This window comes from Chiloscyllium plagiosum, unplaced genomic scaffold, assembly GCF_037043375.1.
Source record: "Chiloscyllium plagiosum isolate Xiang-an unplaced genomic scaffold, Cpla_swu_hap1 HiC_scaffold_1, whole genome shotgun sequence".
NCBI classification, from domain to species: Eukaryota; Metazoa; Chordata; class Chondrichthyes; order Orectolobiformes; family Hemiscylliidae; genus Chiloscyllium; species Chiloscyllium plagiosum.
The window spans coordinates 166,169,153-166,241,241 of record NW_028270139.1 but is presented as its reverse complement, the minus strand read 5'-3'; the positions used below and the strand labels follow the sequence as shown (position 1 = coordinate 166,241,241).

Sequence of the window (72,089 nt, the reverse complement as noted above, 5' to 3'; positions counted from 1 at the left end):
GGCTCCCTTCCCTTTAGTCATTTTTACTTAGGATTAAGTTGTTTAAATGTAATATTACACAACTAATTAAATTACACAGCTATTTTAAATGATTTGGTGAAGGTGGGTGAGTGTGGTAGGGGTAGGGGTGGGTGACCCACTTTACCCAAGTCTTGGGAGGAGCACTGTAGACTCAGACTTGCTGGGTCGCCGCCATCTTGGCTCTCCTGACTGAGTTCATTGACGAGGTGGCATAGGCAATGGGTGAGGCTGGTACTGTAGATGTTTTATACTTGGACTTTCAGAAAGCATTTGATCCTCACACGGGACACAATGTTTTATCTGGGTCAGCAAGGACAAGTTGGACCGAAGGGTCTGTTTCCATGCTGTACATCTCTACGACATGGCAGCTTAGTGACAAATTAGAAACGTTTGGGATTGATGGGACCTTGGCAGCATGGATTCGAAGTTAGCTAAAAGACAGATGGAGGGTAGGTATAGATGGGCATTTACTAATGATCCTTACTAACATCCTTTAGGGAAGGAAATTTGTTGTCCTCGTCGGGGCTGGCTTACATGTGACTCCAGACTCTGAGCAGCAAATGCTGGTGCCCTCACCCCCCTGAGGGAAAAAACAAAACCTCTCCATGAGCCAGCAATATTGAACAGCCAGTCCTGGGTAATTTTCACCCCAGAGCTGAAAATGTGTTGCTGGAAAAGCACAGCAGGTCAGGCAGCATCCAAGGAGCAGGAGAATCGACGTTTCGGGCATAAGCCCTTCTTCAGGAATCACCAATTTTCACCCCAATCTTACTCACCACATTTCATGTTTCATGTCCCATGAATCTCACTTCAACTTCATTACTTATACACTTAATGGTAAGGTGCTGGGGTGTGTTGCTGAACAAAGAGACCTTGGAGTGCAGGTTCATAGCTCCTTGAAAGTGGAGTCGCAGGTAGATAGGATAGTGAAGAAGGCGTTTGGTATGCTTTCCTTTATTGGTCAGAGTATTGAGTACAGGAGTTGGGAGGGCATGTTGCGGGTGTACTGGACATAGGTTAGGCCACTTTTGGAATATTACACGTAATCCTGCTATAGGAAGGATGATGTGAAACTTGAAATGGTTCAGAAAAGATTTACAAGGACGTTGCCAGGGTTGGAGGATCTGAGCTACAGGGAGAGGCTGAACAGGATGGGGCTGTTTTCCCTGGAGCGTCGGAGGCAGAGGGGTGACCTTATAGAGGTTTACAAAATCATGACGGGCATGAATAGGGTAAATAGACAAACTGTCCAGAACTAGAGGGCAAAGGTTTTGGGTGAGAGGGGAAAGATATAAAAGAGACCTAAGGGGCAACCTTTTCACGCAGAGGGTGGTACGTGTATGGAATGAGCTGCCAGAGGATGTGGTGGAGGCTGGTACAATTGCAACATTTAAGAGGCATTTGGTTGGGTATATGAATAGGAAGGGGTTGGAGGGACATGGGCTGGGTCCTGGCAGGTGGGACGGATTGGGTCGAAGGGTCTGTTTCTGTGCTGTGTGACTGTGACTTCGACTTCTACACAAAAGGTACAGAGAGGCTCCTATCCTGGGTGGAGTTTGACCCCAGGGTGAGCTGATGCACATGAGAATGCTGCCTTGTGCTGCAGAATCAGACGTTCCCTCTCTGAGGAAATGGGTCACGTCTGCTCGATCCTGCCCACCAGACCCTTCCACAAACACAACTGAGATCTCACCGAGTACAGCATTCCGGCACGAGACAGACCACATTCCCTGTGCTGGAATTCCAAACCTGCTCGGAATTAGTGACTCGTCTGTTGTGTGGCTGTGGCCCAGACCCCAGCTGGAAGAGAAAATACAGAAGTCAGTGTGTGTTTGCAGGCCAGGACCAACTCAGCAAACCCTGGAATGGACGCTCTGCTGCTCACTCACACACTCTGTGTGCTTGAAACTGGATTTTCCATCTGTCAGCTTGTTGCACTGTATCAGATCAGCCAAGATCTCATTGAATGGTGAAGCTGACTCAATGGACTGAATGGCCACTCCCCCCCCCACCCACTCCCCACCTTTGTCTTTTGGTCCTCAAAGTTTGGGAGAAGATTTGTAGCTCGGGTGCTCGTTGTTGTGGTTCTGTTCACCGAGCTGGAAGTTTTTGTTGCAAATGTTTCGTCCCCTGTCTAGGTGACATCCTCAGTGCTTGGGAGCCTCCTGTGAAGCGCTTCTGTGATGTTTCCTCCGGCATTTGTAGTGGTTTGAATCTGTCACTTCCGGTTGTCAGTTCCAGCCGTCCGCTGTAGTGGTTGGTATATTGGGTCCAGGTCGATGTGCTTATTGATTGAATCTGTGGATGAGTGCCATGCCTCTAGGAATTCCTTGGCTGTCTCTGTTTGGCTTGTCCTATAATAGTAGTGTTGTCCCAGTCGAACTCATGTTGCTTGTCATCTGCGTGTGTGCCTACTAAGGATAGCTGGTCATGTCGTTTCATGGCTAGTTGATGTTCATGGATACGGATCGTTAGCTGTCTTCCTGTTTGTCCTATGTAGTGTTTTGTGCAGTCCTTGCATGGGAATGTTGTACACTACATTGGTTTTGCTCATGCTGGGTATCGGGTCCTTTGTCCTGGTGAGTTGTTGTCTGAGAGTGGCTGTTGGTTTGTGTGCTGTTATAAGTCCTAGTGGTCGCAGTAGTCTGGCTGTCAGTTCAGAAATGTTCTTGATGTATGGTAGTGTGGCTAGTCCTTTGGGTTGTGGCATGTCCTCATTCCGTTGTCTTTCCCTTAGGCATCTGTTGATGAAATTGCGAGGGTATCCGTTTTTTGCGAATACATTGTATAGGTGTTCCTCTTCCTCTTTTTGCAGTTCTGGTGTACTGCAGTGTGTTGTGGCCCTTTTGAATAGTGTCTTGATGCAACTTCGTTTGTGTGTATTGGGGTGGTTGCTTTCGTAGTTCAGGACTTGGTCTGTGTGTGTGGCTTTCCTGTGTACCTTTGTGGTGAATTCTCCGTTCAGTGTTCTCTGTACCATCACGTCTAGGAATGGGAGTTGGTTGTCCTTTTCTTCCTCTCTAGTGAATCGGATTCCTGGGAGTGTGGAGTTGATGATCCGGTGTGGGTTCTATTGGAGATTATCAAGACAAGACAATAAATCCAGGAACACGGAGGAGATCCCAAGAGAGGCAAAAGTGTGGATACATTTTCAGAGCAAGTTGGATGAACATGAGGAAGTTAGAGTGAGATAACACAGAGCAGTATCAATGAACAGAGTGGAAGGTCACACATTCCAGGAAGACAGAAAAAAAGCCTTCAGTTCAACATCCCAAAGCCAGAGGACCTCTCCCACTGCACTGCACCTCCCAGGTTTGGGATTTGCACCATCTCAGATCATTAGATCCTGTAACAGATAGTGAGGACAGCTGAGAGGATCATCGCGGTCTCTCTCCCCTCCATTACAGACATTTACACCACACACTGCATCCGAAAGGCTAAGAGCATGGTGGGAGATCACCCCCTCACTCAGACTCTTCTCCCTCCTGCCATCTGGCTGAAGATACCACAGCATTCAGTCTCTTACGGCCAGACTGAGCAACAGTTTCTTCCCCCAGGCCATCAGGCTCCTTAACGCAGTATGACCAGATTCTTTTCCCATCTGAAACTTTTTGTGCGACTTCAAGTTGCTGTTCAGAAAATGTCTATTATTTATCGTTCTTCTATTTCACTGTTACTTGCAGGTTTTGCACTTCCTTATGGTGTGTATGATTGTGTAGTTTGTTCCTCTGTGTAGATCCCTCGGTCCTGGAGGAACGCTGCCTTGTTTCTACTGGATCAGCTGGAAATGGAAAAATTACGAATAGACTGTACTCCAGTCTACTTGACAATGCTGCCACCTGGTGTGCAGATCCACAGCAGGTCACAGGGCATCATGGATCCAGCCCAAGAGGGTGGGAACCTCGTCTGCAGGACAGCACTCGATAATGGTAAAACAAACATCATCCCCAGGATGGAAGAGTGGCCTTTCACTGTCAGAAGCCAGCCTCAATCCAAGACCAAGCTAATACTCCAGAGGGCAGCAATGAGAGCTGTCCTAAATGGACATCTCAAATACTTCAACAAATAATGCCAAAGATGTATCCACAGAATTCGGAAATAGAGTCTCCAACATTCTTCTCCCTACAGGATAGAGTCTCCAATATCCATCCCTCTACAGGATAGAGTCATCAATATCCATCTCCCTACAGGATAGAGTCTCCAATATCCATCCCCCTGCAGGATAGAGTCTCCAATATCAATCCCCCTATAGGATGAAGTCTCCAATAACAATCTCCCTACGGGATAGAGTCTCCAATATCCATCCCCCTGCAGGATAGAGTCTCCAATATCCATCTCCCTACAGGATAGAGTCTCCAATATCCATCCCCCTGCAGGATAGAGTCTCCAATATCCATCTCCCTACAGGATAGAGTCTCCAATATCAATCCCCCTATAGGATGAAGTCTCCAATATCCATCTCCCTACGGGATAGAGTCTCCAATATCCATCCCCCTACAGGATAGAGTCTCCAATATCCATCCCCCTACAGGATAGAGTCTCCAATATCCATCCCTCGACAGGATAGAGTCTCCAATATCCATCCCCCTGCAGGATAGAGTCTCCAATAACAATCTCCCTACAGGATAGAGTCTCCAATATCCATCTCCTACAGGATAGAGTCTCCAATATCCATCCCCCTACAGGATAGAGTCTCCAATATCCATCTCCCTACAGGATAGAGTCTCCAATATCCATCCCCCTACAGGATAGAGTCTCCAATATCCATCCCTCGACAGGATAGAGTCTCCAATATCCATCCCTCGACAGGATAGAGTCTCCAATATCCATCCCTCGACAGGATAGAATCTCCAATATCCACACCCTACACGTTACAGTCTCCAATATCCATCTCCCTACAGGATAGAGTCTCCAATATCCACACCCTACACGTTACAGTCTCCAATATCCATCTCCCTACAGGATAGAGTCTCCAATATCCACACCCTACACGTTACAGTCTCCAATATCCATCCCCCGACAGGATAGAGTCACCAATATCCATCCCCCGACAGGATAGAGTCTCCAATATCCATCTCCCTACAGGATAGAGTGTCCAATATCCATCTCACTACAGGATAGAGTGTCCAATATCCATCTCACTACAGGATAGAGTCTCCAACATCCATCTCCCTACAGGATAGAGTCTCCAATATCCATCCCCCTACAGGATAGTCTCCAATATCCATCTCCTACAGGATAGAGTCTCCAATATCCATCCCTCTACAGGACAGAGTCATCAATATCCATCTCCCTACAGGATAGAGTCTCCAATATCCATCCCCCTGCAGGATAGAGTCTCCAATATCCATCCCCCTGCAGGATAGAGTCTCCAATAACAATCTCCCTACAGGATAGAGTCTCCAATATCCATCACCTACAGGACAGAGTCTCCAATATCCATCCCCCTACAGAATAGAGTCTCCAATATCCATCTCCCTACAGGATAGAGTCTCCAATATCAATCCCCCTATAGGATGAAGTCTCCAATATCCATCTCCCTACGGGATAGAGTCTCCAATATCCATCCCCCTACAGGATAGAGTCTCCAATATCCATCCCCCTACAGGATAGAGTCTCCAATATCCATCCCTCGACAGGATAGAGTCTCCAATATCCATCCCCCTGCAGGATAGAGTCTCCAATAACAATCTCCCTACAGGATAGAGTCTCCAATATCCATCTCCTACAGGATAGAGTCTCCAATATCCATCCCCCTACAGGATAGAGTCTCCAATATCCATCTCCCTACAGGATAGAGTCTCCAATATCAATCCCCCTATAGGATGAAGTCTCCAATATCCATCTCCCTACGGGATAGAGTCTCCAATATCCATCCCCCTACAGGATAGAGTCTCCAATATCCATCCCTCGACAGGATAGAGTCTCCAATATCCATCCCTCGACAGGATAGAGTCTCCAATATCCATCCCTCGACAGGATAGAATCTCCAATATCCACACCCTACACGTTACAGTCTCCAATATCCATCTCCCTACAGGATAGAGTCTCCAATATCCACACCCTACACGTTACAGTCTCCAATATCCATCCCCCGACAGGATAGAGTCACCAATATCCATCCCCCGACAGGATAGAGTCTCCAATATCCATCTCCCTACAGGATAGAGTGTCCAATATCCATCTCACTACAGGATAGAGTATCCAATATCCATCTCCCTACAGGATAGAGTCTCCAATATCCATCCCCCTACAGGATAGTCTCCAATATCCATCTCCTACAGGATAGAGTCTCCAATACCCATCCCCCTACAGGATAGAGTCTCCAATACCCATCCCCCTACAGGATAGAGTCTCCAATATCCATCCCCCTACAGGATAGAGTCACCAATATCCATCTCCCTACAGGATAGAGTCTCCAATATCCATCCCCCTACAGGATAGCGTCTCCAATATCCATCTCCCTACAGGATAGAGTCTCCAATATCCAGCTCCCTACAGGATAGAGTCTCCAATATCCAAACCCTACAGGATAGAGTCTCCAATATTCATCCCCCTACAGGATAGAGTCTCCAATATTCATCTCCTACAGGATAGAGTCGTCAATATTCATCCGCCTACAGGATAGATTCTGCAATACTCATCCCCCTACAGGATAGAGTCGCCAATATCCATCCCCCGACAGGATAGAGTCTCCAATATCCACACCCTACACGTTACAGTCTCCAATATCCATCCCCCGACAGGATAGAGTCACCAATATCCATCCCCCGACAGGATAGAGTCTCCAATATCCATCTCCCTACAGGATAGAGTGTCCAATATCCATCTCACTACAGGATAGAGTCTCCAATATCCATCTCCCTACAGGATAGAGTCTCCAATATCCATCCCCCTACAGGATAGTCTCCAATATCCATCTCCTACAGGATAGAGTCTCCAATATCCATCCCTCTACAGGATAGAGTCATCAATATCCATCTCCCTACAGGATAGAGTCTCCAATATCCATCCCCCTGCAGGATAGAGTCTCCAATATCCATCCCCCTGCAGGATAGAGTCTCCAATAACAATCTCCCTACAGGATAGAGTCTCCAATATCCATCACCTACAGGATAGAGTCTCCAATATCCATCCCCCTACAGAATAGAGTCTCCAATATCCATCTCCCTACAGGATAGAGTCTCCAATATCAATCCCCCTATAGGATGAAGTCTCCAATATCCATCTCCCTACGGGATAGAGTCTCCAATATCCATCCCCCTACAGGATAGAGTCTCCAATATCCATCCCCCTACAAGTTACAGTCTCCAATATCCATCCCTCGACAGGATAGAGTCTCCAATATCCATCCCCCTGCAGGATAGAGTCTCCAATAACAATCTCCCTACAGGATAGAGTCTCCAATATCCATCTCCTACAGGATAGAGTCTCCAATATCCATCCCCCTACAGGATAGAGTCTCCAATATCCATCTCCCTACAGGATAGAGTCTCCAATATCCATCTCCCTACAGGATAGAGTCTCCAATATCAATCCCCCTATAGGATGAAGTCTCCAATATCCATCTCCCTACGGGATAGAGTCTCCAATATCCATCCCCCTACAGGATAGAGTCTCCAATATCCATCCCTCGACAGGATAGAGTCTCCAATATCCATCCCTCGACAGGATAGAGTCTCCAATATCCATCCCTCGACAGGATAGAATCTCCAATATCCACACCCTACACGTTACAGTCTCCAATATCCATCTCCCTACAGGATAGAGTCTCCAATATCCACACCCTACACGTTACAGTCTCCAATATCCATCCCCCGACAGGATAGAGTCACCAATATCCATCCCCCGACAGAATAGAGTCTCCAATATCCATCTCCCTACAGGATAGAGTGTCCAATATCCATCTCACTACAGGATAGAGTCTCCAATATCCATCTCCCTACAGGATAGAGTCTCCAATATCCATCCCCCTACAGGATAGTCTCCAATATCCATCTCCTACAGGATAGAGTCTCCAATACCCATCCCCCTACAGGATAGAGTCTCCAATACCCATCCCCCTACAGGATAGAGTCACCAATATCCATCTCCCTACAGGATAGAGTCTCCAATATCCATCCCCCTACAGGATAGCGTCTCCAATATCCATCTCCCTACAGGATAGAGTCTCCAATATCCAGCTCCCTACAGGATAGAGTCTCCAATATCCAAACCCTACAGGATAGAGTCTCCAATATTCATCCCCCTACAGGATAGAGTCTCCAATATTCATCTCCTACAGGATAGAGTCGTCAATATTCATCCGCCTACAGGATAGATTCTGCAATACTCATCCCCCTACAGGATAGAGTCGCCAATATCCATCACCTACAGGATAGAGTCTCCAATATCCATCGCCCTACAGGATAGAGTCTCCAATACCCATCCCCCTACAGGATAGAGTCTCCAATATCCATCCCCCGACAGGATAGAGTCACCAATATCCATCTCCCTACAGGATAGAGTCTCCAATATCCATCTCCCTAGGATAGAGTCTCCAATATCCATCTCCCTACAGGATAGCGTCTCCAATATCCATCTCCCTACAGGATACAGTCTCCAATATCCATCCCCCTACAGGATACAGTCTCCAATATCCATCCCCCTACAGGATAGAGTCTCCAATATCCATCTCCTACAGGATAGAGTCGTCAATATTCTTCCCCCTACAGGATAGAGTCTGAAATACCCATCCCCCTACAGGATAGAGTCGCCAATATCCATCCCCTACAGGATAGAATCTCCAAAATCCATCCCCCTACAGGATAGACTCTCCAATATCCATCCCTCTACAGGATAGAGTCTCCAAAATCCATCTCCTACAGGATAGAGTCATCAATATCCATCTCCCTAGGGGATAGAGTCTCCAATATCCATCTCCCTACGGGATAGAGTCTCCAATATCCATCTCCCTCCAGGATATAGTCTCCAATATCCATCTCCCTCCAGGATAGAGTCTCCAATATCCATCCCCCTACAGGATAGAGTCTCCAATATCCATCCCCCTACAGGATAGAGTCTCCAATATCCATCTCCCTACAGGATAGAGTCATCAATATCCATCTCCCTAGGGGATAGAGTCTCCAATATCCATCCCCCAATGGGATAGAGTCTCCAATATCCATCACCCTACGGGATAGAGTCTCCAATATCCATCCCTCTCCAGGATAGATTCTCCAATACCCATCCCCCTACAGGATAGATTGGCCAAAATCCATCCTCCTACAGGATCGAGTGTCCAATATCCATCTCACTACAGGATAGAGTCTCCAATATCCAAACCCTACAGGATAGAGTCTCCAATATCCAAACCCTAGAGGATAGAGTCTCCAATATCCATCTCCCTACGGGATAGAGTCTCCAATATTCATCCCCCTACAGGATAGAGTGTCCAATATCCATCTCCCTACAGGATAGAGTCTCCAATATCCATCTCACTACAGGATAGAGTCTCCAATATCCAAACCCTACAGGATAGAGTCTCCAATATCAATCCCCCTACGGGATGAAGTCTCCAATATCCATCTCCCTACGGGATAGAGTCTCGAATATCCATCCCCTACAGGATAGAGTGTCCAATGTCCATCTCCTACAGGATAGAGTCTCCAATATCCATCCCTCTATAGGATAGAGTCTCCAATATCCAAATCCTACAGGATAGAGTGTCCAATATCCATCTCCCGACAGGATAGTCTCCAATATCCAACCCCCTACAGGATAGTCTCCAATACCCAAATCCTACAGGATAGTCTCCAATATCCATCTCTCTACGGGATGGAGTCTCCAATATTCATCCCCCTACAGGATAGAGTCTCCAAGACCCATCCCCAGACAGGATAGAGTCGCCAATATCCATCCCCCTACAGGATAGAGTCTCGAATATCCAAACCCTACAGGATAGAGTCTCCAATATCCATCCCCCTACAAGTTACAGTCTCCAATACCAACCTCCCTACAGGATAGAGTCTCCAATATCCATCCCCCTACAGGATAGAGTCTCCAATATCCATCCCCCTACAGGATAGACTCTCCAATATCCATCTCCTACAGGACAGAGTCTCCAATATCCATCTCCTACAGGATAGAGTCTCCAATATCCATCTCCTACAGGATAGAGTCTCCAATATCCATCCCCCTACAGAATAGAGTCTCCAATATCCATCCCCCTACAGGATAGTCTCCAATATCCATCCCCCTACAGAATAGTCTGCAATATCCATCCCCTACCGGATAGAGTCTCCAATATCCGTCCCCCTACAGGATAGAGTCACCAATACCCATCCCCCTACAGGATAGAGTCTCCAATATCCATCTCTCTACAGGATAGAGTCTCCAATATCCATCCCTCTACAGGATAGAGTCTCCAATATCCAAATCCTACAGGATAGTGTGTCCAATATCCATCTCCCTACAGGATAGAGTCTCCAATATCCATCCCCCTACAGGATAGAGTCACCAATATCCATCTCTCTACAGGATATAGTCATCAATATCCATCTCCCTACGGGATAGAGTCTCCAATATCCATCTCCCTACGGGATAGAGTCTCCAATATCCATCTCCCTCCAGGATAGAGTCTCCAATATCCATCTCCCTCCAGGATAGAGTCTCCAATATCCATCTCCTACAGATTAGAGTCTCCAATATCCATCCCCCTACAGGATAGTCTCCAATATCCATCTCCCTCCAGGATAGAGTCTCCAATATCCATCTCCCTCCAGGATAGAGTCTCCAATATCTATCTCCTACAGGATAGAGTCTCCAATATCCATCTCCCTACAGGTTAGAGTCTCCAATATCCATCTCATAAGAACCAGGAGTAGGCCATCTGGCCCCTTGAGCCTGCTCCGCCATTCAATAAGATCAGGGCTGATCTTGTCATGGACTCAGCTCCACTTACCCGCCCTCTCACACTACCCCTTAATTCCTTCACTGTTTAAAAGATCTTAGCTTTAAATACATTTCCCGAGGTAGCCTCAGCTGCTTCACTGGGCAGGGAATTCCACAGATTCACAACCTTTTGGGATAAGAGGTTCCTCCTCAGCTCCGTCCTAAATCTGCTCCCCATTATGAGACGATGCACCTAGTTCTAGGTTCACCACCACTCCCCCAACCAGTGGAAACAACCTCCCTGCTTCTCCCTTATCTATTCCCGTCATAATTTATGTTTCTGTCTGATTCCCCCTCATTCTTCAAAATTCCAGTGAATATAATCCCAGTCCACTCAGTATCTCCTCATTAGCCAACCCTCTCAACTCCAGATTCAATCTAGTGAACCTCCTCTGCACCCCTAACCTTTCCCACCTAAGGAGCCCAAAACTGCCCACTGTACTCCATGTGTGGCCTCACCAGTACCCTGTACAGCTACAACATAACCTCCCTGCTTTTAAACTCAATCCCTTTAACAATGAAGGACAACATTCCATTTGCCTCCTTAATCACCTGCTGCACCTGCAGACCAACCTTCAGGGATTCATGCACAAGGACACCCAGCTCCCTCAGCACAGCAACATGCTGCAATTTCTCACCATTCAAGTGATAGTCCCTTTTATTGTTATTCCTATCAAAATGGCTAGCAATATTGTACTCTACCTGCCTGACCTTTGCCCACTTGTTTTATCTATGTCTCTCTGCAAACTTCCACAGTCCTCTGCACTTTACTCTATCAGTGATCTTCGTGTCATCTGCAAACTTTGACACGCTGCATGTGGTCCCCAACTTCAAATCATCTATATAAATTGCAAATAATTGCACACCCAACACTGATCCCTGAGGTGCACAAGTTACTGATTGCCAATTGAAACAGTAACTCCTGCTCCCACATTTATCCCCACTCTTTGCTTCTTGTTAGTCAACAATCCTCTATCCATGCTAATACTTTATCCGTAATGACATACATATTTTATCTTAGGCAGCAGCCTCTTGTTTGGCGACTTATCTAAGGCCTTTTGGAAATCTAGGTACGCCACATCTACTGGGTCCCCGTTGCCCACCTTCCTCATTATGTCTTTGTAGAATTGCAGTAGATTAGTTAAGGATGACCTGCCCCCCATGAATCCGTATTGCACCTGCCCAACAGGCCTCGCTATTGCTTCCTCAGACCTCAATAAAGACAGCTCAGAACATCTCTTCACTTCACCCCCCCCCCCCCCCCCCCAACTCATTTACCAAATACCTTGGATCTGTGTCCCTCTGATTACTGCCTGTCCAGCTCTGAAAACATTTCTCCTTATTTAATTATTAAACCAGTTCTTCATTTTAAACAGCTCGAGTGAATCTTCTCTCCGCTCCAAGGAAAATAAACCCAGGCTGTCCAATTTACTTCCACATTCGACAAGCTCCACATTTCTGGACAGAATCCGGAAAGTGAGTGCAGACATGGAATGGGTCTCGGAAGACAGGTGAAAGGTGAAGACAGTGACAGGAACACTGTCACCTCCTGGATTAGCCCCACAGACACACACACACTGTTGGCAGGCTGCATTTTATTAAATACATGATCACTTTACACCTTCCACTACCCCCCACCCCAGCAGAGAGACAGTGCATATACACACACACCCCTCCCACAGAGAGACAGTGCATATACACACACCCCACCCAGAGAGACAGTGTATACACACACACCCCTCCCACAGAGACAGTGTATACACACACATCCCTCCCAGAGAGACAGTGTACACACACACATCCCTCCCAGAGAGACAGTGTACACACACACACCCCTCCCAGAGAGAGTGTATACACACACACCCCTCCCAGAGAGAGTGTATACACACACACCCCTCCCAAAGAGAGTGTATACACACACACCCCTCCCAGAGAGAGTGTATACACACATACCCCTCCCAGAGGGACAGTGTATATATACACACACCCCTCCCAGAGAGAGTGTATACACACACACCCCTCCCAGAGGGACAGTGTATACACACACACACCCTTCCCAGAGGGACAGTGTATACACACACACACCCTGCCAAGAGGGACAGTGTATACACACACACACACCCCTCCCAGAGAGACAGTGTATACACACACACACACCCCCTTCCCAGAGGGACAGTGTATACACACACACCCTTCCCAGAGGGACAGTGTATACACACACCCCACCCAGAGGGACAGTGTATACACACACATCCCTCCCAGAGAGAGTGTATACACACACATCCCTCCCAGAGAGAGTGTATACACACACATCCCTCCCAGAGAGACAGTATATATACACACACCCCTCCCAGAGAGACAGTATATATACACACACCCCTCCCAGAGAGACAGTGTATACACACACATACCCCTCCCAGAGAGACAGTGTATACACACATACCCCTCCCAGAGGGACAATGTACACACTCTACCACCTCATCCCCCTGAGGGACCCTGTAAAAGCACCCCCCTGCCCCCCCACCTCCCAGCAGAGGGCGTGTGTATCTGCCCCGGGTGGGTGGGGGTGACACTGCCTGGCAGGCTGATCAATCACAATCTCTGCCCGTGAACCCTGAGCAGACACATCACCGTCATCATCGTCTCTGTCATCGCCGGCCGATCCAAGTCGGCAACTTTGAGCTGCTGAGAGCACCTTGGCCTAGCCATCGGACCACTGAGCCCACGTGGTGTTCCTCTCCTCTCCCCTCCCCACCCCCCCCACCCGACCCAGGCCCCTCCCTCCCTCCCCCCCAACAATACACAGGCCGACCCTCCTTCACCCTTCATAGTCCAGCTCCAGGGTGACCTCAGAGTCCCGAGTGTGCTCCATACCCCATTAGCCTCACTCCCCAGGCCCTCCCCTCTCTGTCACTCTGGGACCTCGGGGACAATATTGATCATGAGTTCCTCGCTGCCTCTGCGCACCACCACGGTCAGCGAGTTCTCCCGGTGAACCGCCCGGTAAACGTCCTCCGCCGTCTTCACCACACGGCCATTTATCTCCAGGACAATGTCGCCCGGCCTCACTCCAGCTCTGTCCAAACGAGGGGTGGGCGAGGGGAGGAGAGAGAGAGAGAGAGAGAGAGAGGACATTACCACCAGGAGCAGCTCAGTGGCACAGGCACTGAGGAATGAGGGTGTCGAGGTGGGACAGGAGAGAGATTATGGGGGGAGGTAGACAGGAGAGTGCGGGGGAGTGTTGGGGGGACAAAGAGAGATAGAAGAGGAAAGTTGGAGAGCAAGGAGGAAGAGAGAGAGAAAGATAATATGGGGAAGGAGGCCAGGAGGGTTGGAAGTGGAGGGTTTAGGGGCAGTGTGTCGGAGGAGGATAATGGGGAAACAGAGGGGCTTGGGAGATGTGAGGCAGTGGAGGGAGAAGGACAGGGTGCAGTGAAGGGTGTAACAGTATCCTGCAGTCACACAATAAACCCGCCTCCACCAAATACACACCTTCCCACCTCCAGAACCCAGCCCTCACCAAACCCCCAGCCCCAGCATCCCTTCTCCAACAGCACCCCCCCATCTCAAAAATCCCATTGCCCGTCCTCTACACTCCCCACCTCAATGTCCCCAATAAGCCCTCCCGTTTCCACCTTCCGCTGCCCCCAGTAGCCTATTTCCTGGCCCCTTTAGCATTCTAAAACCCCTTCCCACTCCAATAGCCTCTCAGTTGCCCCCAGCATCTCCTTCCCTGTCTCCTGTACCCCTCACCATTTGCAATACCCCATCTGTCCCCAACAGCCCATCACAGATGTCCTCTTCCTGAGCCCCCAGTTGCCCTGTCCCCAGTACACATTCCCGCCCTCTCCAACGAGCCCCTGCGGTTACTCACAGATACGCTGGAGAGCCAGTGATCACTTTGTGGATTAAAACGCCGTAGGAGACATTTGGGAATCTGGGATCTCGCAGTTTCAGCTCCCTCAGGATTCTGAAATGTTTAAAATCACTCCAAGTAGTGCCAGCTTCTGAAATACCCTTCCCTTCCCAAAGACATTCTAACAAAGAACTCTGAAACTCCAAATACCACCTCCCCATAGCCTTAATACCCCACATCATCCAATCACACAGATACCCCACCCAAAGCACCTCACTCAAACTCCCCTCCCCCAAAATATCCCTCCGTTTGTTTTAATGACAGCGTCATCTCAAACACCCATTTATCAGGAGGGCAGCCCCAACAACACACAAGGAGCTTGGCACCATCCAGGACAAAGCAGCCCAGCACCACATCCACAAACATCCCCTCCCTCTACCACTGACGCTCAGTAACAGCAGGGGGACCATCTACAAGAGGCACTACAGAAATTCACCAAAGACAGCACCTTCCAAACCCACAACCACGGGAGGAACAAGTGCAGCAGATACATGGGAACACCACCCCCTTCAAGATCCCCTCCTAGTCTGTCACCATCCTGACCTGGAAGTATATCGCTGTTCCTTCACTGTCACTAGGTCAAAATCCTAGAACTCCCTCCATAACAACAGTTTATTTTTAAAAATTCACAGGATGAGGGTGTCATAGAGATGTACAGCATGGAAACAGACCCTTCACTCCAACCCGTCCATGCCGATCCAGCACCGATCCTTGTGGCACTCCACTGGTCACAGGCCTCCAGTCTGAAAAACAACCCTCCACCACCACCCTCTATTTTCTACCTTTGAGCCAGTTCTGTATCCAAATGGCTAGTTCTCCCTGTATTCCATGAGATCTAACCTTGCTAATCAGTCTCCCATGGGGAACCTTGTCGTATGCCTTACTGAAGTCCATATAGATCACATCTACCGCTCTGCCCTCATCAATCCTCTTGTTACTTCTTCAAAAAACTCAATCAAGTTTGTGAGACGTGATTTCCCACGCACAAAGCCATGTTGACTATCCCTAATCAGTCCTTGCCTTTCCAAATACATGTACATCCTGTCTCTCAGGATTCCCTCCAACAACTTGCCCACCACTGAGGTCAGGCTCACTGGTCTATAGTTCACTGGCTTGTCCTTACCACCCTTCTTAAACAGTGGCACCACGTTTGCCAACCTCCAGTCTTCCGGCACCTCACCTGTGACTATTGATGATACAAATATCTCAGCAAGAGGCCCAGCAATCACTTCTTTGCTTCCCACAGAGTTCTCGGGTATACCTGATCAGGTCCTGGGGATTTATCCACCTTTACCCGTTTCAAGACATCCAGCACTTCCTCCTCTGTAATCTGGACATTTTGCAAGGCGTCACCATCTATTTCCCTACAATCTATGTCTTCCATGCCCTTCTCCACAGTAAATACTGATGCAAAATACTCGTTTAGTCTCTGCCCCATGTTTCTGTAATTGCTATGATATCCCAGTCCCATGTTCCTAACCGTGCCCCGAGTTCATCTGCCTTCCCTGTTAGTCCTCGTGCATTGAAATAAATGCAGTTTAGTTTATTAGTCCGACCTTGTTCCGCTTTGGCCCTGCCTGCCCTGACTGCTTGACTCACTTCTTTTCTCAACTGTGTCATTCACTGGCGAGGCCAGCATTTTTTGCCCATCCCAAACTGGCCAGAGGGCAGTTTCAAGCCAAGCACATTGCAGTGGGTCTGGAGTCACATGTAGGCCAGACAAGGTAAGGATGATAGATTCCCTTCCTGATGGACATGAGTGAACTAGATGGGAATTCTTTTTGATGCTCAGGAATGATTTTTATAGTTATCAACAGACACACAATTCCAGGTGGATAAGGAATTCACCTGGACTGGGGATTAATAGGCGAGTGAAAATACCACTCGGCCATCACTCGCTATAGACAGGTTGGCAATCTCCCAGCAGCAGGTGGACGACAGTGGGTCAAGAGGGGAGCTCACCCCCCACCTTCTCAAGGGCAACTAGGGACGGGAGCAATAGACAGTGTGAAGGAAGGAGGAACACAGACAAGGGGAAGCTGGTCAACGGAAAACATACTGAGGAGTGAGGGTCAGCATCAGCACGCCGATGTAACGATGTTTCGCTTCCGATCCAAACCAGGACTCTGGAAACAAAAAGCTGGTGTCACTCAAACGGTGCAACTAATCGCAAACCATTACACAATCCATCGGAGCCAATCACTTTACACTCTCTATATCCCTTTATAATACACGGAGCTGACCGGTCCCTATCTCTCTCTAATACACTGAACTTACCGGTCCCTATTTCTCTCTAATACACTGAACTGACTGGTCCATGTCGCTCTATAACCCACTGAGCTGAACGGTCCCTATCTCTGGATAACACACTGAGCTGACCGGTCCCTATCTCTCTAGAATATACTGAGCTGACCGATCCCTATCTCCCTGTAATACACTGAACTGACTGCTTCATGTCGCTCTATAACCCACTGAGCTGACCGGTCCCGATCTCTCTATAATACACTGAGCTGACCGGTCCCTATCTCTATATAATACACCGAGCTGACCGGTCCCTATCTCTATATAATACACCGAGCTGACCGGTCCCTATCGCTCTACAATACACTGAGCTGACCGGTCCCTATCTCTCTAGAATACACCGAGCTGACCGGTCCCTAACGCTCTACAATACACTGAGCTGACCGGTCCCTATCCCTCTATAATACACTGAGCTGACCGGTCCCTATCTCTCTGTAATACAATGAGCTGACAGGTCCCTATCTCTCTATAATATACTGAACTGACTGGTCCATGTCACTCTATAACCCACTGAGCTAACCGGTCCCTTTCTCTCTCTAATACACTGAGCTGACCGGTCCCTATTTCTCTATAATACACTGAGCTGACTGGTCCCCATCTCTCAATAATACACTGAGCTGACCGGTCCCTATCGCTCTATAATGCACTGAGCTGACCGGTCCCTATCTCTCTATAATGCACTGAGCTGAGCGGTTGCTTTCTCTCTATAATACACTGAGCTGACCGGCCCCTATCTCTCAATAACACACTGAGCTGACCAGTCGCTATCTCTCTATAATACACTGAGCTGACCAGTCCCTATCTCTCGATAACAGTGAGCTGACCGGTCATAACTCTCTATAATACACTGAGCTGACCGGTCCCTATCTCTCTAGAATACACTGAGCTGACCAGTCCCTAACTCTCTTGAATACACTGAGCTGACCGGCCCCTATCTCTCGATAATACACTGAGCTGACCTGTCTCTATCTCTCGATAACAGTGAGCTGACCGGTCATAACTCTCTAAAATACACTGAGCTGACCGGTCCCTATCTCTCTCTAATACAGAGCTGACCAGTCCCTAACTCTCTAGAATACACTGAGCTGACCGGTCCCTATCCCTCTATAATAAACTGAGCTGACCGGTCCCTATCTCTCTCTATTACACTGAGCTGACCAGTCCCTATCTCTCGATAACACACTGAGCTGACCGATCCCTATCTCCCTGTAATACACCAAACTAATTGGTTCATGTCGCTCTATAACCCACTGAGCTGACCAGTCCCTATCTCGCTATAATACACCGAGCTGACCGGTCCCTATCGCTCTACAATACACTGAGCTGACCGGTCCCTAACTCTCCATAATACAATGAGCTGACCGGTCCCTATCTCTCTATAATATACTGAACTGATTGGTCCATGTCGCTCTATAACCCACTGAGCTAACCGGTCCCTATCTCGCTCTAATACACTGAGCTGACCGGTCCCTATTTCTCTATAATACACTGAGCTGACTGGTCCCCATCTCTCAATAATACACTGCGCTGACCGGTCCCAATCGCTCTCTATTACACTGAGCTGACCGGTCCCTATCTCCCTGTAATACACTGAGCTGACCGGTCCCTATCTCTCTATAATGCACTGAGCTGAGCGGTCACTTTCTCTCTATAATACACTGAGCTGACCTGTCCCTATCTCCCTGTAATACACTGAGCTGACCGGTCCCTATCTCTCTATAATGCAATGAGCTGAGCGGTCGCTTTCTCTCTATAATACACTGAGCTGACCAGTCCCTAACTCTCTATAATACACTGAGCTGACCGGTCCCTATCTCTCACTAATACACTGAACTGACTGGTCCATGTCGCTCTATAACCCACTGAGCTGACCGGTCCATATCCCTTTATAATACACGGAGCTGACCGGTCCCTATCTCTCTCTAATACACTGAACTGACCGGTCCCTATCTCTCTCTAATACACTGAACGGACTGGTCCATGTCGCTCTATAACCCACTGAGCTGACCGGTCCCTATCTCTGGATAACACACTGAGCTGACCGGTCCCTATCTCTCTGTAATACAATGAGCTGACAGGTCCCTATCTCTCTATAATATACTGAACTGACTGGTCCATGTCACTCTATAACCCACTGAGCTAACCGGTCCCTTTCTCTCTCTAATACACTGAGCTGACCGGTCCCTATTTCTCTATAATACACTGAGCTGACTGGTCCCCATCTCTCAATAATACACTGAGCTGACCGGTCCCTATCGCTCTATAATGCACTGAGCTGACCGGTCCCTATCTCTCTATAATGCACTGAGCTGAGCGGTTGCTTTCTCTCTATAATACACTGAGCTGACCGGCCCCTATCTCTCAATAACACACTGAGCTGACCAGTCGCTATCTCTCTATAATACACTGAGCTGACCAGTCCCTATCTCTCGATAACAGTGAGCTGACCGGTCATAACTCTCTATAATACACTGAGCTGACCGGTCCCTATCTCTCTAGAATACACTGAGCTGACCAGTCCCTAACTCTCTTGAATACACTGAGCTGACCGGCCCCTATCTCTCGATAATACACTGAGCTGACCTGTCCCTATCTCTCGATAACAGTGAGCTGACCGGTCATAACTCTCTAAAATACACTGAGCTGACCGGTCCCTATCTCTCTCTAATACAGAGCTGACCAGTCCCTAACTCTCTAGAATACACTGAGCTGACCGGTCCCTATCCCTCTATAATAAACTGAGCTGACCGGTCCCTATCTCTCTCTATTACACTGAGCTGACCAGTCCCTATCTCTCGATAACACACTGAGCTGACCGATCCCTATCTCCCTGTAATACACCAAACTAATTGGTTCATGTCGCTCTATAACCCACTGAGCTGACCAGTCCCTATCTCGCTATAATACACCGAGCTGACCGGTCCCTATCGCTCTACAATACACTGAGCTGACCGGTCCCTAACTCTCCATAATACAATGAGCTGACCGGTCCCTATCTCTCTATAATATACTGAACTGATTGGTCCATGTCGCTCTATAACCCACTGAGCTAACCGGTCCCTATCTCGCTCTAATACACTGAGCTGACCGGTCCCTATTTCTCTATAATACACTGAGCTGACTGGTCCCCATCTCTCAATAATACACTGCGCTGACCGGTCCCAATCGCTCTCTATTACACTGAGCTGACCGGTCCCTATCTCCCTGTAATACACTGAGCTGACCGGTCCCTATCTCTCTATAATGCACTGAGCTGAGCGGTCACTTTCTCTCTATAATACACTGAGCTGACCTGTCCCTATCTCCCTGTAATACACTGAGCTGACCGGTCCCTATCTCTCTATAATGCAATGAGCTGAGCGGTCGCTTTCTCTCTATAATACACTGAGCTGACCAGTCCCTAACTCTCTATAATACACTGAGCTGACCGGTCCCTATCTCTCACTAATACACTGAACTGACTGGTCCATGTCGCTCTATAACCCACTGAGCTGACCGGTCCATATCCCTTTATAATACACGGAGCTGACCGGTCCCTATCTCTCTCTAATACACTGAACTGACCGGTCCCTATCTCTCTCTAATACACTGAACGGACTGGTCCATGTCGCTCTATAACCCACTGAGCTGACCGGTCCCTATCTCTGGATAACACACTGAGCTGACCGGTCCCTATCTCTCTAGAATATACTGAGCTGACCGATCCCTATCTCCCTGTAATACACAGAACTGACTGCTTCATTTCGCTCTATAACCCACTGAGCTGACCGGTCCCTATCTCTCTAGAATACACTGAGCTGACCGGTCCCTATCTCTCTAGAATACACCGAGCTGACCAGTCCCTAACTCTCTTGAATACACTGAGCTGACCGGCCCCTATCTCTCGATAATACACTGAGCTGACCTGTCTCTATCTCTCGATAACAGTGAGCTGACCGGTCATAACTCTCTAAAATACACTGAGCTGACCGGTCCCTATCTCTCTCTAATACAGAGCTGACCAGTCCCTAACTCTCTAGAATACACTGAGCTGACCGGTCCCTATCCCTCTATAATAAACTGAGCTGACCGGTCCCTATCTCTCTCTATTACACTGAGCTGACCAGTCCCTATCTCTCGATAACACACTGAGCTGACCGATCCCTATCTCCCTGTAATACACCAAACTAATTGGTTCATGTCGCTCTATAACCCACTGAGCTGACCAGTCCCTATCTCGCTATAATACACCGAGCTGACCGGTCCCTATCGCTCTACAATACACTGAGCTGACCGGTCCCTAACTCTCCATAATACAATGAGCTGACCGGTCCCTATCTCTCTATAATATACTGAACTGATTGGTCCATGTCGCTCTATAACCCACTGAGCTAACCGGTCCCTATCTCGCTCTAATACACTGAGCTGACCGGTCCCTATTTCTCTATAATACACTGAGCTGACTGGTCCCCATCTCTCAATAATACACTGCGCTGACCGGTCCCAATCGCTCTCTATTACACTGAGCTGACCGGTCCCTATCTCCCTGTAATACACTGAGCTGACCGGTCCCTATCTCTCTATAATGCACTGAGCTGAGCGGTCACTTTCTCTCTATAATACACTGAGCTGACCTGTCCCTATCTCCCTGTAATACACTGAGCTGACCGGTCCCTATCTCTCTATAATGCAATGAGCTGAGCGGTCGCTTTCTCTCTATAATACACTGAGCTGACCAGTCCCTAACTCTCTATAATACACTGAGCTGACCGGTCCCTATCTCTCACTAATACACTGAACTGACTGGTCCATGTCGCTCTATAACCCACTGAGCTGACCGGTCCATATCCCTTTATAATACACGGAGCTGACCGGTCCCTATCTCTCTCTAATACACTGAACTGACCGGTCCCTATCTCTCTCTAATACACTGAACGGACTGGTCCATGTCGCTCTATAACCCACTGAGCTGACCGGTCCCTATCTCTGGATAACACACTGAGCTGACCGGTCCCTATCTCTCTAGAATATACTGAGCTGACCGATCCCTATCTCCCTGTAATACACAGAACTGACTGCTTCATTTCGCTCTATAACCCACTGAGCTGACCGGTCCCTATCTCTCTAGAATACACTGAGCTGACCGGTCCCTATCTCTATATAATACACCGAGCTGACCGGTCTCTATCGCTCAACAATACACTGAGCTGACCGGTCCCTAACTCTCTAGAATACACCGAGCTGACCGGTCCTTAACGCTCTACAATACACTGAGCTGACCGGTCCCTATCCCTCTATAATACACTGAGCTGACCGGTCCCTCTCTCTCTGTAATACAATGAGCTGACCGGTCCCTATCTCTCTATAATACACTGAACTGACTGGTCCATGTCACTCTATAACCCACTGAGCTAACCGGTCCCTTTCTCTCTCTAATACACTGAGCTGACCGGTCCCTATTTCTCTATAATACACTGAGCTGACTGGTCCCCATCTCTCAATAATACACTGAGCTGACCAGTCCCTATCTCTCAATAACACACTGAGCTGACCAGTCCCTATCTCTCTATAATACACTGAGCTGACCAGTCCCTATCTCTCGATAACAGTGAGCTGACCGGTCATAACACTCTATAATACACTAAGCTGACCGGTCCCTATCTCTCTAGAATACACTGAGCTGACTAGTCCCTAACTCCCTTGAATACACTGAGCTGACCGGCCCCTATCTCTCGATAATACACTGAGCTGACCGGTCCCTATCTCTCGATAACACTGAGCTGACCGATCATAACTCTCTAAAATACACTGAGCTGACCGGTCCCTATCTCTCTCTAATACAGAGCTGACCAGTCCCTAACTCTCTAGAATACACTGAGCTGACCGGTCCCTATCCCTCTATAATAAACTGAGCTGACCGGTCCCTATCTCTCTCTATTACACTGAGCTGACCGGTCCCTATCTCTCCAGAATACACTGAGCTGACCGATCCCTATCTCCCTGTAATACACTGAACTGATTGGTTCATGGTGCTCTATAACCCACTGAGCTGACCAGTCCCTATCTCGCTATAATACACCGAGCTGACCGGTCCCTATCGCTCTACAATACACTGAGCTGACCTGTCCCTATCTCTCCATTATACAATGAGCTGACTGGTCCCTATCTCTCTATAATATACTGAACTGATTGGTCCATGTCGCTCTATAACCCACTGAGCTAACCGGTCCCTATCTCTCTCTAATATATTGAGTTGACCGGTCCCTATTTCTCTATAATACACTGAGCTGAGCGGTTGCTTTCTCTCTATAATACACTGAGCTGACCGGTCCCAATCGCTCTCTATTACACTGAGCTGACCGGTCCCTATCTCTCTGTAATACACTGAGCTGACCGGTCCCTATCTCTCAATAACACACTGAGCTAACCAGTCGCTATCTCTCTATAATACACTGAGCTGACCAGTCCCTATCTCTCGATAACAGTGAGCTGACCGGTCATAACTCTCTATAATACACTGAGCTGACCGGTCCCTATCTCTCTATAATACATTGAGCTGACCGGTCCCTATCTCTCTACAACACACTAAGCTGACCGGTCCTTGTATCTCTATAATACATGATGCGGACCGGTTCCTATCTCTCAAAAATACACTGAGCTGACCGGTCCCTATTTCTCTCGAATACACTGAGCTGACCGGTCAATATTTCTCTATAATACACTGAGCTGACTGGTCCCCATCTCTCTATAATACACTGAGCTGAACGGTCCCAATCGCGCTCTATTACACTGAGCTTACCGGTCCCTACCTCCCTGTAATACACTGAGCTGACCGGTCCCTATCTCTCTATAATGCACTGAGCTGAGCGGTCGCTTTCTCTCTCTAATACACTGAGCTGACCGGTCCCTATCTCTCGATAACACACTGAGCTGACCAGTCCCTATCTCTCTATAATACACTGAGCTGACCAGTCCCCATCTCTCTGTAATACAATGAGCTGACCGGCCCCTATCTCTCTAGAATACACTGAGCTGACCAGTCCCTATCTCTCTAGAATACACTGAGCTGACCGGTCCCTATCTCTCGATAACACTGAGCTGACCGGTCATAACTCTCTATAATACACTGAGCTGACCGGTCCCTATCCCTTTATAAAACACTGAATTGACCAGGCCCTATCTCTTGATAACACTGAGCTGACCGGCCCCTATCTCTCTGTAATACAATGAGCTGACCGGTCCCTATCTCTCTATAACACACTGAACTGACTGGTCCATGTCACTCTATAACCCACTGAGCAGACCGGTCCCTATCCCTCTATTATACACCGAGCTGACCGGTCCCTATCGCTCTACAATACACTGAGCCGACCTGTCCCTAACCCTCTATAATACACTGAGCTGACCGGTCCCTAACCCTCTATAATACACTGAGCTGACCGGTCCCTATCTCTCTATAATACATTGAGCTGACCGCTCCCTATCTCTCTACAACACACTAAGCTGACCGGTCCTTATATCTCTATAATACATGATGCTGACCGGTCCCTATCTCTCTACAATACACTGAGCTGACCGGTCCCTATTCCTCTCGAATACACTGAGCTGACTGGTCCCCATCTCTCTACAATACACTGAGCTGACCGGTCCCTATCGCTCTCTATTACACTGAGCTGACTGGTCCCAACTCCCTGTAATACACTGAGCGGACCGGTCCCTATCTCTCTATAATGCACTGAGCTGAGCGTCGCTTTCTCTCTAGAATACAATGAGCTGATGGTCCCTATCCCTCTATAACACACTGAGCTGACCGGCCCCTATCTCTCTCTAATACACTAAGCTGACCGGTCCTTATATCTTTATAATACATGATGCTGACCGGTCCCTATCTCTCTACAATACACTGAGCTGACCGGTCCCTATTTCTCTCGAATACACTGAGCTGACCGGTTCCTATCTCTTAATAATACATTGAGCAGACTGGTCCCTATCTCCCTGTAATACACTGAGCTGACCGGCCCCTATCCATCTATAATGTACTGAGCTGAGCGGTCGCTTTCTCTCTATAATACACTGAGCTGACCAGTCCCTATCTCTCGATAACACACTGAGCTGACCAGCCCCTATCCCTCTATAACACACTGAGCTGACCGGCCCCTATCTCCCTACAACACACTGAGCTGACCGGTCCCTAACTCTCTATCACCCAGTGAGCTGACTGGTCCCTATCGCTCTCTAATACACTGAGCTGACCGGTCCCTATCCCGCTATAATACACTGAGCTGACCGGTCCTTATCTCTCTATAATTACGTGATGCTGACTGGTCCCTATCTCTCTATAATACACTGAGCTGACCAGTCCCTATCTCTCGTTAACAGTGAGCTGACCGGTCATAACTCTCTAAAATACACTGAGCTGACCGGTCCCTAACTCTCTATAATACACCGAGCTGACCGGTCCCTATCGCTCTACAATACACTGAGCTGACCTGTCCCTATTTCTCCATAATACAATGAGCTGACTGGTCCCTATCTCTCTATAATATACTGAACTGATTGGTCCATGTCGCTCTATAACCCACTGAGCTAACCGGTCCCTATTTCTCTCTAATATACTGAGCTGACCGGTCCCTATTTCTCTATAATACACTGAGCTGAGCGGTTGCTTTCTCTCTATAATACACTGAGCTGACCGGTCCCAATCGCTCTCTATTACACTGAGCTGACCGGTCCCTATCTCTCTGTAATACACTGAGCTGACCGGTCCCTATCTCTCAATAACACACTGAGCTGACCAGTCGCTATCTCTCTATAATACACTGAGCTGACCAGTCCCTATCTCTCGATAACAGTGAGCTGACCGGTCATAACTCTCTCTAATACACTGAGCTGACTGGCCCCTATCTCTCTATAATACACTGAGCTGACCAGTCCCTATCTCTCAATAACACACTGAGCTGACCAGTCGCTATCTCTCTATAATACACTGAGCTGACCAGTCCCTATCTCTCGATAACAGTGAGCTGACCGGTCATAACTCTCTCTAATACACTGAGCTGACTGGCCCCTATCTCTCTATAATACACTGAGCTGACCAGTCCCTATCTCTCGATAACAGTGAGCTGACCGGCCCCTATCTCTCTATAATACACTGAGCTGACCAGTGCCTATCTCTCGATAACAGTGAGCTGACCGGTCATAACTCTCTAAAATACTGAGCTGACCGGTCCCTATCTCTCTATAATACACTGAGCTGACCAGGCCCTATCTCTCTATAATACACTGAGCTGACCAGGCCCTATCACTCTAAAATACACTGAGCTGACCGGCCCCTATCTCTCTATAATACACTGAGCTGACCGGTCCCTATCTCTCTATAATACACTGAGCTGACCAGGCCCTATCTCTCTATAATACACTGAGCTGACCAGGCCCTATCACTCTAAAATACACTGAGCTGACCGGCCCCTATCTCTCTATAATACACTGAGCTGACCGGCCCCTATCTCTCTATAATACACTGAGCTCACCTGTCCTATCATCCAGTGAGCTGACCGGTCCCTCTCGCTCTCTAATACACGGAGCTGACTCGTCCCTATAGCTTTCTAATACACTGAGCTGACCGGTCCCTATCCCTCTATAATACACTGAGCTGACCGGTCCCCATCTCTCTATAATATACTGAGCTGACCGGTCCCTTTCTCTCTATAATACACAGAGCTCACCTGTCCCTATCTCTCTAGAATACACTGAGCTCACCTGTCCCTATCCTCTATAATACACTGAACTGACCGGCCCCTATGTCTCTATAATACACTGAGTTGACCGGTTCCCATCTCTCTGTAATACAATGAGCTGACCGGTTCCTATCTCTCTGTAATATACTGAGCTGACCGGTGCGTATCTCTCTATAATACACTGAACTGACTGGTCCATGTCGCTCTATAACCCACTGAGCTGACCGGTCCCTATCTCTCTATAATATACTGAGCTGACCGGTCCTTATCTCTCTCTAATACACTGAGCTGACTGGTCCCCATCTCTCTACAATACACTGAGCTGACCGGTCCCTATCGCTCTCTATTACACTGAGCTGACCGGTCCCTATCTCTCAATAATACATTGAGCTGACCGGTCCCTATTGCTCTCTATTACACTGAGCTGATTGGTCCCTATCGCTCTATAATACACTGAGCTGACCGGTCCCTATCTCTCTATAATACACTGAGCTGACCGGTCCCAATCGCTCTATAATACACTGAGCTGACCGGTCCCTATCTCTCTATAATACACTGAGCTGACCGGTCCCTATCTCTCTATATTACACTAGGTGACCGGTCCCTATCTCTCTCTATTACACTGAGCTGACCGGACCCTATCTCTCTATAATACACTGAGCTGACCGGTCCCTATCGCTCTATAATACACTGAGCTGACCGGTCCCTATCTCTCTATAATATACTGAGCTGACCGGTCCCTATCTCTCTATAATATACTGAGGTGACCGGTCCCTATCTCTCTATAATATACTGAGCCGACCGGTCCCTATCTCTCTATAATATACTGAGCTGACCGGTCCCTATCCCTCTATAATACACTAGCTGACCGGTCCCTATCGCTCTCTAACACACTGAGCTGACCGGTCCCTATCGCTCTCTAACACACTGAGCTGACCGGTCCCTATCGCTCTCTAACACACTGAGCTGACCGGTCCCTATCGCTCTCTAACACACTGAGCTGACCGGTCCCTATCTCTCTCTAACACACTGAGCTGACCGGTCCCTATCGCTCTCTAACACACTGAGCTGACCGGTCCCTATCTCTCTCTAACACACTGAGCTGACCGGTCCCTATCGCTCTCTAACACACTGAGCTGACCGGTCCCTATCGCTCTCTAACACACTGAGCTGACCGGTCCCTATCGCTCTCTAACACACTGAGCTGACCGGTCCCTATCTCTCTCTAACACACTGAGCTGACCGGTCCCTATCGCTCTCTAACACACTGAGCTGACCGGTCCCTTTTATATTAACAGTGTGATGTGCGTTTACTCTGTTTGGCCTGTACGAGGAACCGCCGCAGTCTGTCTGATGGGATTGCGAAGGAGATTCCTGCTGTCACCTTCATGGTGTTAATTCCAATCACCTCACCATCCTGTGAACAGAAGTGACAGTGTGTTTACCGCCTGCTGGACTGACCTTCCCACTCCCAACCAACTCTGGCCCTGCTGCACATCCCCATCCAACCTCCCCTCTCCCACCTCCTCCCCCTCCCTCCCACTGGTACCACTTTTGCCCTCTCCCCCATCTTTGGTCCACAGCCCACGCCTCCCACTGGTGAGGGTGAAAGGAGTGGTCAAGAGCAAGGCTATAACTTACCAAGTTGACCAGAGGGCCTCCAGAATTTCCGAACTGGAAGAGAATGAGAGAGAGGATTGAGTGACAGGAAGCTGTGCAGAAACATTATCCTCTGGAGTGAATACAGAGGACGTTCATGAGAATGATCACAGCAATGAAAGGCTTAACATATGAGGAACGTCTGAGGACTCTTGGTCTATACTCTATGGAGGCGAAAGTGGGTACTGCAGATGCTGGAGATCAGAGTCAAGATTAGAGTGGTGCTGGAAAAGCACAGCAGGTCAGGCAGCATCCGAGGAGCAGGGAAATTGATGTTTCGGGCAAAAGCCCTTCACCAGGAATGAGGCTGGGAGCCTTCGGGGTGGAGAGATAAAATCTATACTTGATGGAGTTTAAAAGGATGAGAGGGGATCCAATTGAAACATACGGACTACTGAACGGCCTGGACAGAGTGGATGTTGGGGAGATGTTTCCATTGGTAGGTAATATTAGGACCCAAGGGCCTGAGAGTAAAGGGAAGATCTTTTAGAATGGAGATAAGGAGAAACTTCTTCAGCCAGAGAGTGGTGAATCTCTGGAATCCACTGCCACAGAAAGCTGTGGAGGCCAGGTCGTGGGGTACATTTATGACAGAGATAGATGGGTCCTTGATTGTCAAGGGGTTCAGAGGTTACGGCAAGAAAGCGGGAGAACATGGTTGAGGAACCCATCAGCCATGATTGAATGGCATAGCAGACTCGATTGGCTGTATGGCCTAATTTCTGCTCCTTTGTCTTATGGCCCTGCTGATTGCTCGCTGACCCTCGCTGACTCTGCCAGTCACTGAGAGCTGCACAGAAACCCTTGCTGAGTGCCCACAGTAACAGAGACCCTAGCTTCACACCAGCCTGCTTCCCCAGCCCCTGCTCTGTCCCCTGCCAGCTGGGAAAACATGCAGGAAGAGCTCACAGACTAATGCCTGGAAGGATGAGTGTTGCAGCTGAGTGGAGCACCACGGGGATGGTGGGGCTCCTGACAGCAGGAACCACCTTGTCATCTCCACAACCTGATTAGGACGAGCTCCCAGAACTGCAGCTCGCTGGCCCTTCCCATTCATCAGTAATCACCCTAAGGCCCTTACTCCCAAAATAATCAGCTTCCACCCGATGTCAGGGTCAGACACTCCCAACTCGGTCCCTTCCCTGATCCTTCTCAAAGTCATAAGTTTTACAAAGATGTGGGTGTACTGTACCTTTAAGAGAGTTAAAAGCAACAGAACTACCTGATAGAACCAAGTGTTCTGAAAAAAAAATCACTTGGTTGAACAACTCAATTAGCTGGTTGCCTGGAAACAACAAAACATAATTGAATTCAGCCCTTCAGTTTAAATTATACCCCGAGAAAAAAACCCAACTCCAATCCAGTTTGAATTTAGTACATTGACAATCTTAAAAGCCAATGATACAATCTGATGCTTAGGGGGTATAAGACTGGGGAAAATTGAACAGTTGAGAAGAGAACTGCCAAGCCACCAGCATGTAAAAAGACTGCCTTCAAAATAGCTCTCTGAAAAGGTACCTTTATCGATCAGTAACGTGTGAAGCAGAATCCGCAAGAAGAAGAAAAGACAGGAATACAGAGAAAACTGCAAGTTGCCTGGCTTTGAGATAAGAAGTTTTATTTTGTAAATCTTAATTGGGTGTTTTATCGGACTAGTACTGTAGAAGGGAAGGTAAAAGATGGGTTAGAGGAAGGAGTTGTTTGTTAATTATTCTCTGTTATACTCTAAGAAATAAAGTTGTTACTTTTTACTTTAAATAGTTCTTGGCTTCTCGAATTTTCACAGATTACTGCGTGGGATAAATCTTTTCCGTGTTGCTGATCTACATTAAACAGGAGCCTTTGCCCCGTGTCGCAACAGTTTAGGGGTTCGGATCCATGATTTGAACTGGTTTAAACAGATTTGAATAGATTTGAGGGTACGAAAATTCCCAGCAGATTTAAACACTTGCAGGTTTGTGTCCTAGATCTTTAAATAAAACACAGGAGAGACAATTTGTTCAATTTTGGTGACTTGTGATTGATTAAATTAAAAGTGAGAGAAATGGCTCTTAAAATTGCTAAAGAGGTTCTGGGAGTTGAAGATGTTTCTCAAATTTGCCAAGAAAGTTAGAAGGAAAGGGGAGAGGGGGGTGTGGGAATCAGAGCTACATATCTGAGAGGGGGGACAATTGCAAATGGGGCTGTGACAGGATGTAGTGAATCTGTCGGGAAGGTTTCTCACACGATGAAACAAAGGGATCGTTTAAAGTGTGTCTGCTTTAACACAAGGAGTGTCAGAAATAAGAGTGATGAACTTAGAGCATGGATCAGTACCTAGGAATATGATGTTGTGGCCATAATGGCGACATGGGTTTCACAGGGGCAGGAATGTTTGCTTGATGTTCAAGGGTTTTGAACGTTTAAAAAGAGGAGGAGGTGTAGCATTGCTAATCAGAGAGTGCATCACAGCTACAGGAATGAAGGTTGTTGAGGAAGGTTTGTCTACTGAGTCAGTATGGGTGGAAGTTAGGAACAGCAAGGGAGCAGTCACCGCACTGGGGGTTTTCTACACACCCCCTAATAGCAGTAGGAAGATTGAAGACCACATGGGTGGGCAGATTCTGGAAAAATGCAAAAGTAGCAGGGTTGTTGTTATGGGTGATTTCAACTTTCCCAATATCGACTGGAACCTCCTTAATGCAGACGGTTTGGATGGAGCCGTTTTTGTCAGGTGTGTTCAGGAGGGTTTCCTTACTCAGTACGTAGACAGGCCGACAAGGGGAGAGGCCATTTTGGATTTGGTGCTCGGCAATGAGCCAGGACAGGCGTCAGATCCCACAGTGGGACAACACTTTGGTGAAAGTGATTACAACTGCCTCACATTTAGCATAGCCTTGGAGAGGGAAAGGAGCAGGTACCGAGGGAAGATATTTAATTGGGGAAAAGGAAATTATGACGCTATCAGACAGGAGTTGGGAGGTACAGCCTGAGAGCAATTGTTCCACAGAAAGGGCACAGCAGACACGTGGAGACTGTTTAAGGAGCAGTTGTTGCGAGTGATGCACGAATTTGCTCCTCTGAGACAGGTAAGAAGGGATAAGATTAAGGAGCCTTGGATGACAAGAACAGAGGAGCTTCTCATCGAAAGGAAGAAGGCAGCTTATGTAAGGTGGAGGAAGCAAGGATCTAGCACAGCTTTAGAGGGTTACAGGCTGACTAGAAAGGAGCTCAGAAATGGACTGAGGAGAGCCAGGAGGGGGCACGAAAAAGGCTTGGCAAGAGGATTAGGGAGAACCCAAAGGCATTTTACTCATACGTGAGGAATAAAAGGATGATCAGGGAGAAGGTAGGGCTGATCAGGGATAGCGTAGGGAACTTGTGAGTGGAGTCTGAGCAGGTGAGCAAAATGAGTTTTTTGCTTCGGTTTTCACCAAGGAAAGGGAACTTGTTATAAATGAAAACTTAGAGGAGCTGGGATACAGGCTTGACCAGATCAAGATTGATGAAGTTGATGTGCTAGAAATTTTGGAAAACATTAAGATTGATAAGTCCCCAGGGCCAGACCAGATTTATCCCAGGCTACCCCAAGAAGCGAGAAAGGAGGTTGCTAAGCCACTGGCAAAGATCTTTGCTTCTTCACTCTCCACGGGAGTCGTACCAGAGGATTGGAAGGAGGCGAATGTTGTTCCACTTTTCAATAAGGGGAATAGGGAAATCCCTGGCAATTACAGACCAGTCAGTCTCACGTCTGTGGTCAGCAAAGTTGTGGAAAGAATTCTGAGGGATAGGATTTATGACTATGTGGCAAAGCATAGTGTGATTAAAGGCAGTCAGCATGGCTTTGTGAGGGGCAGGTCATGCCTCACAAATCTTATTGAGTTCTTTGAGGAGGTGACAAGACAGGTCGACGAAGGTTGAGCAGTGGATGTGCTGTATATGGACTTTAGCAAGGCATTTGACAAGGTTCCCCATGGTAGGCTCATTCATAACGTCAGGAAGTATGGTATACAGGGAGATTTGGCTATCTGGATTCAGAATTGGTTGGCTGACAGAAGGCAGAGACATTACAGCGCAGTACAGGCCCTTCGGCACTCGATGTTGTGCCGCCCTGTCATACCAATCTGAAGCCCATCCCACCTACACTATTCCATGTACATCCATATGTCTGTCCAATGACGACTTAAATGTCCTTAAAGTTGGCGAATCTACGACCGTTGCAGGCAAAGCATTCCATACCTGTACTACTCTCTGAGTAAAGAAACTACCTCTGACATCTGTCCTATACCTACCACTCCTCAATTTAAAGCTATGCCCCCTTGTGCTCGCCGTCACCATACTTGGAAAAAGGTTCTCCCTGTCCACCCTATCTAACCCTCTGATTATCTTGTATGTCTCTATTAAGTCACCTCTCAACCTTCTTCTCTCTAACGAAATCAGCCTCAAGTCCCTCAGCCTTTCCTCGTAAGACCTTCCTGCCATACCAGGCAACATCCTAGTAAATCTTCTCTGCACCCTCCTTATAATGCGGTGACTCCTTCATATAATGCGGTGACCATGTAGATGGAAAGTATTCTGCCTGGAGGTCAGTGGTGAGTGGGGTCCTGCAGGGCTCTGTTCTTGGGCCTCTGATCTTTGTAGTTTTTATAACTGACTTGGATGAGGAGGTTGAGGGGTGGGTTAGTAAATTTGCAGATGACACAAAGGTTGGAGGTGTCGTCGATAGTATAGAGGGCTACTGCAGGCTGCAGCGCGACATAGACAGGATGCAGAGCTGGGCTGAGAAATGGCAGATGGAGTTCAACCTGGATAAATGAGGAGTTAAAACAAAAATATCCTTGTATTTTCCCAGACTGTGTGGTAACAAGATCCCACTATCACAGCACGAAGAGAAAAGAGAAAGATGAAGGAGCTGAGGTTCAGTTAGTGGACGCTCTGTTTGACATAATGGTGCAGGAAAAACCTGAACAGGCAGAGGGCCAGACAGAAATGTTTAGTCTGAAAGACTAATAGACTTGCAACAGAAAGACAAGACAATAAAAGATATATATGTTGATGTGTACTCAGAGAAGGAGGCAGAGAATATTCCAGAGGGCTATTATCTGAAAGATAGAATCCTATGATAGAAATGGAGACCATGGCAGGTTAGTGCAGAGGAGAAATGGACTGAAGTGCACCAGATTGTGTTACCGGTGGCATACAGACAGGAGGAGTTACGGGTAGCACATGAACTACCTGTAGGAGGTCACCTAGGGGTACGAAATACTCAGGCTAAGGTACAGAAACATTTCTATTGGTCTGGAATGCACAAGGACGTGGTTAACCTTTGCCGTATGTGTCATACATGCCAAATGGTAGGTAAGCCACAGGCGGTAATAAAACCAGCACCTTTGTTACCAATTCCCGTATTTGAAGAACCTTTCACATGGGTTATGATTGATTGTGTCGGTCCCCTCCTGGGAACTAAAACTGGGAACCAGTACTTGTTCACCATAATGGATGTGTCACCCAGATTTCCGGAGGCAATTCCATCACAGAGTATCCAGGCAAAAAGGGTGGGAGAGGAGTTAGTAGCTTTCTTCACACGGTATGGGCTACCCAAAGAGATTCAGACAGACCAAGGGTCAGATTTTACTGCTGGGCTGTTTAAGGAGGTTATGGATAGCTTAGATATACAGCACTTTAAATCCAGTGTGTATCATCCTGAATCCCAGGGAGCTTTAGAAAGGTGACATCAGGCCTTGAAGACCATGCTGAGAGCATACTGTCAGGATTACCTGAATGACTGGGATAAAGATATCCCATTCGTATTGTTTGCCATTAGAGATGCCCCAAATGAATCTACTCTACTAAGTGGGCGGCACGGTGGCACAGTGGTTAGCACTGCTGCCTCACAGTGCCAGAGACCCGGGTTCAATTCCCACCTCAGGCGACTGACTGTGTGGAGTTTGCACGTTCTCCCCGTGTCTGCGTGGGTTTCCTCCGGGTGCTCCAGTTTCCTCCCACAGTCCAAAAAAGTGCAGGTTAGATAAATTGGCCATGCTAAATTGCCCGTAGTGTTAGGTAAGGGGTAAATGTAGGGGAATGGGTCTGGGTGGGTTACGCTTCGGCGGGTCGGTGTGGATTTGGGCCGAAGGACCTGTTTCCACACTGTAAGTAATGTAATGTAATCTAATCTAAAAAAAAGTTCACTCCCTTCGAGTTAATATTCAGGCATGAAGAGAGAAGCCCTTTGAAATTAATTAAAGAAAAATTGACAGGACCAAAGTTGGAGATCTCACACTTAGATTATGTATTAGAGGTGAGGGAGAGATTAAATCGAGTAGGTGAGTTAGTTAAACAGCACCTAAAAAGGGCACAGTGTAGAATGAAGCAGGTGACAGACAAAAACTCTGAGACTCGGATGTTTTCTCGAGGGGATAACATGTTAGCACTATTACCAATGATAGGAGATCCCTTCAAAGCCAGGTTTAGTGGTCCCTATCAAATTAAGAAAAGGTTGAGTTAGGTGGACTATCTAGTAAAGATGCCAGATGAGAAAAACCTTTACGGGTATGTCATGTGAACATGTTGAAACCGTATGATATTGGAGAGAAAGAACTGGAGAAACAGGTGCTAGATACTGCCCTGCGGAGTGAGGAATAAATTCCAGATGATGTGGATTTTGATGTGCCTCAAAATAGATTTTAAAAAAATGAAGAAGTCCTTGAGGAGTGGGATAGGTTAGTAAGCTATCTGTCTCAGGAGCATACAGCGCAGTGGAAAGGTTTGTTACTGCAGTACAAGGACATATGTAAGAATCAGGTGGGGAGGAGTAATACTATTGTACATGAAGTAGATGTAGAGAATACTGCTCCAATAAAACAACACCCCTGTCGGCTTAATCCTTTCAAAGCCAGACAGGTCCAGGTGGAGGTGGACGCCATGCTCAACAAGGACATCATTGAACCAAACCAGAGTCAGTGGAGTTTGCTGATTGTTTTAGTTCCCAAACCGGACGGGACTCAACGAATCTGTGTGGATTATTGGAAGGTCAACACCGTCACAAAATCAGAGCTGAAAATGTGTTGCTGGAAAAGCGCAGCAGGTCAGGCAGCATCCAAGGAACAGGAGAATCGACATTTCGAGCATAAGCCCTTCGTCGATTCTCCTGCTCCTAGGATGCTGCCTGACCTGCTGCGCTTTTCCAGCAACACATTTTCAGCTCTGATCTCCAGCATCTGCAGCCCTCACTTTCTCCACCGTCACAAAATCAGACTCATATCCAATTCCTAGATTGGAGGACTGTATCGAGAAAGTTGGACAAGCCAGTTATATCACCAAGTTGGCATTAATGCGTGGTTACTGGCAGGTACCTTTATCAGAGACGGCAAAAGAAATTTCTGCGTTTGTAACCCCACATGGGCTATATCAGGTTAAAGTGATGCCTTTTGGAATGAAGAACGCACCCACCACATTCCAAAGACTCATGAACAGAGTTGTGGCTGGATTAACAAACTGTGCGGTCTATTTGGACAATGTAGTGATCTTTACTAAGTCCTGGAAAGATCACATGGTACAGTTGGCAGAGCTGTTTGAATGACGAGAAACAAAACTGGTAATAAACTTAAATAAAACTGAAGTTGCGAAGTGACGTTCTTGGGGCATGAGGAATGTCAGAGGACTCTGGGTCTATACTCGGTGGAGTTTAGAAGGATGAGGGGGGATTGAATTGAAACTTACAGAATACTGACTGGTCTGGACAGAGTGGATGTTGGGAAGGTGTTTCCATTGGTAGGAGAGACTAGGACCCGAGGGCACAGCCTTAGAGTAAAGAGAAGACCTTTTGGAACAGAGATAAGGAGAAACTTCTTCAGCCAGGGAGTGGGGAGTCTGTGGAAATCACTGCTACAGAAATCTGTGGAAGCCAGGTCATTGAGTATATTTAAGACAGAGATAGATAGGTCCTTGAGTATCAGGGGATCGAGAGCTATGGGGAGAAAGTGGGAGAATGGGGTCTTTCAATGCTTTCAGTGATCCAGCCTCCACAACTCTCTCAGTTAGAAACTCCCAGGCAATCAGTAACCTCTGGTAGGAGATACTCCTTCACAAGTCAGTTTTAAATGAGTATCCCTTTAATCTGCAACCGTGCCCTTTAGCTCAAAATTTCCCCACTAAAATGGAATCACCTTAATATCTACGCCATCAAGCCCCTTCAGAATGCTGTATGTTTCAATCCAATCACCTTTTGATAGTCTAAACGTGACATCGCTGTTCTGGATAAATCAAAGGAGTGAATGAATCTCTTCTGAACTGCCTCTACTCCCAGGACGTCCTTTTTTAAATATGGGGACCAAAACTGTCCACTGTACTCCAAACACAGCCTCACTAACACTGTGTGACTTCCCTGGTTTTAAACTCTAAGGTGCTCTCTTTCATGGGGTCTCTCACAGTTTAAGTAACAGTTCCTACCAAAGTGTATGACTTCACAACTTTCCAACGTTATACTCCGGTTGCCAGCTTTTTGTCCAATCATTGAATCTTTCGGTATCCCCTAGCCCTTATATTCTCATGCCCTGATCACATCATACCCTTCCTTACTTTCACTCTTACAGGCTGAGGAACAACAACACACATTGGGTGTTTCTCTATCTATCCTCATCCCTCTGTCTCCCTACTCACCACAGTTACATGCGCACATATCACAAAACAAAATATGAAAAGGAAAATACAAGTAAATCAATCAATGTAGGACTTGACCCACTCCGACCTCCAGCATTTGTTGCCTTCGGTAAATAAATCAATGATTATTTTTCATCAAATGAAATTCACCAAAGATTCCACACCCACTTCTATCTTGAATGACAAGGGCAGCAGATACATGGGAACACCACCCCCCCCCCCAAGCCACTCACCATCCTGACTTGGAAATATACCACTGTTCCTTCCCTGTCGCTGGGTCAAAATCCTGGAATTCCCTCCCTCAGGGCATTATGGGTCAACCTACAGCACATGGACTGCAGCAGTTCAAGGCGGCAGCTCACCCCCACCTTCTCAAGGGGCAACTAGGGACGGGCAATAAATACTGGGCCCGGCCAATAATGCCCATGCCCCATTACCGAATTGAACAAAAGAGAAGTGGGACTGAGTAAATTGCTGAAGTTAGGGACTGACAGGGTTCTGATGAACTTCACCCAGACTCCTAAATGAAATGGCCAGTGAGATAGTGGGTGCATTATTTTATGTTCTCCAAACCTCCTCTGATTGGGGAAAGTGCTGTGAAAATGGAGGTGAATGTAACTCCGTAATTCAAAAACGGAAGGAAGCAGAAAGTAGAAAACTAGGCCAGTTAGTTCAATGCGTGTTAGAAACCATTCACGATGTTATAACAGGGCACTCGGTTATGTTCAAGGTAATCAGGCAGAGTTAACATCGGATAGTACAGCACAGGAACAGGCCCTTCGGCCCACCATGTGTATACTGACCATGATGCCATTCTAAACTAATCCCACCTGCCTGCACATGCTCTGTATCCCTCTACTCCTTACCTGTTCACGCGTCTGTATAGAAACCTCTTAAATGTTGCTCTCAAACCTGCTTCTACGTGCTCCCCCAGCAGTGTGTTTCAGGCACCTACCACACTCTTTGTAAAAAAAACTTGTCTCAGTCATCTCCTTTAAACTCCCCCTCCCTCCATCTTAGATCTAGTATTTGACATTCCCAGCCTGGGTTAAAGGCTCCATCTACCCACCCTCCCCAGGCCTCTCCCAATTTCCAATATTTCTGTCAGGTCGCCCCTCAGCCTCCACCGCCCTAACCAAAACAATCCAAGTCTGTCCTCCTTCCCTTTAGAGCTAATACCTCCCAATCCAGGTAAACCTCTTCAGCACCCTTTCCAAAGCCTCCACATCTGTCCTGTTAGTGTGGCAAACATAACTGCACACAACGCTCCTAATGTGGCCTCACTAAAGGCTGCAAAATGACTTCCCAACTTTTATACTCAATGCCCCGACCGCTGAAAACAGGAATGCAGTCTGCCTTCTCTACCACTTGCGCTGCCACTTCCAGGGAGCTGGGGGCCTGCACCCCGGGATCCCTCTGGATATCAGTGCTCAAAACATGGTTTGAGAAAAGGGGAATCTGGATTAATCGTTTTACTGGAATTGTACGAGGAGATAGCACATGCTGTGGATATTGGAATCCAGTGAATGGACTGCACTGAGATTTCCAAAAGGCATTTGACAGAGGGGTAGAATATTGCCGTGGATAGAAGACGGGCTGGCTAACAGAAAGCAGAGAGTGGGAGTGGATGGATCTGTTACAGGCTGACAGGATGGAGAGTGATGACTCACAGCTGGATCTCCACCCAACCACTGGGTTAAACATCTGCAGCAGTTCTAGGAGGGGACTCAACAGCAACCTCTCAAGGGCAATTACAGAGGGGCAATAAATATTTGTCTAGCCAAGATGCTCACATCCCAAATTAAGCTTGGAAACTGCGTCCACACCCACACAACCAGTGCACTCACATCAATGGAAGCATCAGTCTGAATATATTCCATGTCCGAATGAGCCATTCCAAGCTCCTGACTCCCCCGCTGCACAGAGCTGACAATCCCAGATGTGATAGTGTTCTGGAGGGCAAAGGGACTGCCCATCGCAACAACAAACTCGCCGTGTCTGACCTCAGAGGACACACCCAGTGGCAGGGTTGGAAGAGGAGCCTAAAACAGGAGATTATACACTCAGCACCGAGGCAAGGTCACAGCAAGTACAATCCCGACACGCAGATCACCCTGAGCACAGTGAACACAACTGAATACACACTGTATTACCCTGAGAAAGCACCCTGGTACTGGGAGAATACATCCCCCCACCCATCCCAGGGATATCCCCCCCCCCCCCGGCCAGGGTGAATTCCACCGTCCCCCGTCCCCCCCCGGTATCAGGGTGATGTCCCCTCCCCCACCCCTCCCGATCTCGGGCTGTATCTCCCTCTCCCCATCCCCCCCCGGTATTGGGCTGTATTTCCCTCTCCCCATCTCCCCCCCCCCCGGTATCGGGCTGTATCTCCCTCTCCCCTCCCCCCCCCGGTATTGGGCCGTATCTCCCTCTCCCCATCCCCCCTGTATCTCCCTCTTTCTCCCCCCCCCCCCCCCCCCCCACCCCCGGTGATGCTGCTGCTTACCTTGGGGTTGATCTTGATGGTGGCGATGTCTGCCACCTGGTCAATGGCCTGAACAGAAGCTTCATACATCTCTCCGTTGGCCAGCTTCACCCGCACCCTTCTCTTGTTGGCCACCACGTGGGCATTGGTCACAATCAGCCCGTCCTCCGTCACAGCGAAACCAGAGCCATTCGAAATGGGCATTTCCCGCCCACTGAACGGGTGCCTGGGGAGGAAGGACACCGGCTCACCGGCTCTGGTACAGCAGATACAGCCTGGTGTGGTCTATCTGACAGTCTATCCATCCCTCGGCACGTACACTCCATCCCAAAGGAGCAACCCCCCAGCCTTCCCCACTCCTCAATCACTCAATCTCATTCCCTTCAACCAATCCTCCATCCAACCAAGGGCCATTCCTCTCCTCCTCAACCATTCAGCCCATCAACACTGCTCCCCCATTCAATGAAATCACGGCTGATCTGATAATCCTCCCCTCCACTTACCTCCCTTTTCCCCTCACACTTGATTCCCTCACTGATTAACCATCCGTCTACCCCAGTCTGGAATATACTGAATGACCATACCCTTCACAGCCCTCTGCGGTTACGTTTCCACAGATTCACTCCCCTCACGAGAAATTCCTCCTTCTCTCGGTCTTAAAATGTAATCCCTTATCCTGAGCTGATACCCTCGGGTCCCAGACTCTCCCACGAGGGGAAAAGTCCCTTAACAATCTGGTATGTTTCAATAAAATCGCCTCCTCTAAACTCTAATGAGTACAGACCCAACCTATCAACACAGGACAGTGCCTGTGGACCTGGTCTCAGTCCGAGTGAACCTTCGTGGAAGTCCTCTAATCTCAGTCAGTCAGAATTATACAGCACGGTAACAGACCCTTCAGTCCAACTCGTCCTTGCCAAGCAGATATCCCAACCTAATCTAGAGGAGAAAGTGAGGACTGCAGATGCTGGAGATCAGAGCTGAAAATGTGTTGCTGGAAAAGCGCAGCAGGTCAGGCAGCATCCAAGGAACAGGAGAATCGACGTTTCGGGCATGAGCCCTTCTTCAGGAATGAGGAAAGTGTGCCCAGCAGGCTAAGATAAAAGGTAGGGAGGAGGGACTTGGGAGAGGGGCGTTGGAAATGCAATAGGTGGAAGGAGGTCAAGGTGAGGGTGGTAGGCCGGAGTGGGGGTGGGGGCGGAGAGGTCAGGAAGATGATTGCAGGTTAGGAAGGCGGTGCTGAGTTCGAGGGATTTGACTGAGACAAGGTGGGGGGAGGGGGAATGAGGAAACTGGAGAAATCTGAGTTTATCCCTTGTGGTTGGAGGGTTCCTAGGCAGAAGATGAGGCGCTCTTCCTCCAACCGTCGTGTTGCTATGGTCTGGCGATGGAGGAGTCCAAGGACCTGCATGTCCTTGGTGGAGTGGAAGGGGGAGTTGAAGTGTTGAGCCTCGGGATGGTTGGTGCGGGTGTCCCAGAGGTGTTCTCTGAAACGTTCTGCAAGTAGGCGGCCTGTCTCCCCAATGTAGAGGAGGCCACATCGGGTGCAGAGGATGCAGTAAATGATGTGTGGAGGTGCAGGTGAATTTGTGGCGAATATGGAAGGATCCCTTGGGGCCTTGGAGGGAAGAAAGACCCATTTGCCAGCACTTGGCCTATATCTCTCCAAACCCTTCCTGTTCATATACCCATCCAGATGCCTTTTCAATGCTGTAATTGTATCAGCCTCCACCACATCCTCTGGCAGCTCATTCCATACACATACCACCCTCTGTGTGAAAAAGTTGCCCCTGAGGTCTCTTTTAAATCTTTCCCCTCTCACCCTAAACCTATGCCTGGACTCCCTTATTCTGGGGGGAGAAAATACCATAGCTATTCTTCCTGTCTATTCCCCTCACGACTTTATGAACCTCTAGAAGGTCATCCCTCAGCCTCCTATGTTTCAGGGAAAAAGATTCCCATCCTATCCAGCCTTTCCTTACAACTCTAAACATTCCAATTACGGCAACACGCCTGCAAATCATTTCTGCACCATCTCCACTTTAATAACATCCATCCCATAGCAGGGTGACCAGAACTATACGCCGGGCTCCAAATGTGGCCTGACCAACATCACGTACAGCTGTAACAAGATGTTCCAACTCCTGTACTCAATGCACCTACCGGTGAGGGCAAGCATGCCAACTGCCTCCTTCCCCACCCTGTCCAACTGGGATACAACTTTCAGGGAACCATGTACCTTCATCCTGAGATCCCTCTGTTTGGCAACACTTCCTCGGGCCCTACCATTAACTGTGCAAGTCATCCCAAAATGCAACACTGCACATTGATCTGCATTAACCTCCACCTGCTATTCCTCGGCCTACTGTCCCAGTTGATTACGATCCCATTTTAATCTGAAATAACCTTCTTGGCTGTCCATGCTACCAACGAATTTGGTGTCATTAGCAAAAGTACTAACCATGCCTTCTGTATTTTCATCTAAATCTTTTACACAAATGACGAAAAGCAGTGGACCCAGCACCGATCCTTGTAGCACACCACTGGTCACAGGCCTCCAGTCTGAACAGCCATCCTCGTCTCTCCCTTTGCAGACTCTGTCTCAACCTCTCCCTCCAACCCTCTGTCATTAAAAGACCCCTCTCCCTCCCTACCCACCCTCCAAACCCACACCCTCACTCTCTTTCTAAACACCCCCAATCTCACTCTCTCCGCTCCACTCTATTTCACTCCACCCCACTCCCTCTAACCTCCTACCCTCTCTGTATCTTTTCCCTCTCTCCCCACTCTCTCTAACCTCCCCCCAACACTCCAACTCTTTATAAAACAGCCATGTGTACCATCCCCTCTCCTCCCCCTCCCCCCCCCCCCCCCCCGGTAAGTACCTCCCCAGGATCTCGATGTAAACCACCGCGGGGCCTGTTTTCTCCACAACGTCGGCGATAAAGTTGAACTTGAACCGAGGACTGTCCGGGGGGACGGGCCGAGCGGCCTGGACCCGGGGGAGGCCGAGGGCGGCGGGCGGCCTGAGGCCCGGGAGGGACCCCCGCCCCGGCCCCGACCCCCGCCACAGGAGCAGCGCCGCCGCCGCCGCCGCGGAGCCCAGGCCCAGGCCCAGGGCCCACCAGCCCCTGGAGTTAGAGCCGGCGCCGGGCTCCTCCTCGGCCCTCGGCCCGCTGACCAGTGCCCGGAGGCCGGGCGGCCCCTCGCGGCCTCTCCCTGACCCGGAGGCCCCGAGCCGGCGGAGAGCGCGGGCAATGGGCGCCGCCATCTTGGAAACAACAACAAACTTTATTAACACCGTCTGGGCTAAAGGGTCAAAGGGCAGGCTCAGGCGCAAAGCTACAAGCTAAAGGTCAAAGGGCAGGCTCAAGGTCAAAGAACTGTCTCAGGGTCAGAGGGCAGGGTCAGGGTCAGAGGGCAGGCTCAAGGTCAAAGAACGGTCTCAGGGTCAAGGTCAAAGAACTGTCTCAGGGTCAGAGGGCAGGCTCAAGGTCAAAGAACGGTCCCAGGCTCAGGGTCAGAGGGCAGGCTCAAGGTCAAAGAACTGTCTCAGGGTCAGGGTCAGGGTCAGAGGGCAGGCTGCCCTTAGAGAGGGAACTCCAGGATTGTGACCCAGTGACAGTGAAGGAACGGCGATATATTTCCAGGTCAGGACGGTGAGGGGCTTGGAGGGGAACCTGCAGGGGGTGGTGTTCCCATGTACCTGCTGCCCTTGTCCTTCTGGATGGAAGTGGTCGTGGGTTTGGAAGGTGCTGTCTGAGGATCTTTGGTGCAAGTTGTAGCTGGTACACGTATGAGTCATTCAGAGTCGAGAGTGCAGTGCTGGCAAAGCACAGCAAGTCAGGCAGCATCCGAGGAGCAGGAGAATCAACGCTTCAGGCATAAGCCCTTCCTGATGAGCGGCTTGTGCCCGAAACATCGACTCTCCTGCTCCTCGGTGCTTTTCCAGCACCACACTCTCGACTCTAATAATCCTCAACCTCGGTTTGCAAACTTTTCTCATTCTTCTCGATTCCCTTACACATCTGTCCAAGCGGCTGGCGCTCTGCATCAGTGGTGGAGGGAATTAATGTTAATTGTGATGCCAGTCAGGTTTCTGGAGATGAACTTCTGAAATATTCCTCAATCTGAGTAGTTGGAGAGTTTCTCATCACACTCGCATCTTGTAGATGGTGGACAGGCTTTGGGGAATCATATCTGGGACATAGGAAGATGGTTGTGGTTGTTGGAGGGTCAGTCATCTCAGTTCCAGGACATCTCTGCAGGAGTTCCTCAGGAGAGTGTCCTAGGCCCAACCATCTTCAGCTGCTTCATCAATGACCTTCTCTCTATCTTAAGGTCTGAAGTGGGGATGGTCACTGATGATTCCACAATGTTCAGCACCATTCGCGACTTCTTAGACACTGAAGCTATCCGTGTTCAAATGCAACAAGCTATGGACAATATCCAGGCCTGGGCTGACAAGTGGCAGGTAAGCCAGCTAAAGCTGGAATAAGGAGGGCTGAAGATAAGCAGGAATCACCAATGATGCAGTTGCACCAAAACAAATAGTTAAATGTTCTTCAATCATATTAATAGTAAAAGGTTAGTGATGATAGAAGGGCCATAACAGCTGCTCACTGAAATAAAGGGAAAGGTACTAAATGAGTACTTTGCCTCTGTCTTTAACAAAACAGAAGATGGTGACAATGGCCTAGTTAAAAATGTGACAAAGAGGTGCTGAAAAGGCTAACAGCACTCTCGGCCCAGATGGGATGCATCCTGGTTTACTGAGAATCAAGGGGACAAATTGCAGAGCTGGGATACCAGCCTCTGTGGATTTATTTCAGGTAGTGGAGTGGATGTACATTTGGACTTTCAGAAAGCATTTGATATGGTGCCACATGGCAGCTTAGTGACAAACTAGAAATGTTTGGGATTGATGGGACCTTGGCAGCATGGATTCGAAGTTATCTAAAAGACAGATGGAGGGTAGGTATAGATGGGCATTTCTCAGATTGGAGATGATTCAAAGTGGGGTTCCACAAAAATTGATGCTGGGACCCTTGTTTTTTCTGATTTATATAAATAAATTGGAGATAGACTTTGAGGGCAAAATTTCTAAATTTGCAGATGAGACTAAGCTAAGGAGAATAGTGAATTGTGAGATGATGCAGAACGACACCAGTGGGACATTGACAAGTTGCCAAAAGGGCAGACACCTGGCAGATGAATGTCAATGCAGAGAACTATGAGGTAATGCATTTGATAGAAGAAATATAGAGAGGTAGTACAGGCTCAATGGTACGGCTTTCAGGGGAGGACAATAGAGGGACCTCAGCAGTTCATGTACATGATTCTCTGAAGGTGGCCAGGCAAGGTGAAACAGTTGTTACAAAGGTTTATAGGATGCTTGGGTTTATAACTAGAGGCATAGAGTATAAAAGCAAGGAAGTAATGCTGCACCTCGCCCAGTCATTGGTCAGACCACATTTGGAGTATTGTGTTCAATTCAGGGCACCTTATTTAAGGAAGGATGTTAAAGCCCTGGAGAGAGCGCGGAAAGGTGGTTTAGAACATTGAACATAGAACAATACGGCGCAGAACAGGCTCTTCAGCCCTCAATGTTGCACCAACCTGTGAACTATTCTCAGCTTGTCCCCCTACACTATCCCAAAGTCATCCGTGTGCTTATCTAAGGATTGCTTAAATCTCCCTAATGTGGCTGAGTTAACTACATTAGCTGGTAGGGCATTCCACGCCCTTACCACTCTCTGAGTAAAGAACCTGCCTCTGACATCTGTCTTAAATCTATCACCCCTCAATTTGTAGTTATGCCCCCTCGTACAAGCTGACGTCATCATCCGAGGAAAAAGTCTTTCACTGTCTACCCTATCTAATCCTCTGATCATCTTGTATGTCTCGATCAAATCCCCTCTGAGCCACCTTCTTTCCAATGAGAACAGACCCAAGTCTCTCAGTCTTTCCTCATAAGACCTTCCCTCCAGACCAGGCAACATCCTGGTAAATCTCCTCTGCACCTTTTCCAATGCTTCCACATCCTTCCCGAAATATAGGAACAGAACTGTACACAATATTCCAAGTGTGGCCGCACCAGCGTTTTGTATAATTGCAGCATAATATTGCGGCTCCGGAACTCAATCCCTCTACCAATGAAACCTAACACACCGTATGCCTTTTTAACAGCACTATCCACCTGGGTGGCAACTTTCAGGGATCTATGCACATGGACTCCAAGATCCCTCTGCACATCCACACTACCAAGAATCTTTCCATTGACCCAGTATTCTGCCTTCCTGTTATTCTTCCCAAAGTGCATCACCTCACATTTAGCTGCATTGAACTCCATTTGCCACCTCTCAGCCCAATTCTGCAGTTTATCCGAGTCTCCCTGCAACCTGTAACATTCTTCCACACTGTCCAGCACTCCACTGACTTTCGTGTCGTCTGCAAACTTACTAACCCATCCACCTATGCCTGCGTCTAAGTCATTTATAAAAGTGACAAACAGCAGTGGTCCCAAAACAGATCCTTCTGGCACACCACTAGTAACTGGACTCCAGGCTGAATATTTTCCATCAACTACCACTCGCTCGCTGCTTTCTTACAGAAAGCCAGTTTCTAATCCAAACTGCTAAGTCACCCTCAATTCCATGCCTCTGCATTTTCTCCAACAGCCTACCATGTGGAACCTTATCAAAGGCCTTACTGAAGTCCATGTACACCACGTCAACTGCCCTACCCTCATCTACATGATCTACCTTCTCAAAAAACTCAATGAGGTTTGTGAGACACGACCTTCCCTTGACGAAACCATGTTGACTATCTGAAATCAAATTGTTGCTTGAATGATACCGGGAAAGAGGGATTTGAGATACAAGGAATAATGAGATAGGGTTGGGCTTCTTCTCCTTAGAGCAGAGAGGATTAAGAGGTGAACTCATTGAGGTATTCAAAATAATGAACAATATCAAATATCACTTATTTGGAAGTACTAGCTTTCAGAGTGCTGCTCCTTCATCAAGCAGTGCTACACTTCCAAATAAATCTGCATTCCTGATGATGGGCTTATGCCCAAAACGTCGATTCTCCTGCTCCTCGGATGCTGCCTGACCTGCTGTGCGTTTCCAGCAACACACTCTTGACTCTGACTCTCCAGCATCTTCAGTCCTCACTTTCTCCTATATCCCGGTGTTGTGTGATGTTTAACTTTGTCCACTCCAGTCCAACACTGGCTCCTCCACACCATGAACAATTTCGACAGAGTAAAAAAGGATATTCTCTTTCCACGAGTTGGTATGTCAGCAATAAGGGTTCACAATTTCAATTTGTCAGCAAGAGAGGCAGGAGTGAGATGAGGAGAAACGTCTTCACTCAGAGAGTTGTTGGGATTTGGAACGCGTTGCCTGGGAGAGTAGTGGAGGCAGATTCCACAGGAGGGTTCAAAAGAGAGCTGGATATCCAGAGTCATAGAGAGGTACAACACAGAAACAGACCCTTTAGTCCAACCCATCCATGCCGATCAGATATCCTAACCTAATTCAGTCCCATTTGCCTCATATCCCTCCAAACCCTTCCAGATGCCTTTTAAATGCTGTAATTGTACCAGTCTCCACCACTTCCTCTGGCAGCTCATTCCATACACGTACCATCCTATGTGTGAAAACGTTGCCCCTTAGATCCCTTAGGAGAAAGTGAGGACTGCAGATGCTGGAGATCAGAGCTGAAAAATGTGTTGCAGCAGGTCAGGCAGCATCCAAGGAGCAGGGCTTACGCCCAAAATGTTGATTCTCCTGCTCCTTGGATACTGCCTGACCTGCTGAGCTTTTCCAGCAACACATTTTTCACCTTAGATCCCTTTCAAATTTTTCCCCTCTCACCGTAAACCTATGCCCTCTAGTTCTGGACTCCCCGACCCCAGGGAAAAGACTTTTGTCTACTTATCCTATCCATGCCCCTCATGATTTTATAAACCTCTATAAGGTCACCCCTCAGCCTCTGACACGCCAGGGAAAATAGCCCCAGCCTGTTCAGCCTCTCCCTGTAGCTCAAATCCTCCAACCCTGTACAACATCCTTGTAAATCATTTTCTGAACCGTTTCAAGTTTCACAACATCTTTCTGATAGGAAGGAGACCAGAACTGCACGCAATATTCCAACAGTGGCCTAATCAATGTCCTGTATAGCCGCAACATAACCTCCCAATTCCTGTACTCAATACTCTGACCAATAAAGGAAAGCATACCAAACGCCTTCTTCACTATCCTATCTACCTGCGACTCCACTTTCAAGGAGCTATGAACCTGCACTCCAAGGTCTCTTTGTTCAGCAACACTCCCTAGGAACTTACCATTAAGTCTATAAGTCCTGCTAAGATTTGCTTTCCCAAAATGCAGCACCTCGCATTTATCTGAATTAAACTCCATCTGCCACTTCTCAGCCCATTGGCCCATCTAGTCCAGATCCTGTTGTAATCTGAGGTAACCCTCTTCGCTGTCCACTACACCTCCAATTTTGGTGTCATCTGCAAACTTACTAACTGTACCTCTTATCCTCGCATCCAAATCATTTATGTAAATGACAAAAAGTAGAGGGCCCAGCACTGATCCTTGTGGCACTCCACTGATCACAGGCCTCCAGTCTGAAAAACAACCCTCCACCACCACCCTCTGTCTTCTACCTTTGAGCCAGTTCTGTATCCAAATGGCTCGTTCTCCCTGTATTCAGTGAGATCTAACCTTGCTAATCAGTCTCCCATGGGGAACCTTGTCGAACACCTTACTGAAGTCCATATAGATCACATCTACCGCTCTGCCCTCATCAATCCTCTTTGTTACTTCTTCAAAAAACTCAATCAAGTTTGTGAGACATGATTTCCCACGCACAAAGCCATGTTGACTATCCCTAATCAGTCCTTGCCTTTCCAAGTACATGTACATCCTGTCCCTCAGGATTCCCTCAAACAACTTGCCCATCACTGAGGTTAGGCTCACTGGTCTATAGTTCCCTGGCTTGTCCTTACCACCCTTCTTAAACAGTGGCACCACATTAGCCAACCTCCAGTCTTCCGGCACCTCACCTGTGACTATCGATGATACAGTGAGAATTTTGCATCAGTATTTACTGTGGAGAAGGATATGGAAGATATAGACTGTAGGGAAATAGATGGTGTCATCTTGCAAAATGTCCAGATTACAGAGGAGGAAGTGCTGGATGTCTTGAAATGGTTAAAGGTGGATAAGTCCCCAGGACCTGATCAGGTGTACCCGAGAACTCTGTGGGAAGCTTGTGAGGTGATAGCTGGGCCTCTTGCTGAGATAGGATAGTTAAGAAGGCATTTGGTATGCTTTCCTTTATTGGTCAGAGTATTGAGTACAGGAGTTGGGAGGTCATGACTGTACAGGACATTGGTTAGGCCACTGTTGGAATATTGCGTGCAATTCTGGTCTCCTTCCTATTGGAAAGATGTTGTGAAACTTGAAAGGGTTCAGAAAAGATTTACAAGGATGTTGCCAGGGTTGGAGGATTTGAGCTATAGGGAGAGGCTGAACAGGCTGGGGCTGTTTTCCCTGGAGCGTCGGAGGCTGAGGAGTGACCTTATAGAGCTTTACAAAATTATGAGGGGCATGGATAGGGTAAATAGACAAAGTCTTTTCCCTGGGGTCGGGGAGTCCAGAACTAGAGGGCGGAGGTTTAGGGTGAGAGGGGAAAGATATAAAAGAGACCTAAGGGGCAACTTTTTCACCCAGAGAGTGGTACGTGTATGGAATGAGCTGCCAGAGGATGTGGTGGAGGCTGGTACAATTGCAACATTTAAGAGGCATTTGGATGGGTATATGAATAGGAAGGGTTTGGAGGGATATGGGCCGGGTGCTGGCAGGTGGGACTAGATTGGGTTGGGATATCTGGTCGGCATGGACGGGTTGGATCGAAGGGTCTGTTTTCATGCTGTACATCTCTATGACTCTGTATCTCAGCAAGCGGCCCAGCAATCACTTCTCTAGCTTCCCACAGAGCTCCTGGGGATTTATCCACCTTTATGCATTTCAAGACATCCAGCACTTCCTCCTCTGTAATATGGACATTTTGCAAGACATCACCATCTATTTCCCTACAGTGTATATATTCCATATCCTTCTCCACAGTATCTCCCCCATTTTATGCGGCTCCACACAAAGGCTGCCTTGCTGATCTTTGAGGGACCCTATTCTCTCCCTCGTTACCCTTTTGTCCTTAATGTATTTGTAAAAACCCTTTGGATTCTCCTTAATTCTATTTGCCAAAGCTATCTCATGTCCTTTTTGCCCTCCTGATTTCCCTCCTAAGTATACTCCTACTGCCTTTATACTCTTCTAAGGATTCATCGATCTATCCTGTCTATACCTGACATATGCTTCCTTCTTTTTCTTAACCAAACCCTCAATTTCTTTAGTCATCCAGCATTCCCTATACCTACCAGCCTTCCCTTTCACCCTGACAGGAATATACTGTCTCTGGACTCTCGTTATCTCATTTCTGAAGGCCTCCCATTTTCCAGCCGTCCCTTTACCTGCGAACATCTGCCCCCAATCAGCTTTTGAAAGTTCTTGCCTAATACCGTCAAAATTAACCTTCCTCCAATTTAGAACTTCAACTTTTAGATCTGGTCTATCCTTTTCCATCACTATTTTAAATCTAATAGAATTATGGTCGCTGGCCCCAAAGTGCTCCCCCACTGACACCTCAGTCACCTGCCTTGCCTTATTTCCCAAGAGTAGGTCAGGTTTTGCACCTTCTCTAGGAGGTACATCCACATACTGAATCAGAAAATTGTCTTGTACACACTTAACAAATTCCTCTCGATCTAAACCCTTAACACTATGGCAGTCCCAGTCGATGTTTGGAAAGTTAAAATCCCCAACCATAACTACCCTATTATTCTTAAAAATAACTGAAATCTCTTTAGAAATGTATTTCTCAATTTCCCTCTGACTATTACGGGGTCTATAATACAATCCCAATAAGGTGATCATCCCTTTCTTATTTCTCAGTTCCACCCAAATAACTTCCCTGGATGTATTTCCGGGAATATCCTCCCTCAGCACAGCTGTGATGCTATCCATTATCAAAAATACCACTCCCCCTCCTCTCTTGCTTCCCTTTCTATCCTTCCTGTAGCATTTGTATCCTGGAACATTAAGCTGCCAGTCCTACCCATCCCTGAGCCATGTTTCTGTAATTGCTATGATATCCCAGTCCCATGTTCCTAACCATGCCCTGAGTTCATCTGCCTTCCCTGTTAGGCCCCTTGCATTGAAATAAATGCAGTTTAATTTATTAGTCCTACCTTGTCCCTGCCTGCCCTGACTGTTTGATTCACTTCTGTTCTCAACTGTAGCAGTCTCAGATTGATCTCTTTCCTCACTATCTCCCTGGGCCCCACCTCCCCCCCCACCTTACTAGTTTAAATCCTCCTGGGCAGCTCTAGCAAATCTCGCTGCCAGTATATTAGTCCCCTTCCAATTTAGGTGCAATCCATCCTTCTTGGACAGGTCACTTCTACCCCAAAAGAGATTCCAATGATCCAAAAATGGGAATCCTTCTCCCATACACCAGCTCCTCAGCCATGCGTTCATCTGCTCTATCCTCCTATTCCTGCCCTCACTAGCTCGTAGCACTGGGAGTAATCCAGATATTACTACCCTTGAGGACCTCCTTTTTAAATTCCTGCCTAACTCTCTGTAATCTCCCTTCAGAATCTCATCCTTTTCCCTTCCTATGTTGTTGGTTCCAACGTGTACAATGACTTCCTGCTGGTCCCTCGCCCCTTTGAGAACATTCTGCACCCTCTCTGAGACATCCTTTGGCACCAGGAAGGCAACACACCATTCTGATTTTTTGCTGCTGGCCACAGAAACATCTATCTGTGCCTCTAACTAGAAAGTTTCCTGACATAATTGATCTCTTGGAACCCAATAAACCCTTCATTGCATTAGAGCCAGTCTCAATACCAGAAACTTGGCTGTTCGTGCTACATTCCCCTGAGAATCCATCACCCCCTACATTTTCCAAGATTCGGAGATGCCGGCGAGAATATAACCATCTGTCCTGGGGATACCAAGTTAAAAATCACATTACACCAGGTTATAGTCCAACAGGATTAATTGGAAGCACACTAGCTTTCGGAGCGACGCTCCTTCATCAGGTGATTGTCAATCACCTGATGAAGGAGCGTCGCTCCGAAAGCTCGTGTGCTTCCAATTAAACCTGTTGGACTATAACCCAATTGTTGTGTGATTTTTAACTTGGTACATTTTCCAAAACAACATACTTGTTTGAAATGGGGATAGCCACAGAAGACTCCTGTCCTACCTCTCTTACCTTTCTCGGAGTTAACCCATCTACCTGACTGTATCTGCGGCTTTTCCCCCTTTCTATAACTTCCAGCCATCACACCCCCTTGCTCTTGTAAATACCCCATTGCCTCTAACTGTCACTCCAACTGATCCATTCGATCTGACAGGATTCGTACCCAATGACATTTATTGCAGATATAATCCTCAGTAACATGTAAACTCTCTCGAAACTCCCACATCCGACAAGAAGAGCATATCACTCTACTAAAGACCATTTTGGTCCTTCCAATCTACAGACCCAGAAAGTAGCACTGTCTTACTGCTCTACAAAACACTGGCTAACGTAATACTTATGGCTTCTATTTTTAAAAGTTAAATCAAGAGGCAGATCCCAATTAAAACATATAATTAAGAAAGAACCCACTCTCCTCACTACTGTAGATTGACAGCAAGGGTATACTTAAAACTATTCACTTATCTGTTTCTGTGCTGTGACCTTTCCCAAACAGGTTCCTCCAAGATCAGTTGTGAATTTCACTGTTTGTTTCGTTTGCCTGGATTCACTCTGAAGTTCAGCGATACATGAATTCAAACAGCAAAGGCAGTAACTGCACAGGTTCACTGCTGTGTCAGTTAGCAGTGTGGGTTTCTTTCTCTCTCTCTCTCTCTCCTGCACAGACCATGTGTTGCCTTTGTCTGTTCCTCTCCCTTTTATATGTGCCTGTTTTGACTTTTTTTTCTCCAAAGTTCCAAAACAATGCAACAGCATATAAAACAGTAATTGCTGCTCCTGGAATTCGAGGAAATCACCTCCAGCATCTAAAATACCTCAAAAAAGGAGCAGCTCTTACAGCTACAAATTTTTCCCATCCTCCATCTTGGAATACCCAGAATCCCTTGGATTACATTAGGATGGGATGAAGTTGGAGGGCTATAGAGATAAGGATGGAGAGTGGGATTGTCTGGGTCACTCTTTCAGGAGCCAGAACAGACAGGGTGGGTTGAATGGCCTCCTGAACTGTAAACCCCCATGGTTCAGTGACACCAGGTAGTATTTGTTATGCACAGGCAATTAGCATCTGACCAAGGGAGAGAATCTAACCATCGCCCCCTTGACGTTCAATAGTGTTACCATCACAAATCCTTCTCCTTTTCTACCACCAAGGAAAGTCTCCATTGGCCAGAAAGTGTTTTATTTTTAAATCTCTGAAGAGAGGAAATAATGTTTTATTTCATTTGACTTGAAGAATCTATGGTGTTTCAGAATGTATTGGGTTATTTCAGAATATAAACATTTACATTTTCACATTAGGAATTGTCTGTGTTGGCTAGATTGGGACCTTTATTGAATAGGGTTTATTTACAGTAAATCTATACGTTAGTGGTTATTAAAGAAATTGTATTGATTTATCATTTCATTCTAAGTCTCGTATCGAGAGAGCACTTGAGTAAAAATTTTTTTGTTTAATGTTACAATTGATAGGGTCGTGGAACTGGAGCAGTGGTGCACTCGCTCCAGCTCAATTGTAACCGAGGGATGAGAATCTTCAATGATGAAGGTAGGTTGGAAAGGCTTAATGGAGGTTTCACAATGAGAACTAGATGGTTAATTGAAAAGACAGAATTCAGGGAGAAGGCAGGAGACGAGCACTGAGTGAATTGTTCATTTACAGAGCCAGTACAGGTAAGATGGGTTGATAGGTCTTCTTCTGTATCATAACCAGTCTGTGATCCTCCAATTCTGCTCCCACTGATGCAGAGGGAATGCAGGTTAGGTTCACCAAACACATTCCTGGGATAGTGGAACTTTCCTTTCAGAGAGGGATTGAGGAGACTTGTCTCCCGCTTCTCAGGGGGTTAGACAAATGAAGGACAATTTCTTGGGAACATCTGAAATTCTTTGAGTTTTCGTGGATGGATGCAGAAAGAACACTTGCCGTGAGTCTGACGTCTAGATCCAGGGACACTATCTCAGAATAAGAGGCAGGTCCTTTCAGAATGGGGTTTCTTTATTCAGAGGATGGTGGAACTTTGGAATCCTCTGGCCCACAGAGCAGCAGGATCTCAATCTTTTATAATCAATCACAGGATGTAGATGTTTCTGGCTAGGCCAGTATTTATTGCCCAGCCCTAGTTAGCCAGAGGCTAGTTGAGAGTCACCAGCTTTGCTGTGGGTCTGGAGTCACGTGTAGGCCAGACCAGGTAAGGATGGCAGTTTCCTTCCCCAAAGGACATTAGTGACCCAGATGGAGTTTTTCCAACAATGGTTGTCATTAGACACTTAATTCTAGATTTTAATTGAATTTAAATTCCACCAACTGCCATGGTGGGGTTTGAACCTGGGGTCCCTGGAACATTAGGCGAAAGCGAGGACTGCAGATGCTGGAGATTAGAGTTAAGAGTGTGGTGTTGGAAAAGTGCAGCAGCATCCGAGGAGCAGGAATAAGGCCGGGAGTCTTGGTGGGGGTGGAGAGATAAATGGGAGGGGGGGTGGGGCTGGGGAGAAGGTAGCCCGGAGTGCAATAGGTGGATGGAGGTGGGGGTAAAGGTGATAGGTCAGAGGGGAGATGTGGAGCAGATAGGTGGGAAGGAAGATGAACGGATGGGCGGGTCATGAGGACGGTGCTGAGCTGAAAGGTTGGAGGGCATGACCCGAGCAGTTTGTACGGGTGCTACTTCCCACAGAGGGCTGAGGAGATATGGGTTCAAAGGTAATGGCATTATCAGGGTTTCCAGCTTAATAACCCAGTGTTAATACCACTGTGCTATTGCCTTCTCTTTAATCATTGATGCTTAGGACAAAGCATGTTAGATGTCTGGACATCAAAGGATATGGAGATAGCTCATGAAAGTGATGGTGAAGTAATTACTCCTCGATGATCAAATTCAATGGTGGAGCAGGTTTGAGGGACCGAACAGCCTCCTCAAATTCCTTTGTTTTTTCTGTGCCTCCACTTCCAGCACACAGCGCCCTCAATGCATCTTCCAGCTCTCTCTCACACACATGAGGTGATGACCATCTCCATCCCATAAGAGACAATCCAAGCACTCCTTAACATTCCATGACGTTATCATCACTGAATTCCCCATGATCAACATCCCAGGGGTGACCACTGGCCAGAAACTCAATTGGACTCGTCACATAAACGCACTGGCTACAAGAGCAGGTCAAAGGCTAGGAATACTGCAGCATTTGCTGCCTATCCCGAGTTGCCCCTGAACTGAGTGGTTTGTGAGGCCATTTCAGAGGGCAGGTCAGAGCCAACCACATTGTTGTGGGTCAGGGGTTATACACATGCAGTAAAAAGCATGAGTGAGCCAAGTAGGATTTTATGACCATTGGTTATAATTGAATGGTAACTATGGCTCAGCAGTTAGCACTGCTGCCTCACAGCACCAGGGACCTGGGTTCGATTCCACCCTCGGGTGACTGCCTGTGTGGAGTTTGCACATTCTCCCCGTGTCTGCGTGGGTTTCCTCCAGGTGCTCCGGTTTCCTCCCACAGTCCAAAGATGTGCGGGTTAGGGTGGATTGGCCATGCTAAATTGCCCGTAGTGTTCAGGGATGTGTAAGTTAGGTAAATTAGTCAGGAGTAAATGTAAAGTAAGGGGGAATGCGTTTGGGTGGGTTACTCTTCGGAGGGTTATTGTGGACTTGTTGGGCCGAAGGGCCTGTTTCCACACCTTAAGGATTCTAATTCTAAATTTCTAATCAGGTCTTAATAGAATTCCTTACAGCGAGGAAGTAGGCCATTTAGCCCATCAAGTCCACGCCGACCCTCTGAGGAGCATCCCACCCGCCCCTCCCCACAGTCCTCTCCCTGTATCCTGCATCCCCCATGGCTAACCCACCGAGCCTGCAGATCTTTGGACTGTGAGAGGAAACCAGAGCACCTGGGGAAAACCCACACAGACGCAGGGAGAATACGCAAACTCCGCACAGTCAGCTGTCCAAGGGCAGAATCGAACCCCTGGTACTGTGAGGCAGAAGAGCTAACCACTGAGCCATCGTACCGCCCTTGAGTCCAGAGTTTGTTGAACCTAAATTCTGTCTGATGTGGTGGTTGGATTTAAACCTCAGCTCTCTGGGGTCAATAGCTGCTCGGGTCATGTCTGAAAAAAGCCAGAGCTGAGTTCCTTGTCACATGTAATTGGGGAGGATTCAAAGGAAATCAGCAGGGGTGTGGGAGCCAGCAGAGAACATCAGAGAGTAAGACCAGAGTCCACAAAATACTGAGCAAAGCAGTTAGCACTGGAATAGAGAGTAATAAATTTACTGAAAATAATGATGGTTAAATGAGAATCATGCTGCTTTTTTTGTGAACATGCAGAGTATAGCGAATAAGGTTAGGGAGATATGGATGCAATCCCGAGAAACTCAGTGATAACTGAAACCTGGCCGAAGGGAGGCTTGACTGGGTGTTAAATATTCCTGGTTCTAAAAATATAGGAAAGGATTTTTAAAAAGGAGGTGTGGTTTTTGGTGAAGGAAAGCACTGCAGTGCTGGAGAAAAGGATGTCCCAGAAGCTTCAAGGACAGAATCGATTTTGCGAGAGGAATGAAAAGAGTCAAATTACATTTCTCGGTGTAATCGATAGACACATGAGTGGAAAAGGTGTAAAGCAACAAATCCAGAGGGAAATTACAGAGAGGTGCAAACATCATCAAGCAGTTAGAACGGGGGAGTTTAATTATTCATCTATCAATTCAGATATTTTCCAGTCAGACCATATTTAGAGTATTGTGAGCAGTTTTGGGCCCCATATCTCAGGAAGGATGTATTGGCCCTGGACCTTGTTCAGAGGAGGCTCACGAGAATGGTCCCAGGAATGAAAAACTTAGCATATGAGGAATATTTGAGAACTATGGGTCTATACTCGATGGAGTTTCGAAGGATGAGGGGGAATCTAATTAAAACTTACAGAATACTGAATGGCCTGGACAGAGTAGATGTTGGGAAGATGTTGGAGAGACTAGGACCCGAGGGCACAGCCTTAGAGTAAAGGGAAGACCCTCTAGAATGGAGATAAGGAGAAACTTCTTCAGCCAGAGAGTGGGGAGTCTGTGGAATTCACTGCCACAGGAGGCTGTGGAGGCCAGGTCATTGAGTATGTTTAAGGCTGGGATAGATAGGTCCTTGATTATCAAGGGGATCAAGGGCTACGGGGGCGGCATGGTGGCTCAGTGGTTAGCCCGGCTGCCTCACAGCACCAGGGTCCCAGGTTCGATTCCAGCCTCGGGAGACTGTCCGTGTGGAGTTTGCACATTCTCACCGTGTCTGTGTGTGTTTCCTCTGGGTGCTCCGGTTTCCTCCCCCAGTCCAAAGTTTTGCAGGTTAGGTGAAATTGGCCGTGTAAAATTGCCCGTAGTGTTAGGTGTATTAGTCAGAGGGAAATGGGTTTGGGTGGGTTACCTTCGGAGGGTCAGTGTGGACTGGTTGGGCCGAAGGGCCTGTTTCCACACTGTAGGGGAATCTAATCTAAAAGCGGGAGAATGGGGTTGAGAAACTTATCAACCATGATTGAATGGCGGAGGAGACCAATGGGCCGAATGGCCTAATTTTGTCTCTGATGTCTTATGATTTTATGATATTGGTTGTATGGGGAAGCAAAGGTCAAGTGTTCCTGCTTTATATGCAGGAGCATTTCCTACAACAGTATGTGTCCAGTTCAACAAAGAAGGAGGCACTGATGGAGTGGGTCTTGGGACAGTTGGGGAATATTTCAGGCACAATGATTGTTGCATGGTAAGGTTTCGGATGATGGACGTCAGTGACAATGGTCAGTCTAGGGTAGGAACCTTCGGAGAGCTGGGCTGGATAGACTGCAGCCAAAGCTGGTGAGAAACAACAGTCACTGAACAATGAGCTACCTTCAAAGAAGTTCAGGGATAGTTGTGGTACATTCCCTTTCTGTGGGACAAATCCAGAGCTCCCTGGGTGACAGAGGAGGAGTCAGGAGGACAGGCTGGATGGGCTGGGACTTTTTTCACGGGAATGTAGGAGGTTGAGGGATGACCTTATAGAGGTTTATAACATCATGAGGGGCATGGATAAAGGGGAATGGCAGGTGTCTTTTCCCTAGGGTGGGGGATTTCAAGATGGGGCGGGGTGTATTTTTAAGGTGAGAGAAGAAATATTTTAAAAAGACATGAGGGCAATTTTCTTTTAAACACAGAGTGGTTCGTGTGTGCAATGAACTTCCTGAGGAAGTGGTGGATGTGGGTGTAGTTACAACGTTTAAAAGACATTTGGATAAGTACTGAAGAGGAGAGGTTTGGAGGGATATGGGCCAGGAGCAGGCAGGTGGGACGGTTCAGTTGGGGAATATGTTCAGCATGGACGGGTTGGACTGAAGAGTTTGTTTCCGTGCTGTGTGACTCTGAGTTAGAAATGACGTTGGGAAGTCATAGGCGGGGGGGGGGGGGGGCATGGCTGAGATGTTAACTGAATAGTCAGCATCTGTTTTTAACCAAAGAGGGAGATGCTGCCCAGTCCATGGCGATAGAGGAGGATACACAGTCACTAGAAGGGATCAAAGTTAATAAGGGACATGATCACAGAAACCTGCAGGACTACTTTTTAACAATGCCAGAGAAACGTAGCAGGTCTGGCAGCATCTGGGGCGAAAAAGCAGAGTTAACATTGGGAGTCTGATGGGACTCCAGGTTGACTCCATGGATGAAAGGGCTGTCATACTCGGAGCAGTTCAAGAGCTTGGGCTTGTATTCACTGGAGTTCAGGAGGAATGGCGGGGGGGAGAGGGAGCATCTGATATATAAAATACCAAAGGGGATTGATAAGGCGGACAGTGAACAGGTAGTCCCCCTTTGTGGGACAGTCTCGAACAACAGGCCATAGATATAGAGTGAGGGGAGGTCGGTTCAACACTGAGATAAGGAGAAACTATTTCTCCCAGAGGGTTGGGAATCTTTGGGACTCACTGGCCCAGACTGCAGTGGGGGCAGAGTCAATCCACAGATCCCAGAAAGAATTAGAACATAGAACAATACAGCGCAGAACAGGCCCTTCGGCCCTCGATGTTGCACCGACCTGTGAACTATTCTCAGCTCATCCCCTTAAACACTATCCCATCATCATCCACGTGCTTATCTAAGGATTGTTTAAATCTCCCTAATGTGGCTGAGTTGACTACATTAGCAGGTAGGGCTTTCCACACCCTTACCACTCTCTGCATAAAGAACCTGCCTCTGACATCTGTCTTAAATATATCACCCCTCAATTCGTACAAGCTGACGTCATCATCCTAGGAAAAAGACTTTCACTGTCTACCCTATCTAATCCTCTGATCATCTTGTAGGTCTCGATCAAATCCCCCCTTAGCCTTCTTCTTTCCAATGAGAACAGACCCAAGTCTCTCAGCCTTTCCTCATAAGACCTTCCCTCCAGACCAGGGAACATCCTGGTAAATCTCCTCTGCACCTTTTCCAATGCTTCCACATCCTTCCCGAAATATGGGGACCAGAACTGTACACAATATTCCAAGTGCTTCCACACCAGCGTTTCATATAGTTGCAGCATGATATTGCAGCTCTGGAATTCAATCCTTCTCCGAATGAAACCTAACACATCATATGCCTCCTTAGCAGCACTCTCACCCTGGGTGGCAACTCTCAGGGATTGGTTTCTGATGAAGAGTGAGATAAAGGGCAGTGGGGAGTAGGCAGAGAGTGGAGTTGAGGCCAGGATAAGGTCAGCCATGATCAAACAGCTGAAGAGCCGACTCCCATTCCTAATCCCTCTGCTCCTGTGACTTCATCAGAGGATGTAACCACAAAGAAGGGAGTCAGTGAGAGAGTTCCTGCCTCTACCACCCTTTTAGGTCCTGACTTCTAGATGCTCACGTGAAAAAAATATTTCCTCAAATCTCCTTCACGTCTCCTGCTCCTTATCTTAAAACAGTGCCCTCTGGTTGTTAATCCCTCTGCAATGGGAAAAAAAAATCGCCTTATTTGGCTCAGTGGTTAGCACTGCTGCCTCACAGCACCAGGGACCCGGGTTCAAATCCAGCCTCGGCTGACTGTCTGTGTGGAGTTTGCACATTCTCCACGTATCTGCGTGGGTTTGCTCCCACAGTCCAAAGGTGTGCAGGTCAGGTGGACTGGCCTTTGCTAAATTGTCCCATCGTGTGCAGGGATGTGTAGGCTATGTGGGGTAGCCATGGGAAATGCAGGATTACAGGGGTAGGGTAGCGGGGTGGGTCCTGGGTGGGATGCTCTTTGGAGGGTGGTGTGGATTCGATGGGCTGAATGGCCTGCTTCCACACTGTAGGGATTCTATCTGCCCTGTGTATGCCCCTCAGAACTTTGTACATCTCAGAGTTCCCCCCCCTCCCCCCCCAACCGCCACCACCCCAAACCCCCCTGACCTAAGGAAAACAGCGACAGCCAATCCAGTTTCTCTTCATAGCCAGGCTCCTGTTTGTGAGTGGGACCATTCCTGGTTGAGGCTGGACCTATCCAGTTTGAACAGGCTACACCTGGACAGCACCAGGAGGGCTGACGTCCTCACACAAAAGCAGGGGGGGGGGTGGTGGATTGGAACTAGATGGGCTAAGGGTGCTGGGATCCTGATGAATGAATCAGATGAGGGAGAGAAGCTGGGAGGGAGTAGGAAGTTAAAACATGAGTGAGTTCAGAATAAAGAGTGAACACAGGCCCAGCACGAGGATGTCTGAGGAATAAGACAGATGAGCTGGGGACACAGATAGGTATGTGGCTATAAGGTGGGCAAGATTGGCAGCTTAACATTCCTGGTTATAGGAAATACAGAGGAGATTGAGAGTAGAAGACGGAAGGGGTGTGACAACATTGATCAATGATAGCAGTGAGGAGGGAGCAGTATCTCAGAAGGAGCAACAACCGAGCACCCAGAGCAAACCCACGCAGACACGGGGAGAACGTGCAAACTGCACACAGACAGTCAGCCGAGGCTGGATTTGACCCCAGGTCCCTGGTGCTGGTGCCACTCAGGTGGATAGAGCTTGTAAGAAGGCCTATGGTGTATTAGCGTTCATTAGCAGAGGGATTGAATTCAAGAGTCGTGAGGTGATGTTGCAGCTGTATAGGACTTTGGTAAGGCCACAGTTGGAGTACTGTGTGCAGTTCTGGTCGCCTCACTTTAGGAAAGATGTGGAAGCTTTGGAGAGGGTGCAGAGGAGATTTACCAGGATGTTGCCTGGAATGGAGAATAGGTCGTACAAGGATAGGGTGAGAGTGCTAGGCCTTTTATCATTGGAACGGCGAAGGATGAGGGGTGACTTGATAGAGGTTTATAAGATGATCAGGGGAATAGATAGAGTAGACAGTCAGAAACTTTTTCCCTGGGCACAACAGAGTGTTACAAGGGGACATAAATTTAAGGTGAAGGGTGGAAGGTATAGGGGAGATGTCAGGGGTGGGTTCTTTACCCAGAGAGTGGTGGGGGCATGGAATGCGCTGCCTGTGGGAGTGGTAGAGTCAGAATCTTTGGTGACCTTTAAGCGGCAATTGGACAGGTACATGGATAGGTGCTTAAGCTAGGACAAATGTTCGGCACAACATCGTGGGCCGAAGGGCCTGTTCTGTGCTGTATTGTTCTATGTTCTATGTTCTAAATGAGGAAGTCAAAACACAAGAAAAGGTGGGCTGCTATTGGGTGTGTACAACAGGCTCTGAAACAGTCAGCGAGAGACACAGGGTGAAGGATGTCATCAGTTTCAGATAATAATGAGGCAGGAACAGTTGAGGAGTTTACTCAAATATTAATTGAGAGTTTTATTTTACAAGACAGGGAGGGAAATTAATCCGTAAGTTGTATCTCGGAGAACCAGGAGCCTGTAGGTAGACAGCCCAACAAGAAAGGGGAGAGTTCCAGATGTAAAATTGGGAAATGAGCCTGGGCAGGAGGAAGGCATACCTCCTGCCAAGGGAGCATTCTGCAAGTCATAATTATAATTCAGATTGAGGATTGTTGTGGAATTGGGAAGGATGGATCGAGAAACAAAGTTCTATAGTGTGGAAAGGCTAATTTTGTGAAATTACGAGTTGATTTGTTCCGAGTGGACTGGGAATAGCAACTTGCAGTGGGAGGCTTTCAAGAAGGATACAGCAAGAATATGGGTGAATATGTTCCGGTGAGGAGGAACAGCACAACCAAGGAGAAACACGAGATGTCAAGAGACATGAAGATTAGGATGAAGATAAAAAGAGAGCAGTTTCTGGCTGGTACTGAGGGCCCAGTACAACAGAGGTCCCAGCAAGGAAGAAGGAATGTACAATGTGGCAAAGACTAATGATAAACCAGAGAGTGAAGAAAGGTTTAAAACCAACAAAACGCAACCAAAAAAAAGGGAGAAAATATACATTGAGGGTAAATTTGCAAATGATGTAAAGATAAACAGCAAAAGGTTAAGTTTATATATAAATCATCTTCTACACTGTCCCCATCAAACACTCCCAGGACAGGGACAGCACGGGGTTAGATACAGAGTAAAGCTCCCTCTACACTGTCCCCATCAAACACTCCCAGGACAGGGACAGCACGGGGTTAGATACAGAGTAAAGCTCTCTCTACACTGTGCCCATCAAACACTCCCAGGACAGGGACAGCACGGGGTTAGATACAGAGTAAAGCTCCCTCTACACTGTCCCCATCAAACACTCCCAGAACAGGGACAGCACAGGCTTAGATACAGAGTAAAGCTCTCTCTACACTGTCCCCATCAAACACTCCCAGGACAGGGACAGCACGGGGTTAGATACAGAGTAAAGCTCCCTCTACACTGTCCCCATCAAACACTCCCAGGACAGGGACAGCACGGGGTTAGATACAGGGTAAAGCTCTCTCTACACTGTCCCCATCAAACACTCCCAGGGACAGAGACAGCACGGGGTTAGATACAGAGTAAAGCTCCCTCTACACTGTCCCCATCAAACACTCCCAGGACAGGGACAGCACGGGGTTAGATACAGGGTAAAGCTCTCTCTACACTGTCCCCATCAAACACTCCCAGGGACAGAGACAGCACGGGGTTAGATACAGAGTAAAGCTCTCTCTACACTGTCCCCATCAAACACTCCCAGGACAGGGACAGCACGGGGTTAGATACAGGGTAAAGCTCTCTCTACACTGTCCCCATCAAACACTCCCAGGACAGGGACAGCACGGGGTTAGATACAGAGTAAAGCTCCCTCTACACTGTCCCCATCAAACACTCCCAGGACAGGGACAGCACGGGGTTAGATACAGAGTAAAGCTCTCTCTACACTGTCCCCATCAAACACTCCCAGAACAGGGACAGCACGGGGTTAGATACAGAGTAAAGCTCCCTCTACACTGTCCCCATCAAACACTCCCAGGACAGGGACAGCACGGGGTTAGATACAGAATAAAGCTCCCTCTACACTGTCCCCATCATTACTCCCAGGACAGGGACAGCACGGGGTTAGATACAGAGTAAAGCTTCCCTCTACACTGTCCCCATCAAACATTCCCAGGACAGGGACAGCACGGGGTTAGATACAGAGTAAAGCTCCCTCTACACTGTCCCCATCAAACACTCCCAGAACAGGGACAGCACAGGGTTAGATACAGAATAAAGCTCCCTCTACACTGTCCCCATCAAACACTCCCAGGACAGGGACAGCACAGGGGTTAGATACAGAGTAAAGCTCTCTCTACACTGTCCCCATCAAACACTCCCAGGACAGGGACAGCACAGGGGTTAGATACAGAGTAAAGCTCTCTCTACACTGTCCCCATCAAACACTCCCAGGACAGGGACAGCACGGGGTTAGATACATAGTAAAGCTCCCTCTACACTGTCCCCATCAAACACTCCCAGGACAGGGACAGCACGGGGTTAGATACAGAGTAAAGCTCTCTCTACACTGTCCCCATCAAACACTCCCAGGACAGGGACAGCACGGGGTTAGATACAGAGTAAAGCTCCCTCTACACTGTCCCCATCAAACACTCCCAGAACAGGGACAGCACGGGGTTAGATACAGAGTAAAGCTCCCTCTACACTGTCCCCATCAAACACTCCCAGGACAGGGACAGCACGGGGTTAGATACAGAGTAAAGCTCACTCTACACTGTCCCCATCAAACACTCCCAGGACAGGGACAGCACGGGGTTAGATACAGAGTAAAGCTCTCTCTACACTGTCCCCATCAAACACTCCCAGGTCAGGGACAGCACGGGGTTAGATACAGAATAAAGCTCCCTCTACACTGTCCCCATCAAACACTCCCAGCACAGGGACAGCACTGGCTTAGATACAGAGTAAAGCTCTCTCTACACTGTCCCCATCAAACACTCCCAGGACAGGGACAGCACGGGGTTAGATACAGAATAAAGCTCCCTCTACACTGTCCCCATCAAACACTCCCAGGACAGGGACAGCACGGGGTTAGATACAGAGTAAAGCTCCCTCTACACTGTCCCCATCAAACATTCCCAGGATAGGGACAGCACGGGGTTAGATACAGAGTAAAGCTTCCCTCTACACTGTCCCCATCAAACACTCCCAGGACAGGGACAGCACGGGGTTAGATACAGAGTAAAGCTCCCTCTACACTGTCCCCATCAAACACTCCCAGGATAGGGACAGCACGGGGTTAGATACAGAGTAAAGCTCTCTCTACTCTGTCCCCATCAAACATTCCCAGGACAGGGACAGCACGGGGTTAGATACAGAGTAAAGCTCCCTCTACACTGTCCCCATCAAACACTCCCAGGACAGGGACAGCACAGGGGTTAGATACAGAGTAAAGCTCTCTCTACACTGTCCCCATCAAACACTCCCAGGACAGGGACAGCACGGGGGTTAGATACAGAGTAAAGCTCCCTCTACACTGTCCCCATCAAACACTCCCAGGACAAGGACAGCACGGGGTTAGATACAGAGTAAAGCTCTCTCTACACTGTCCCCATCAAACACTCCCAGGACAGGGACAGCACAGGGGTTAGATACAGAGTAAAGCTCTCTCTACACTGTCCCCATCAAACACTCCCAGGACAGGGACAGCACAGGGGTTAGATACAGAGTAAAGCTCCCTCTACACTGTCCCCATCAAACACTCCCAGGATAGTGACAGCACAGGGGTTAGATACAGAGTAAAGCTCTCTCTACACTGTGCCCATCAAACACTCCCAGGACAGGGACAGCACGGGGGTTAGATACAGAGTAAAACTCCCTCTACACTGTCCCCATCAAACACTCCCAGGACAGGGACAGCACGGGGTTAGATACAGAGTAAAGCTCTCTCTACACTGTCCCCATCAAACACTCCCAGGACAGGGACAGCACAGGGGTTAGATACAGAGTAAAGCTCTCTCTACACTGTCCCCATCAAACACTCCCAGGACAGGGACAGCACGGGGTTAGATACAGAGTAAAGCTCTCTCTACACTGTCCCCATCAAACACCCCCAGGACAGGGACAGCACAGGGGTTAGATACAGAGTAAAGCTCTCTCTACACTGTCCCCATCAAATACCCCCAGGACAGGGACAGCACAGGGGTTAGATACAGAGTAAAGCTCCCTCTACACTGTCCCTATCAAACACCCCCAGGACTGGGACAGCACGGGGGTTAGATACAGAGTAAAGCTTCCCTCTACACTGTCCCCATCAAATACCCCCAGGACAGGGACAGCACAGGGGTTAGATACAGAGTAAAGCTCCCTCTACACTGTCCCCATCAAACACCCCCAGGACAGGGACAGCACGGGGGTTAGATACAGAGTAAAGCTCCCTCTACACTGTCCCCATCAAACACTCCCAGGACAGGGACAGCACGGGGTTGGATACAGAGTAAAGCTTCCCTCTACACTGATAAATTGATTGTAAAGCTCCTCTGACACAGTCCTCATGAAAATTGTCCTTTGCATCTTTTTTGATCTGGATCTCCCAGTTTGTTGGAGTGGGGAGTGGATCGTGTCCCCTCACGTGCCAGAGGAGCTGATGTTGGGATGAAATGTCACTGCAGCAAGCCGCGTCTCAGAGCTCCCTGGTGTGTTGCAGCCTTTTTTGTTTCCTGTGCAGTTTCTGTGGAGCCCCTCCCCCCTCCCTTATCAGCACCACCTTCTACTGCAGCTGAGAGCAATATCTGTGCTCGACAGAATTCTGGAACCTTCTGTCTCTGAGACTCCGTCCCAAACCAGCCTCTGCAGTTAACGTAGCGTGTGAAAGATTGACATTCGGTCTGAGTCGGTGGTATGAGCGATAGTTTACAACGGTGAGGGGGGCATTGAAGGACAAACTGTCCTCATGCTCCGTCCCTCAATGTAATCTTAAAATAAAACTGCACAGAGGTGATCATATCAGCATCCAGACAGATCACACAACTGTTCACCTGAATATTACAACAAGCTGACAATCCTCAGAGGATGAAGATCCTGAACAAAGGGAGAGAGAGGGGAAAAGTGACAGAAACGTAGAGGAAATGGAGAAGGCAAAGAGAGAAAGAGAGGGAAAGACAAGGAAAGTGCAAGGTTAGATGGAGTGTGGGCAAAGAGAGAGAGAGAGAGAGAGAGATGAATAGATGAGGAAAGACAACCAGACGGATAAGTAGAAATAAATACCCAAGGAGGTAAAGGATAGCAGGACAGGTGGCTGAGAGGTGAAAGGGGGGGGGGGGGGGGATACTGAGGGATAGAGTGAGGAAGGAGAGGGGAGCTGGGAATACTGAAGGATGGAGTGAGGAAGGAGAGGGGAGCTGGGAATACTGAAGGATGGAGTGAGGAAGGAGAGGGAGCTGGGAATACTGAGGGATGGAGTGAGGAAGGAGGGGAAGTTGGGAATACTGAGGGATGGAGTGAGGAAGGAGGGGGAGGTGGGGAATACTGAGGGATGGAGTGAGGAAGGATGGGGATTTGGGGAATACTGAGGGATGGAGTGAGGAAGGAGGGGGAGTTGGGAATACTGAGGGATGGAGTGAGGAAGGAGGGGTGTTGGGGAACACTGAGGGATGGGGTGAGGAAGGAGGGGGAGTTGGGGAATACTGAGGGATGGAGTGAGGAAGGAGGGGGGTTGGGGAATACTGAGTGATGGAGTGAGGAAGGAAAGGGAGCTGGGAATACTGAGGGATGAAGTGAGGAAGGAGGGGGATTTGGGGAATACTGAGGGATGGAGTGAGGAAGGAGAGGGGAGCTGGGAATACTGAAGGATGGAGTGAGGAAGGAGAGGGGAGCTGGGAATACTGAAGGATGGAGTGAGGAAGGAGAGGGAGCTGGGAATACTGAGGGATGGAGTGAGGAAGGAGGGGAAGTTGGGAATACTGAGGGATGGAGTGAGGAAGGAGGGGGAGGTGGGGAATACTGAGGGATGGAGTGAGGAAGGAGGGGGAGTTGGGAATACTGAGGGATGGAGTGAAGAAGGAGGGGTGTTGGGGAATACTGAGGGATGGGGTGAGGAAGGAGGGGGAGTTGGGGAATACTGAGGGATGGAGTGAGGAAGGAGGGGGAGTTGGGAATACTGAGGGATGGAGTGAGGAGGGATGGGGAAGTTGGGAATACTGAGGGATTTAGTGAGGAAGGAGGGGGAGTTGGGGAATACTGAGGGATGAAGTGAGGAAGGAAAGGGAGCTGGGAATACTGAGGGATGGAGTGAGGAGGGATGGGGATTTGGGGAATACTGAGGGATGGAGTGAGGAAGGAGGGGGAGTTGGGAATACTGAGGGATGGAGTGAAGAAGGAGGGGTGTTGGGGAATACTGAGGGATGGGGTGAGGAAGGAGGGGGAGTTGGGGAATACTGAGGGATGGAGTGAGGAAGGAGGGGGAGTTGGGAATACTGAGGGATGGAGTGAGGAAAGAGGAGGGTTGGGAATACTGAGGGATGGAATTACGAAGGAGGAGGGTTGGGAATACTGAGGGATGGAGTGACGAAGGAGGGGGGTTGGAATACTGAGGGATGGAGTGAGGAAGGAGGGGGAGTTGGGGAATACTGAGGGATGGAGTGAGGAAGAAGGGGGAGTTGGGGAATACGGAGGGATGGAGTGAGGAACGAGGGGGAGTTGAGGAATACTGAGGGATGGAGTGAGGAAAGAGGAGAGTTGGGAATACTGAGGGATGGAGTGAGGAAGGAGGGGGGTTGGCAGAATACTGAGGGATGGAGTGAGGAAGGAGGGGGAGTTGAGGAATACTGAGGGATGGAGTGAGGAAGGAGGGAGGTTGGCAAAATACTGAGGGATGGAGTGAGGAAGGAGGGGGAGCTGGGAAAATACTGAGGGATGGAGTGAGGAAGGAGGGGGGTTGGGAATACTGAGGGATGGAGTGAGGAAGGAGCGGGGTTGGCAAAATACTGAGGGATGGAGTGAGGAAGGAGGGGGTTGGGGAATACTGAGGGATGGAGTGAGGAAGGAGGGGTTTGGGAAAAAACTGAGGGATGGAGTGAGGAAGGAGGGGGTTGGGGAATACTGAGGGATGGAGTGAGGAAGGAGGGGGTTGGGGAATACTGAGGGATGGAGTGAGGATGGAGGGGGGTTGGGGAATACTGAGGGATGGAGTGAGGAAGTAGGGGGAGCTGGGAATACTGAGGGATGGAGTGAGGAAGGAGGGGGAATTGGGGAATACTGAGGGATGGAGTGAGGAAGGAGGGGGGTTGGGGAATACTGAGGGATGGAGTGAGGAAGGAGGGGGGTTGGGGAATACTGAGGGATGGAGTGAGGAAGGAGGGGGAGTTGGGGAATACTGAGGGATGGAGTGAGGAAGGAGGGAGTTGGGGAATACTGAGGGATGGAGTGAGGAAGGAGGGGGGTTGGGGAATACTGAGGGATGGAGTGAGGAAGGAGGGGGAGTTGGGGAATACTGAGGGATGGAGTGAGGAAGGAGGGGGGTTGGGGAATACTGAGGGATGGAGTGAGGAAGGAGGGGGAGTTGGGGAATACTGAGGGATGGAGTGAGGAAGGAGGGGGTTGGGGAATACTGAGGGATGGAGTGAGGAAGGAGGGGGTTGGGGAATACTGAGGGATGGAGTGAGGAAGGAGGGGGGTTGGGGAATACTGAGGGATGGAGTGAGGAAGGAGGGGGAGTTGGGGAATACTGAGGGATGGAGTGAGGAAGGAGGGGGGTTGGGGAATACTGAGGGATGGAGTGAGGAAGGAGGGGGTTGGGGAATACGGAGGGATGGAGTGAGGAAGGAGGGGGAGTTGGGGTATACTGAGGGATGGAGTGAGGAAGGAGGGGGTTGGGGAATACTGAGGGATGGAGTGAGGAAGGAGGCGGAGGTGGGGAATACTGAGGGATGGAGTGAGGAAGGAGGGGTTTGGGAAAATACTGAGGGATGGAGTGAGGAAGGAGGGGGTTGGGGAATACTGAGGGATGGAGTGAGGAAGGAGGGGGTTGGGGAATACTGAGGGATGGAGTGAGGATGGAGGGGGGTTGGGGAATACTGAGGGATGGAGTGAGGAAGTAGGGGGAGCTGGGAATACTGAGGGATGGAGTGAGGAAGGAGGGGGAGTTGGGGAATACTGAGGGATGGAGTGAGGAAGGAGGGGGGTTGGGGAATACTGAGGGATGGAGTGAGGAAGGAGGGGGAGTTGGGGAATACTGAGGGATGGAGTGAGGAAGGAGGGGGGTTGGGGAATACTGAGGGATGGAGTGAGGAAGGAGGGGGAGTTGGGGAATACTGAGGGATGGAGTGAGGAAGGAGGGGGTTGGGGAATACTGAGGGATGGAGTGAGGAAGGAGGGGGTTGGGGAATACTGAGGGATGGAGTGAGGAAGGAGGGGGTTGGGGAATACTGAGGGATGGAGTGAGGAAGGAGGGGGAGTTGGGGAATACTGAGGGATGGAGTGTGGAAGGAGGGGGGTTGGGGAATACTGAGGAATAGAGTGAGGAAGGAGGGGGGTTGGGGAATACTGAGGGATGGAGTGAGGAAGGTGGGGGTTGGGGAATACTGAGGAATGGAGTGAGGAAGGAGGGGGAGGTGGGGAATACTGAGGGATGGAGTGAGGAAGGAGGGGAGAGGGGGAATACTGAGGGATGGAGTGAGGAAGGAGGGGAGGGGGGGAATACTGAGGGATGGAGTGAGGAAGGAGGGGGGTTGCGGAATACTGAGGAATAGAGTGAGGAAGAAGGGGGAGCTGGGAATACTGAGGGATGGAGTGAGGAAGGAGGGGGTTGGGGAATACTGAGGGATGGAGTGAGGAAGGAGGGGGAGTTGGGGAATACTGAGGGATGGAGTGAGGAAGGAGGGGGAGTTGGGGAATACTGAGGGATGGAGTGAGGAAGGAGGGGGTTGGGGAATACTGAGGGATGGAGTGAGGAAGGAGGGGTTTGGGAAAATACTGAGGGATGGAGTGAGGAAGGAGGGGGTTGGGGAATACTGAGGGATGGAGTGAGGAAGGAGGGGGTTGGGGAATACTGAGGGATGGAGTGAGGAAGGCTGGGTTTGGGAAAATACTGAGGGATGGAGTGAGGAAGGAGGGGGTTGGGGAATACTGAGGGATGGAGTGAGGAAGGAGGGGATTGGGGAATACTGAAGGATGGAGTGAGGATGGAGGGGGGTTGGGGAATACTGAGGGATGGAGTGAGGAAGTAGGGGGAGCTGGGAATACTGAGGGATGGAGTGAGGAAGGAGGGGGAGTTGGGGAATACTGAGGGATGGAGTGAGGAAGGAGGGGGGTTGGGGAATACTGAGGGATGGAGTGAGGGAGGAGGGGGGTTGGGGAATACTGAGGGATGGAGTGAGGAAGGAGGGGGAGTTGGGGAATACTGAGGGATGGAGTGAGGAAGGAGGGAGTTGGGGAATACTGAGGGATGGAGTGAGGAAGGAGGGAGGTTGGGGAATACTGAGAAATGGAGTGAGGAAGGAGGGGGAGTTGGGGAATACTGAGGGATGGAGTGAGGAAGGAGGGGGGTTGGGGAATACTGAGGGATGGAGTGAGGAAGGAGGGGGAGTTGGGGAATACTGAGGGATGGAGTGAGGAAGGAGGGGGTTGGGGAATACTGAGGGATGGAGTGAGGAAGGAGGGGGAGGTGGGAAATACTGAGGAATGGAGTGAGGAAGGAGGGGGTTGGGGAATACTGAGGAATAGAGTGAGGAAGGAGGGGGTTGGGGAATACTGAGGGATGGAGTGAGGAAGGAGGGGGTTGGGGAATACTGAGGAATAGAGTGAGGAAGGAGGGGGTTGGGGAATACTGAGGGATGGAGTGAGGAAGGAGGGGGAGCTGGGAATACTGAGGGATGGAGTGAGGAAGGAGGGGGTTGGGGAATACTGAGGGATGGAGTGAGGAAGGAGGGGGAGTTGGGGAATACTGAGGGATGGAGTGAGGAAGGAGGGGGAGTTGGGGAATACTGAGGGATGGAGTGAGGAAGGAGGGGGAGGTGGGAAATACTGAGGAATGGAGTGAGGAAGGAGGGGGTTGGGGAATACTGAGGAATAGAGTGAGGAAGGAGGGGGTTGGGGAATACTGAGGGATGGAGTGAGGAAGGAGGGGGAGCTGGGAATACTGAGGGATGGAGTGAGGAAGGAGGGGAGTTGGGGAATACTGAGGGATGGAGTGAGGAAGGAGGGGGGTTGGGGAATACTGAGGGATGGAGTGAGGAAGGAGGGGGGTTGGGGAATACTGAGGGATGGAGTGAGGAAGGAGGGGGGGTTGGGGAATACTGAGGGATGCAGAGGCACGCAGAAACAGCTGGAGGATTGTTTGGTCTTTAACAGTTTCAGATTGCCAGGCGTCTTTCCTTTTTCTCCTGCGTTAATGAGAAGCACAGACCAGTGCAAACTGGCACAGCTCAGTGCAGCAAGAGAGAGAGAGAGAGAGTCTGCAGTTTTCTGTTGTTGGGGGAAGGAGGGAGGTGGAGGGTGGGGCTCAATGCAGCACTGGAGAGGGCTGTCGAATGCAGTTGGTTTGCCAGCTCCTCCTGCTTGGCCTTATACAGCATCCCTGCTGCAGAACCCTGACAGGAACACTGCATGTCATTGCACACGAACAATTACAAACGTCTGCAACTGCAGAAACAGACCCTCGTCCCAAGTGCTTCGTTACTTGCTCCCCTCCTCCCAGCTCATTGAAAATGATCCTTCTTGTTCCTCTCTCCCTCATTGTCAATCTTTGGTCCTGTGTCTGTC

General features: G+C 48.5%; 1 protein-coding gene and 1 long non-coding RNA gene across 3 annotated transcripts; one reads left to right on the top strand and one right to left on the bottom strand.

The window, feature by feature from the left end:
• Window positions 1-13,744: 13,744 nt before the first annotated feature.
• On the bottom strand, window positions 13,745-42,941 carry LOC122555148 (serine protease HTRA2, mitochondrial-like). Of its 2 annotated transcripts, XM_087992030.1 has the most exons (8): window positions 42,556-42,941; window positions 39,692-39,896; window positions 39,033-39,227; window positions 28,528-28,560; window positions 28,201-28,303; window positions 16,929-16,995; window positions 14,828-14,923; window positions 13,746-14,029 (listed from the first exon to the last, which is right to left on the bottom strand). In XM_087992030.1, exons 1-8 carry the CDS (start codon window positions 42,939-42,941, stop codon window positions 13,864-13,866), a joined length of 1,251 nt encoding a protein of 416 aa, XP_087848156.1. In that variant the 3' UTR covers window positions 13,746-13,863. The 2 variants fall into 2 exon arrangements, with proteins under 2 accessions (XP_087848158.1, XP_087848156.1); XM_087992032.1 differs by lacking the exon at window positions 14,828-14,923 and having other exon boundaries at window positions 13,745-14,029.
• Window positions 42,942-43,901: 960 nt separating this feature from the next.
• On the top strand, window positions 43,902-66,210 carry LOC148152256 (uncharacterized). Its single transcript, XR_015760331.1, has 3 exons — window positions 43,902-44,144; window positions 53,492-53,567; window positions 65,927-66,210. It is a non-coding gene; the product is annotated as an uncharacterized LOC148152256 (long non-coding RNA).
• The last annotated feature ends 5,879 nt before the right edge of the window (window positions 66,211-72,089 follow it).

What these genes read in the sequence shown, in the direction of transcription:
- LOC122555148 (XM_087992030.1), bottom strand. Translation starts at nt 42,941, where the DNA reads ATGGCGGCGCCCATTGCCCGCGCTCTCCGCCGGCTCGGGGCCTCCGGG. An exon ending in TACATCGAGATCCTGGGGAG is followed by an intron (nt 39,897 to 42,555) that starts GTACTTACCGGG and finishes CTTCCTCCCCAG; the next exon opens with GCACCCGTTCAGTGGGCGGG. An exon ending in AGACTGATGCTTCCATTGAT is followed by an intron (nt 28,561 to 39,032) that starts GTGAGTGCACTG and finishes ATTCTCTTCCAG; the next exon opens with TTCGGAAATTCTGGAGGCCC.